General features: G+C 40.4%; 1 protein-coding gene across 2 annotated transcripts; it reads right to left on the minus strand.

Moving 5' to 3' along the window:
- Window positions 1-5276: 5276 nt before the first annotated feature.
- On the minus strand, window positions 5277-45805 carry flrt2 (fibronectin leucine rich transmembrane protein 2). Of its 2 annotated transcripts, none has more exons than XM_044329644.1 (2): window positions 45402-45805; window positions 5277-12180 (listed from the first exon to the last, which is right to left on the minus strand). In XM_044329644.1, the coding sequence occupies exon 2, from the start codon at window positions 11734-11736 to the stop codon at window positions 9754-9756; it is 1983 nt and encodes a 660-aa protein (XP_044185579.1). In that variant the 5' UTR covers window positions 11737-12180; window positions 45402-45805; the 3' UTR covers window positions 5277-9753. The 2 variants fall into 2 exon arrangements, with proteins under 2 accessions (XP_044185579.1, XP_044185578.1); XM_044329643.1 differs by lacking the exon at window positions 45402-45805 and adding an exon at window positions 14622-15212.
- Between the last annotated feature and the right edge of the window lie 26284 nt (window positions 45806-72089).

Below are 72089 nucleotides of genomic sequence, written 5' to 3' on the forward strand. Positions count from 1 at the left end.
TTTTCCCTCTTCTAAAAATGGTGCTTGGGGTTGATCACAAATCTGATTATCTCCATGAGTAATCCACCATCTCTTACATCTTGTATCTCTGCAGAGTTCTAATGATGTTAATAAATTTCCCCTTGACTAAGGCCTTGTACACATTGAACTTAACATGAAACAAAAAAAGGAAAACCATTTTCAGAGTTTCCTCCTGGTCACCTCCAGAAAGCCGTGAGCCTTTTGCCTTCACTATTCATCACCATCTTCATTCATTACGGGCCTTACCAGACGGTGAGTCTTGCTCAAGGTCACAGCTGCTCGGTCCCACCTGGAATTTTGACTCCTGTGACCCACTGGCCCAACATATGGAAGCGTGACCATGCTCCATGAGGTCCAGGGGAGAAAGTTAAACTTTAATCTGGCCAGCTACTGGGGAATTTGCTATAAGTTTCCCTGACAGGTGGTGTTTTAATTATTGAAAATGCTCAGTTCATATTTGGTTTAGCCATGAATGGCTTTTTCAATCAAGAACATCTTGCAGCCAGAGCTATGAATTTATTGCAAATGTGAAGCAATTTTGAGCATTTCTGCCTTTTCTCCCCATTGTGCCGTTATGTACTGTGCATGCATAAACATCTCCTCTATTAAGCATCCAGCGTGCCTCTCTACAACATTAATATTGCATATTTTTGAAAATTCAAGAGACTGTTAGTAAAAACGCAAATTCCTTTCAATCAAGCAAACCAGACATACAGGAAGTGTTCTTTAGACTCGTACCAATTATATCCTCCACACTGATGTGTTTGGAGAAATCACCTGTCTCTTGATAACAACCTCGCACTATATGCTAGATCGAGAAATCACCAATTAGCATACAAATAAGCACAAGTTTCACTCTGTGTAGATTTGTGTATAAACTAAAGAGGAAATCTATACCACAGAAAAACTGAGTTGGAGACAGCAGAGACGTACACATTGTTAGTTTGAAAAACAAGCAGAGCTGCTTGGAGGACTTGATCATTTATTCCATGACTGAGCTGAGTCTACTCAGCCACAGTTCCACTCAGTTGTGAATGCAGATAATTAAGGCCTACTGAGGAAGCTCTTTAAAAACAGATAAGGAGAATTTAGGCAGTATCATGCTAAAAAAAACTGTGCATTGGAATAGTTTGATTACTGCACGTTTTAATGATCTGCTCTGTGATCTGCGATGTATCTCATAGCATCAAGCATGACTTGCACAAGGTACATTTATAATAAAGGAACTCTTAATGTTAAAGCTGACCACATGGATGTGTATTTAGAGCAGTGGCTTCAAAGTGAAACCCCTGGAAAGCAGATTGTTTTTATTGTATCACGTCCAAGCTAACATTCTACATTTGAGTGGTGGCATGTAACTACTGTAAGAACATTTAGCCGCATACTGTATTTTTTTCTTATTACCATTTCATGTTACTTTATACTTCGATTTCCACTACATTTCAAGAGAGTTTAAGAGTTAATCTTAAGAGTTAACATACAAAACATATGAATTTACGGATTAACTACTCAACAGCATATAAATTAGTTGAAATTAGCTTCACCTTAACCAACTACAACAGTAAAATGCCTCTTACAGTATACCTCAATGCATCAGTATTAACAATCCTATATAATAATGCACGTCAGAGGCTCTTCTTGTGCATGAAGAGTGCAGTACATTTAATCAATAATAGTGGTGGATACATCTCGGTATCACTGCCTTTACTTACAGTGAGTAAAAGAGCTGAATACCCTGCAACATTCACTATTATCTCACCTCCCCGCAGTCTGTTACTCAGTCTGTCTTACACTGCAGGGAGTGGAGAGTGCGACGGTAACACAAGGACAGCAGCATCATTCAAACGATGATAAATGTACAGTATGTACCTCCCCAGTCTCCTTAAAGTACTAGCACAATGTAGTTTATCAATCAAGCAACAGACTGGCAGAACAGGCATTTAGAATACAGGACGTGCACACAAAACCTGTACAATATAATCCATGATCTGTGTGAGAAATACCACCTTTGTGAAGTCAGAGAGGTGTTGATTCACTTTTATGTTGTAGTAGATTAAGTTAGTGTTGGTATATTGGATTGTATTACATTAAAAGGAGTATCAATTTTTGTAACCCTAGCCCTAAATGTTAGGTATACGATAAAATATAACAAATCCAATACAACAACGACAAAAACTACAGCCTTGAAAACTTGAAAATGACTCTTAATAGTTGAATCAGTGCCTCTCGGACACAGTATCAATACAAACTGGCATTGTAAGCTAAGCTTTGTTGCAGGGCTCTTCTGGTGGGTTGCATCACACTGTATACAGCAGGGGGGGTTGCTTTTATTGTGTCAACACCTGTAAATGCCCCGTAGGCCTGAAAGCATTTCAGGCAGTTAGACAGCAGTTTTCAGTGTAAAATAGTGAAAGATTCGGTGCAGCTGGTGGGTCATTTTTCATAAAAAGTTGTAGAAGAAAGAGAAACAATGACAGTGTACATTTTTTTTTGAAGAAAGTGTTGTGGTTTTCCTGTTTTGAAACCAAGTCCTTGCAAACACTTAGGGACTTGTCAGGCAGGATGCAAAGTACTCATTTTGGTACAGAAAACATCTTGCTTATTGTGGTAGCACTGAGCTTGTTTACACAGGCAAGAATTCTGTTCGCATTTTACCCTCAAATCAACTCAGTAATCCAAAACTGGGAGGACAAATTGAATTTGCATCTCAAACAGTCCTCTGATAGATGATTGCTTAAAGAATCCCTTGTGTTCAATTTTTAAATGTTGTCAGAGGAATTTCTATAGAGTCTGCTGTGTTTTGGTCTCTTTCAACTCATGACATCAAATTTTAATGACTAGCATCAGATGGAGTAAGCACCTTCAGGAAACAGCAGTGCTAAAGAGAAAACAGGACTTGCAGGAATGCACCATCCAAGACTTTCTCTTTCCCAATCACAAAGAAATAAACATAAATCATGCTACCTGTTTTGACCAATTCCCCACTCATTTAGTTTTTCAGGTAATTTCAAAGTAGAGCAAGGTGATCCTAAATTTATTTAGTTGGTTTATACTTAATGTTCATGCCATTCACTGTTGGCAGCAAACGGGCAGAAATCCACTGACCCATCCTGACACACATTAGCCTGACAGACTGTGAAAGAGGCAAAGGCCTCATCTGCATTCAGTCTTTAATTAAAGGCTTCTGAGGGCACTGAAAGATAGGGATAACAACAGATCAAGGCTTTAAACCAGCCAATTCAATGTTAATTCTACCACATGTTGATGTTTGTAATACCTGAAATAAGATTGCTTTAAATTACATCCTTTAATGACTTTTCCTCCATATTGAGGCCGATTAGAAGATGCTTAAATGTGGATCACAAAGTGAAGCTGTTGGAGAGCTTGTACTAAGCAGAAAAGTGAATAATCTGTTTGTAGGGAAAGATTAAAAAAAAAAAAAAAAACAGCTACTCAGAGCTAACACCTGTTCAGTGAACAATTCAAAGGCAAAAATCCACACTTCATTAGTTCTGCCATATGGAATTTGACCAACAAAACCACTTTTTGTAAATGAAAAAGAACATTCATAAATATTAGATATGTTTTTCTGTGTTACAATGACAATTGACAATTAACTTAGTGGCCTGCAATTGTAGTAGCTCCTCATAAGTTCAACCTCCGCCTTGTTATAACGAACGTTACTCCTAAAAGGAGATTTACACTAAGTTATTTCACCACACAAAGTAGTTATTATGTGGAGATAGTTGTTACTAAATATTCACACCAACTAACTGCAAGGTGTAACTGCTGTATAGCTAACTGACAAAAATAATGTTAGCTTTCTAATATGACACGTTTATAGTGAAGAGTAAAAGAGGTATTGTGGTAATATGGAATACTGTCAACACATCTGACCTGATACTTGATAAAATGCTGTTTAATTATAAACTGTAAAGATTGTAAATTACATTTCACAAAAATCAATGTCCAAATGTCAGATGGGTTAGCATATTTGAATATGTCACGCTCATTTTAAATTATACTAAGTGAAACACATATAAACAGTACCAGTCAAAAGTTTGGACACACTTTCTCATTCAAATGAATTGGACGGTGTGTCCGAGCCTTTGACTGGTACTGTATCTCCATATATGAATGTATAAATAAAACAAAATACCCACACTTGCAGGACTGGCATGTGAGTTTTATATATTGTTTGCCCCCCTTAAAACTGTAATTTTTGGTAGCATCTTGTAATGCTACAGTGACCTTCTTAGCTGACTGATTTAGACTGGACAGATGTTTCATAGCCACAAATTTACAAAATACTTGAGTCTGTCCAAGCTAAGACATTTCTTATGTTTTACTGGTGCAACCAGATTCAGTAATCCACTAGTCTGAAACTAGCTAATAATTACTAAGAACTTAGGAAGGATAAACCACAAACTTAGTGACGGATTTACAAATAGCTGATGCAACCCAATCCTGATGAATGCACTGGGGCGAGATCACACACTCTGAATCTTTCATGATTCAGAGTGTGTGAATCGTTACACAACACACAAGGAGGGGAGAAAAGCAAAGCAGATGATTTTAGTGCCAAAGCCTTGGTTCTTTTCAACCACTTGGCCTCTGCAAAAAGACTGCAAAAACAAATCACATTTTGACATTTTGGGATTTTGGGAAAAATACCAATTTCCTGCTCACAGCACCAGAGTGGCACACCCTCTTGTGTTTCAGCTGAATGCATGTGGTTAATTGTCATAGTGAATTAAGATTGGGCTAATGTGAGTTTTAGCGGGCTGGAGGTTGCAAAGGCAATGTTGGGATGTGGTCAAAGGGAGGGAAAAAACATTGGACTTTGGTAGAACACAGGGATTTGGAGAAAGAGACCATTCTGGGATTTAGTTGTGCCATACAAGTAGAATGAGAGAGTATCCTGGATTTTCCCCAGCTGAACACTAAGCTGTGGTGGCTACGCTAAGATGTCTCAAGCTTCCAGTATAGAAATAAGAAGATAACTTGGCATGGTGTGGTACAGCACAAATCTTTGACCCAGAATTGCTAGTGTCTGACCCAAAATAGATTTAACTAGGCACATGTTTCTGTACAAACTCTTCCCTCAGATAGCTTGACAGGGCATGCTAGCACACAAAACTAATATGTAAAAGACAAAGAATGTTTTGTAGGATCACTCATCAGAGCACAGCAGAGTATAAACTTTCATTTGTAGGAGGGGGGAATGGTTTTCTAAAATGAAAAAGAGTGATTGCTCAAATCCCATGGCTCTTTTATTTTCAAAAAGCTTCACTTAAGTATTTACAGTTTGTGCAAAAACATTTAAAGGTTTCAAGGACTTTACATTGTAAGTTCAACCTCAAGGCACATACATGGAACAACATCAACATTTCATCATGAGAACAGAAATTTAACTTTGGTTCCTAAGAAACATCTTGGTGTGGATGGCTAAACGTAACACTGTGGTGTCTTGATGAGAAGCCAGGATGGCAAAGTATCCCAAAATAGCCATTTTACATGCACTGTAAATTTCCAGCCTACTTTCCCTAAACCTTCTGTAAGCTCAACCACCGCTGGGTGATTGCTTGAGAAAATATTTTTAAAAGTCCAAAAACTGGTAAGTTCATGAAGAAAATGAAAGGCTATGAAGCTAAATACAGTACATGCAAAAATCCTTGAATGTATGTTACTGGCTAATAGATATTTGCAGTGAAGGATTTGCCTACAAGAGGAAAAGAATGGGGTAAAAAAAAAAAAAAAAAGAAAAAGAAAAAGATGACTTTCAATGTATTCAGTTTGTGTTTTGTCTGCATTGACCTCTCAGTGATTAAACATAATTATTTCAATGCGAATCAATGAGCTTTAAGGAAAATTACTTCTCGGCACCCTGAAACGGTAATAAACCGACGCTAGCAGTCTGTCTAAGTCTGTGATACGTTTTGTGTAATACCATCGGTCACGGTCTTCTTTCATCAAGCAAGTAGAAAATTAAGAGTAATTTACGCTGCATAACAACCACCAAAGCTCCTTCCCAGTCTGGTTGAATCAAGCAAGGTCTGGCACTATGGATGAACAGTCTCTTGTTAGCTACTGTATGTCATGCTTAGTGTTGCTTCTCCTGTTAATACTGTTATTGTTGCTGCCGTGGCTGCAGAGATGTGCTTTCTGTTCAGCATTCTTGTTGCCGTCTCTTTATGTCTCATATTTTTTTCTCCTCTCTTTCTTCCTCCCACTTAACTCCCTCTCTCTCTCTCTCTCTCACTAATCATTCAGTCCTGCATAAAAGGTAAGGCAAATATCTGTCTCCGTTACACATTCACAGACAGGGGAGATACTATATGTTGCAATAGTTTGACCTGACTTCTTTGATCAGCGTGTGATTTAAAATAGGGCTTTCATCTATAACAAAAAAAAAAAAAAAAAAAATCCAAACAATATCAGATGTAAATGTTCAAGTGTTTCTACGTGGGATTATGGTCAGCTGGTGCAGCATGTAGCAAACCACACATGATGAACTGTTGGTTAGGTGCTCAATCAGTTAAGCTTCATGATTGTTAAGCAGGGCAGATCAAAGCGCAGGTCAGGGCAACCTGGTGCGTCTCGATGGACGGTGTGTATTCGGGTGTGCTGATATGTGGATATTAGTAGAAAAAGATTGAAATAAAAAGTGGAGATGCTTTGATAACCACAGAAGATTTCAGTATTTATAAACCCAACGTGAAAAAAAAAATCCATCTAAACAAGTCACATAATGAAGTACCGAGTCTTAAAATCTTATTTTGCTTAAAAGATGTGTATTTCATCCGCCAAGGGAGGGAGATCACTTCAGTCACTACATTTTGTTGCAATACAAATTAATTCATTTTTTTAATTTAGTTTGAGTTTTTTCACTTGAAGGAACAGTTTGACGTTTTGGGACAGCTTAATCGCTTTCTTGATGAGAGTAAGATGAGAAGACTGATGCTACTCTTGTGTATGTACGATAAAAATTAAGCTACAGCCAGCACAGTTAGTCCAGCTCAGCACAGGGGCAAACAGCTAGCCTCGCTCCGTCCAAGGGTAACAAAAATCCGCTTAGGCTAAGCTAAACTAACCATCTGTTGGCGGTAGCTTCATACTTAGCAAAGAAACATGAGAGTGGTTTTTGATCTTCTCATCTAACTCTTGGCAAAAGAGTGAATCACCTGATTCCCCAAAATGCTAAAGTATTCCTTTAAATATTTTCTTGATAACATTTTGTCTTTTCAAGATATTGCCACTTTTTTCTAAAATAATGTTAAACAAATGAAACTCTAACAAATTGGTCTTGTTCGGCTGGAAAAAAAAAACATTTAAATTATCTTATTAGCAACAAGATTTTAAGACATGACACTAAATGACATGTTAGGACAGATGATTTCATACATTCATTGTGTTTGTCAATGTTTAAAATGTTGTCTTGGTTGGAAGTCTGTGCATCGTGCACATTAAATTAAAGTAGTCTGAGCTATTGCTGGAATTACAGTAAGTGCAGCTTCTTTGACGTACTCCGACTGCAGAGGTAAACCCTCTCAGAGATAATCTCGACACTCTGGAATAACTGGAGTACAAGCCCTTAAAAATGTCTTTTTTTTCTACATGTTCGGCCTAATTTGTGTTGACTCTCTACAGTGTATGTTCAAGCAGCTAAATCTGTGCGCCTCACAAAGAGTTAACAGACTCTCTCTCTCCCAGCGTGAGCTTCATGCAGCCAAGTGAAAATAAGGTCTACATATTTTTCTCCCTTTTTTGGTCGAGGATTATGAGGAGAGGGGACGGGGGGGGGGGGGGTGGGGGGGGGAGAGGAGGGGTCGGCAGTGGGAATTCTTTAAGCTTGGCCCCTCAAAATAAAATCTTGTCAAATCAAATAAAGTCTTCTTAAGAAGTGCATAATGAAGTCCTCTCACTGGCACCTCACATGCAAAGAGCTGCCACCACAGTCCATGAGCTGAAGGGCAGGAAAACTGCTTTAATTGGGCCCATGCAGGGATCAGACGTGTAGAGATAGGGAGACAGACGGGCAGAGAGGAGGAAGATAGGGAGAGAATCATCATCGCAGAAACTAATGTTGTAAAGTGAGCAGGTGTATTGTTCAGGTGAGCAAACCATAAATGAAGAAGACGGCCTCATAAAGGATAAATGATGAGACGCGTGACGAGCCGCTCAGTCACAACTGCACACGGTTCATTGTGAGGATCATGGGCGGAGTGCGATCTTTTTGTTGTAATTTCCTAATTTATCAAAAAGCCTAATGACTGCTGGGATGGGGTTGAAATGATGAAATAAGAAAATTTATCATGCTCTCTTACACACACATTCACACACACAGACACACACACACACACACACACACACACGCAGAGGAACAGGGGGCTTTCCACCATGATAGACCACAATGGTGAAAATCCCTATCATTTAGCCACCAAACACAGAAAACACTGTTAGTTTTAAATGCTTCCACATCATTAAGTAGCTCGATGAGCAGTAATACTCTAAACAATGCTGTTTGAGCATGAGTAATGTCGTCTGGGTAATGGACTCCGGGGGAATGGTAGAGGTAAAGTGATCTATGCAGCTTTCTTTCTTTCTCTTTCTCCGTCTGTCTGTCTTGCCCTCCGTTCCTCTGTCCCACACTCTGCTATGCTGAGGGAAACTGCCCCCTTGTGGCCTCCCTCGCCAAAACAGGGAAAACATGGGGGGAAAGAAGCAGAACAAATTAGGGAATTTCTTCAAAAGATTCTGCAGCGTCTCAGCACATTCATGCCCCTCATTACGGACAATAATCCTTTGTTGCTTTTTAAGCTCATGTTATTAATTGCACCTAGACATGTTGCTCCTCACTGAAGAAACTGAAGAAACTAAAATGCTGAAAATGGCATGTCCTGTTTTAGAGTTTTCCACAAACATCTCTTGACTAAGCCCACCTTTATTCCACTGCAAACCAATAGAACAAAGATGCTTTTAGTGTTAAAGCACTTTTGGGAAATCTCAGTCCAGGCTGTTCAACACCACTGATGACATTCTCCCTACACAATCTTCCACTATCCCTTACATGTGAGTACCACCTATACTCATTTCCTGCCTTGCTTCCATTAATAAGAAAGTGCACTTCAACTCTTTTTTTTTTTACAACATGCCTCCAATGAACCAGTGCTACATTTCCACAGCGCTCTAATCATCAGTGTTTGTGTTTCCCCTGTGCTGTGTTATCTTTACGACTGTTCCGTTGTAACTAGGGTTTGCAGTGTTTCAAAGCGCAAAAAAAGGCCATATTTTTGCTTCTGTGGTTAACAAAGGATCCCAGCCCTCGAAGCGCCCAACGTTTCCGAGGCTGAAAGCGTTCGTCAGAAGCTACACCCAGGGTGCCGTGATTGTACAAATCCATGTTCATGTACAGTACTGACCATTAAAACAACTTTCAAAACCCTGCTGGTTATAAAAAAAGAAACACTTGTATCTCTTTTTCTAAGAATAAAAAAGATAGCAGAGAATCCCACATTATTATCCACAGTATAAATTACATCGTAGACAGAACTTGGAAATATATATAGTACAGTTATATTTGACTAGAATTTTTTATGTTTTTTTTTGTTGTCTACACAAATGGTGTATGTGTGTGTATTTTATGCATGTATTGTTAAGTGTTTCTGGTGTGTGTGTGTGTGTGTGTCTCTGTGTGTTTGTGTGAATGTGGGGGTATTATTTGCTGCTGCATCACGTGTGGCAGAACTCTGTACTGGGCACGTTGCTGCTCTTGCAGTAGGCTATGCTGTTGTTACTGAGGTGACAGTCTCTAAATCCAATTCCCCCATTGGGCGTGTAGATGGGCTGAATGCGGAAATCTCCCTTGAGCAGCTGCTCATTGTTCAGCGCCACTATCTGGAAACTGGTTTCAGTCATCTCCAGAATGGAGTTATCTTTCTTGGTTCCAGCCTCACAGTAGTCATCTTTTCTCCTGCCCCGGTTGTATTTCCACTTGGTCGAAGATGACCTGCTCTTCCTGTGCATGTGCCAGCAGAACAGGCTGAGTAGCGTTACCAAGATGATAAGTACCGCTCCACCTATGATGCCGGCCATTAGCAGCGTGGAGTTGATGCTCTCCTGAGGCGCTTGCGCTGAACCAGGAGACTTAGTAGGCAAAGCTGACTTGGTCCTGGCCTCAGAGCATATAGTATCCTCTCCGGGCCTGTAGGAGTTAAGGGTGTCCAGCACATGCACACAGATCCGGTACACAGACCGGGGCTCCAGGTTGGTGAGGCTGATATGCCGTCGGTCCCCACTCACCGTCCGCTCCCGCATTCCTTCGTTTATTTGGCTTTGGCCCCTTTTGACCCAAGTGACCTTGTAGGCTGTGACGGTGAAATAGGAAGCCCAGCTCACCTCGATACTAGTGGAGTTGACCACAGGGAAGGAGATCTGAAGGGGGTCCTCATAAGGAGGCAGGGGACCAGGAGGATTGTTATGGATTGGGGGTAAGGGAGGGGAGGGTGAATCAAAGTAGTAAGGAATGGATGTGGTTATGAGGGTGGAAATTATAGTGGTGATAGGGGTGGTGGTGGGTGGGGGAGGAGGCGTAGAGCGGAGGGTGGGCCACGGCGGCACGTCAGCATCAACCGGGCACTCGATAATATCCAACGTGAGCTCTCTGATTGCCATACCACGCACCTTGTCTGGACTCTGGCACACAAACCCTCGGGCATTGATGGAGGAAGGCAACGACTTGAGCCACACCACCACCCATTTCACAGCACAGTCACATCGCCAGGGGTTATTTCGCACCATGAGATGCTTTAGGCTCGACAGGCTGTCGAAAACACCCTGTGTAAGAGTCTGAAGCTGGTTGCTGGAGATATCCAGTCTTTCCAGCCTGTTTAGGTCAGCAAAGGCCGCCACAGGGATCTGGTTGATCTGGTTCTCCTGCAGGCTGAGTTTGACCAGTGACTGGCTGGGTAAGAGGGGAGGGGGAAAGGTGAGTGAATTGCGGGCCAGGGCCAGCTCACGGAGGGTGGCCAGGTCCTGGAAGGTCCCTGGTGCAATGCCCTCATCCGTCAGCAGGTTCCCGTCCAGCAGGAGGCGCTGCAGGCGTGTCACATTCTGAAAGGCCTCCTCTGCAATGACAGCAATGCGGTTCTCATCCAACCGCAGCTCTTTCAGGTCCTCAGGAAGGCCAATGGGAACACTGCTTAAGTGGTTCTTGGTGAGGAAGAGGAGTTTGAGGCTCACTGCCTCCCTAAAGGCCCCTTCCTCCACCCCCACTGTGGAGATAGAGTTATCATCAAGGTGCAGCTCCTCTAATCGAGTCAGCTGGGCCAGGGCTGCCCTGGAGATCGTTTGGATATTGTTCTCCTGGAGATGCAGTACCCTGGTGTTTTTGGGCAGATTGATGGGAAACTCATCCAGCTGGTTGCCATAGAGAAAAACAGTCTCCACGGAGGCCAGATTGTGAAGTTCCACAGGGAAGCCAGCATTGTTGATCTGGTTGTTATGTAGGTAGAGGACCTTGAAGCCCTCCTGTATCCCCAGAGGCACTGATGTCAGGCTGCGTTCATTGCAGTACACAAACGGTTTGTCACAGCGACACTCTTCTGGGCAAGAGGCACCCGGGCTGAATTGCATTTGGAGGCTTAGGATGACAGTCAACCAAAATTGCAAGAAAGAAGCCCAATCTTTATTCCAAGGTCCAGCCAGAAACTCCATAGTGGAAAAACAAAACAGGAAAAGGGAAACCAACAATAAAAAAGAACTGGGAGGGAATAAAAGCAAATATGAAAATCAGAAAGGCAATGACGTATATATCCACCAAAAACCAAACCCAATAAAGTCCACCTAGGAGAGTTTGGTTATGATGTAGTTAGCTGGGAAAAGAGCAGGAAAACGTGGGAGTAATCCTGTAAATGCTAGTCCTCAGCTGAAGAGCGATGGTCTCATTAGTGGTGGCCAGTCCTCTGACTGACTCCATCCATGCTGAGACATCAGACCATAGCAGGACTCTTCACTCGTTGCTCCATGCAGAGCTCAGCCAGGGCCAATTTGAAGCCACGCAGTAGAGAGCCACCGCAGGCTCCACTCGCCTGTCCGTCACACACTGCTGGTCCCCGACCGGGGCAGAGTCCAAGGGGGGTGACATTTGGATCCAGAGACCTGTGGGAAAACAAAGAAATACTAGATTAGTATTTTCAGGGGTGGCCTGTTCTCAGAAAAAGGGGCCTCTCTTTTCCCTCTTTTCCTCTGTCTCTTTATTTGACATATAAACACACACATACCAACTGTCTGTCTTTCATGCTCACTTTTTCCTTTGCTTCCAAACAGAAAGACAGAGTCACAAACATATCGTTTCACTGCTGATGTTAAATTATGCACTGACTGTTTGGGCAAAAAAAGAGTCAAACCATCTGATAAATATTCAGAACAGCTCTTGCACATCCGGTTTCACAGACATAAAGAAGGCTTTTATCCCTTCCGCTCTATCAAAGGAGGGAATAGAGAACTGCAAGGACACACACTCATGGATTCACAGAGGTTCTAAGCAACATCAATGTTGTTAGGTTGAAAACATGCAAAAAAAAAAAGAGATAGGGTTAATACAGACACCAGCTCTTTTTGTGCCAACATGGATGCACAAGATATTTCCTGGAAGAAGAAGAAAAAAAAAATACAGAACAGAAAAGTCACAACTGCCTTTTTTCTGTCTGCTTGAGCAGGCACTGTGGGCAGAGGCTCACGAGTAAACACACAAGTGCAGCTTACAGTAAACAGAGGCAATGTTTTGCCGGTGGCCTAAGGAGGAGTTCGTTATTACGTGTAGGCCTGAACACACCATCATCAAACTGAAGATTTAAGGCTCTGAAGAATGGAATTACAGGTGGAGAGAAAACAAAGGAGGAAAGAGAGAGAGAGAGAGATAGTCGAGGAATAGAGACCCTGCATATCAGCTCCTCCTCTCGCTAGAGTGACATACACAAGCTGTCAGATGAAATGGGATTGGAAAATAATTTAGTCCCTTCACCTGCAATAAATGATCAATACAGGCTGTTTTTCAGCATGGAGAGGTTTGTAGTAAAGCACAAGGCCATTGGATTACTATAGACCCCTAGAGCCATTATTCTAAGTTTTATGACCCATCAAACATTTTTTTTCCCCCCTCTTCCCTCATATGATTAAAAGATACTGGTTGTCATCGCTAGCTCTCAGCTTAAATGAAGCTCCACCTTAAGTCAACGTTGGACACATTGTATTGACACACAATATTGGGAACGATGGGTTGAATGTTAAACACAGAAACGGCCATGAGCGTGGATTAAGGTGTTCTCTGGTGTCCTGCAGGGATTGTCAAGGAACAGGAGTAGCCAGTTGGCCACATGATTCAGAAAATAATTGGAATTCTTGCTGTTTTGGCTATTTCCCTTTTAACTACATTTCCGATTTGTGATGTTTTGTAGCCATGGCAGGGAACCATATTTTGTAAAGAAAAGAAACAAAGATACTAAAATTTAAAAAAAAAAAAAAAGAAAGAAAAGGAAATCCATTTATTTGCCTTTGCAGCCCTGCTTCTTTAAATTCACTATGCTGTTTGTTGACGAGATGGAGCCTGCATGGGGTCTTTGTGGCAGAAATGGAGAAACAATCCTTTGACACACATCTGTGATCTACTTTTCTAAATTGAAAGAGCTAAATTTAATCAAATAAGCTTCGGGGGGAATAAGCAACCACATGAGGCGATAAAATGTGCTGCCACAGCAGCAGAATCAACAGCAGAAGGCAGCAGCATCAAGATTATTATAGCTGCATAAATAAAATGTCACCAAGAATCCAAATAATAACCTCAAAAAGAGGCATGGTATCAAGCTGGTGTCTACTGGATGATACCAACCGTGATAGACGGCGGACATGGGTAGATCAAGGCGTAGAAGTTACCAAAAAAAAAAGACTTTTCTTTTTCTTTCCGTTTTTATTTAATTTCCAGCCGAGGGAGCACAGTTTCTCACCACCAGATGAACGGTGGTGATATGTGGCCAGGACAATCCGATTAGAACTGGATTTACCGACAGAAACGCAATTAAAAGTTTAAAATGGATAGGGTATTTAGGGGGTAAGAGGCGGATCAGGTACACTTCAAAGCCTGCCCAGTGAGGGGTGTTCATTTGAATGAATTATTTCAAAGGGGAATTGAAAACCGTGCAGTGCATTGAGAGTGAAAGCCCCTCCAAAAAGAAAAAAAAAAGTCAGGTTTTCTCCGGGGTGAAAAATGTGAAGCAGTGCGCTTTGTAGTGCAGTAATCCTTAACTCGATGAAATATCTAATTAACCTACAAATAAATTGGCCAACAATTTTAATTAATCTTTGAAAGTCACAATGAATTGGCCACTTAATGTCAGTTTATCACTACATTTCCTCGCAGGATGCTTGGGGCTATATTTGGAAACATAAATTGAAGAGCTGTTTTTATCTTTGTGGCTTGGTTAAGATAAGGTTCATAGAACGTAAATTGCTTTCCGGGTTTAATTTGAAATACAACTTAGGCCTGTAATTGTTCTACTACATTTCTCTCCAACTATGTCCTGGGTTATTGAGGAACACTGTACCTTTGATGAGCCTTTATCCATTACAAACCACGCTATCGCGTTCAACTTTTCCCCGCTGTTTATGGCTCTGTCCTTCATGCGGTCCTGCTATATGACCGTGCGTAAAGGTCCGTTTGGTAACGCTGGTGCGAGTCGGTTCCGATCAGCAGCGTGAACCCGGTGAGTCTACTGAGCAGCATATTATCCTGCACGGGTCCCCAGATTGTGGCTGCGCGTCAGTCCGCACCGCTGTCCGCACTTTTCTGTCTTTTTTTTTTTCTTCTTTTCCAGCTCCCCCGCGCTTCCCAACGGAGCTTCGCTTTAACTCAACACCGTCTGCAGTGCATGAGGACCGAAGAAAGCGGCGGCAGGGTGATCGCAGCGCCCACTTCTCCCCTTTCTCTCAGCCTGAGCGGTGAGGACGCACTCGCCGAAGTGCCCGCTGCCTGATCCGCCACGGGCCATGACGGCCAGCTGCGTCCGTCCGGTGCGCTGTTTAGTGGGGAGCTCAAACTTGCCTTTGGTGTCTACGCAGCTCAGACCCGGACTCCCTGGGAGTTGTTTTCTTAGATGGATTCAGTTGATAGTGCGACGTGTGTGCTCTGCTCACCTCTCTCTCTCTCTCTCTCTCTCTCTCTCTCTCTCTCTCTCTCTCTCTCTCTCTTTGCTCCAGTCCCTCCTCCCCTCCTCAGAATAAAGAATGCATCTCCTCCAGCAGCTCCGTGATGGCTTTAAGCCACAGATCCTCCCTGCTGCCCTCACACTGCAGAAAATAGTTTGTCTCTCAACACACTTTATCCCTATATGCTATTTGCCTGGCCTACCTTACCTCGCGACGATGCCTGAGCTCTCATTTGCATTTTAATCAGAAAATCCAATCCGTCTCGAAGTCACATTCTCAATGAAAAATCACCACAGGCCAGATTCTTTTAATATTCCTAGAGTTAGTTACTCTGTGACTACATCCTCTGGGGTCACAAAACGTCCCTGAGGGATCATATTAGCTGGCTTTGTTGGAATATTTGTAGGCCCACTGTATCCTTGAAGCCAGATATATTTTTTTTAAGGACCACTACAGCCTTTTTTTGTCGGAAGGGTTTTTTCTTAATTACAGCTGGATAATTAGCCCCGAGTGAAAAGCACAGTCTCATCTGTAGCCTACTTCCCGTACTTTCTTCTAGTGATTGGAAGCATTTAGACACACGCTGACAGCTAAAGTAATTTCATCTGACTACATTGCTCCTTTGCACTAAGACTGATTCAGCAGTGCAACGCTGCTCTGCCCACACTCTGCGTCGCTCACGCGCACACATCCGCTGGCGCGCACGGACACCTTTGCCTTCTCCACTGGCTCTCCGCGCGCGCGCACACTCATACTTGTACCCAACTATTACACACACACAGACACACACGCATTCACTTACAGCAGATTACCATTAAACTACTTTGTGGTGTCTTGCTGATGTGAGTGCAGGCTACTCTTTCTGCCCCCTCTCTCACACACACGCACACACACACACACACACACACACACACACACTTATATTGCCGTTTAAAGTCGAACTGAAATTAAAATTATTCTTGCTAAGACAGGGTTGACCCATATATACCCTTAAAGTTTGTTCTTATTTATTAAATGTTTATTTATATAGGGACAAGTAAGCCTGCCTATGCCTGTCTCTATGAGCATTTAAAGGCCTTCTTCCTTGACCTTTCACTAAGGAAGCAAGAACATTTTTTATTTAGAGTTTTATTAAGTGCCAGTAAACTGAGATTTTAGACACTTCTATATAGTAAATAAGGAGTGATTCACACACTGCCAAAGTCTGTTATGAGCCAGACTAGCTTCCACATTCCTAGTGGAATAAAACTCAACAGAGACCCCCAAATGTTGAATGAAAGGGGCAGACGGCTTAAAGGTACCCTGTGGAGTTTTACACCGCTAGTAGCACTATGGAGTAATGTTGTGTTTGTATCGCACGCATGAGGTGATGCGCCGACAAATGCGAACGGGCAAATGCACCAAAAAGCCTAGAAGAAGACTGCTAGCAAGCAAATACAGTAGAAGCCAATGCATGAGTTAAAATATATATATTTTTAAAAATCGACTTTGCTAAGTAGCTATAAAATATGATGTTCTCCTAAGATGTTGACAGCACATCTCCAAGCACTTAGAGACTGAAAGAGTTTTATCCTCTTTTGAAAAATGAAGAAATGGCTGCAGAATCATTATAGTTTCTGTTTCCTTACACAAACAGTGAGGGGGATTGAAATTTCAGTTTGACAGTACAAACACTAAAACTGTCATGTTGTGTGTTTCCTATGTTAGTTTACAGCCAAAACCGGGGTCAGAAAGGCACACGGGAGTCACAAGATCCCCACAGGTCAACAGGTGCACGTTTGCCTTTGATCTTTGCCTTCAGTTGCCAAATAGTATTAATGTAGCAGTTTGACTTTTGGTGACCCCCTTCACCATATATAACTCACGAAAACTTTCCAAACAAATTATACGGCCTCCCGTTCAAATCGCCTGTGTCGTTTTGTCCATTCGGGCCGTCCATTGAAGTCCTCTAATACGTCAGCTCTCCACCGATGATTTGGTTGTTCTCAGTGTTTGCCTTTCATGTTTAATTTCGGCTGTCACGTCCCAGAGATGGACGGCAGCGCAAGGCCCAGTCCACAACGTTTAATTCCTTCATAAATCAAGCTTCTGTGCACGGCATGAATTATTGATTGAATGAATTTAGAGGAAACAGCCTATTTTTATTTTCTCCTTGATGGACATGTTTTGCAGTAGTGCGCTGTGTTCCCGCTCGGTACAGCATTATGGAATGTCTCTTTCTGGCACGCAAATGAGGATAAAATGACAAGACACTTAAATGTGTGAAAGAAGGGCCTATAGGCGAATATACCAAAAGACGGTGTGTTAATTTGTTCACTGTTGTCAGGCGAAATAACTGCAAATACTGACTGCAGATCAGAAAATGACATTAAAAATCCAAAGTAGGATGAATTGAGTTGATTTTAAACTTCTGTAAGTGTTACATACACTGTCTATATTGCAAAAATGCAGAGAAATATTTGAGTCAACACCCACTCTTTAAGCTCACAGTGGAAATTCCCCTTCTCCGCCTTGCCCAGAAACCTTCCCAGAGTTTTGGTGTGGCATATTTACTCTGCACGCTTGTGTACCTTGATAAAACTGCAGATACACATGACCCCAAAGCACATCAAAGCCTGCTCTGTCCATCTGCTCCTGTTCAGGCCCCAAACAGTGTTAAAGGAGGGTAGTAGGAAAAAAAAAAAAGTCCACTCAGATATGTAGATATGTTTATCCCTTGGTTATATTCACTCCAGTCCCAAGAGACATCATTAGCTTATCACATTTCTCCCTGCATGAATTTACATCTGGACACTGTAAGGCACTTCAAAGGTGCCAGCAACATTAGTGTTTCGAAAATCTCCCCGCAAGTATTGGCAAGATCTTTGAAAGAACTAACTGTGGGAAACCACAGTAATATTGCAAATCGCTGAAGCCGTGATATAATCACACCTCGTCGCTCGAGATTTCACTGGCTTAAAGAAAAATATGCTGATTATGTTTAGAGTGGGCGATCAATGCCTTCATTAATTTCTAAGGCAATGTAATTATGTTTACCCCCGTCGATTATCAATCTACATGCATCTAATGTCACAGTATGGTTCCCAGAAGAGAACGGTGCATTTTCACAGCAGAGGGAAAACTAGTCAGCTAACAACACTGTATATTTTACTCAAGGAGTGAGTTGAGAGCAGGCGAGGGAGTCAGAGGATTGCACCAACTCGCGAGCCCCTCTAGACCAAAAAATTCCTTTTTTTTTCTTCTTCTACTTCGCATTTGGATTTTTCTTTCTTCATTGCTCTGTCTTCAGTGAGTGCAAACACATCAAGACTGACGGACTGAGAAATACTCTACTGTACAGCTGCACACTCAGTGCTCACACAGCAAACGCTAAATAAATTGTGAGACGACATGGTATCTCCCAGATGATGTCGCCCTGTAATTAGGTGGCAGAGTTAGTGTAAACAACATTTACCTCCCCTCCTTCTACCCTTGTTTAAACTCAAATAAACTGACCTCTGACTGTCCTGTAAGATGACTCAATACAGCGATTCATCTGAGCCTTCCTTGAGTCATGTGGTGTTTTATATGTGGTATTTCGAAAGTGTAAAAGATTGCGAGGCTTAAAGTTGCTTTTTATAAGAGGAGTATGTCGAGCTGTCAAAAGGCGAGCGATGCTCAATCGGGGTCATTTCATGAGTGAGAGGCAGAGGCAGCGCGTTCTCACACGAGCATGTGAATTATACGGGAGGGAAAGTGAATGCAGGGTCCTGACTGAATGCTGCCCTGTGCTAATGCCAGGCTGTAAAAACACTGACTTGACAACAAGCAAGCCCCTGTAGTTCTGCTGAGGGAGGGATGAGGGGGAGAGAGAGAAGCAGAGAGAGAAGTAGAGAGAGCTGGAGAGGTGGAAACATGGAGGAGGGTGGGGGGTGGGGGGATGGAAGAAAAGGAGATAGAGAGGTTTGAAATCACTCAACAGAGGACATGAATGAAGGATTGTGGATGACTGCTGTTTTTGACATGTGGCTGCCATGTCATCCTTGTCCTCTTTAAGATTTAATACCTCAGACAACTGCTTAGCAACGTATAAGTGGCGGCTATTTTGTGCTGACACATGCTGCTCTCTGCTATGAAAAATAATATACCTTAAACAATCAATCCACATCAGCCTGTGATGTTGAGTGCATCTCTGGCAGGGCATCATGGTTTGTGCTCCTCATTCAGTTATGCCTTATTTTCTGAAAAATACATCTTTGAAAAACTCACAAGGTTCTCTGAAGATATATCCAGAATCCTCAAAGACTCTTATAACCATCAGGATGAAAAAAAAATGTCAGGTCTGTTACACCATAAATAAGATTTTTAACTTGTTTTTCTGAGTTTGCAACTTTATTTGCTAATCCAGGTATCCAGATACACAAGCAAAATATTAGTGTGTCATTTTGTTAGAAAATATAAAATGTTGGAGAGACACAATCATATCATTTTTATTCTTTTTGGTTCACATTCTGCAAATCGAGGAAGGCGACGAGTCATTTTTGGCCACCTCGATAAAGATAAATAAAAACCCAGGAGGTCATTTAACAACACGTAGTGCTGTTCTGGTATTTTCTGGTATTTTCATAATTCTCAAAGACTCTTTTAATTATCTAAATGAATAAATAAACATTCAGTCTGCTGCACACTGAAAAGATGTTTAACCTGTTTCTCAATCCTTTTTCTTAATCCAAACAAAGACGGGAGCCAGAAATGACATATCTCCTTGCTCAATTTGTACAATGTGAACCACAAAATGAAAAAAATTTATTACATTTCTTTCTAATATTTTACAAAAAGAGAAAGGGCATATCAAGACATGTTATATCTGGCTACGTGAGTTAGGAAATACAGATGAAATTTAGAAATGCGTTTTAAAAAAAATGTTTATATTGTGCAACAAGTGGAATATTTTTTCAGCCAGATGGTTATAAGAGTCTGATCATTCTGGAAATACTTTCAGAACAGCTGTTGTGAAATTAACTTCTGGATATTTCAAATATGGGTGTTGTCCAATTTTTTTTTTTTTTTTTTTTTTTGAAATACAATGTCATTATGCAAAAGATTAGAAAGAAGCGTCTAATTTTTCATTCTGCTGCGTTATCTCCAAAACCTGTTTAATTAGCAGTGATGTTTTATAGCTGAACATTTTTTTCGGCGTAATCTTCACTGAAGCTTTTCATCATGTTGTCATCCAGAAGAACAAGATACAACGCAAGGCTGGAAAAAATATGAGATTCTTCATCTGTGGTTGTTTTTAGAATCGAAAGCCTTAGGAGTGTGAGATCAGAGAAAGCCCTGAATTTCACCTTATTTGGAGAAAACACGTCGCTAAACAAGATTCTCTTATCATTTTATACAAGATTTTCCCGCACCAAAGTAAGAATGACACTTTTTTTTTAAAAAAAAACAAAAAAAAACAGTGCAGTTCAGGAGGAAAGCGAAAGGACCTGAGAGACAGCAACTTACAAGAGATCATCAGAGAAAGAACAGAAGAGGAGAAAAATAGACAAATGCCAGGAAGGAGCAGGTCTTGGGGTCATGCGAAAGATGGGCCTGATCCCACCTCCAATCCCTGCAGCTTTTCTTTTGTTTGAAGTCACATCTGGGCTAAATTTCCCCTCCTGAGCTGAGCAAAGAGGAAGTCTTCTGGGTGGGTGGACGGGGGCTCAGGGTTGCTCCTGCCTCCCAGGCTAAACTGTACAAATACTGTAGATCCATGAGTCACTAAACTCAGAGGCTGAACAAACCCAGAGCCCAGACCCTGATTCAGTGCTCAGCATGGTCGGTCAATGATGACAAATGGAATGAAACAGATGCCCTATCAGTCATTCAGAGACACATGTGAGCGAAGGTATGTTGTCCATCTATGGACTGGTAAGGGTGAGACAATAATAGGTGTAACTATAAATCAAAAAGTAGTTTAAAAAATGTTATGCCGTCATATTTATTATATTGTAATAACCCTCTTTATCTCTTTAATATTTGCTTTGCTTTCTCCGCCACTTACTCATTAGCCAAACAAATACTGTGGAGTTATTTAATTACAAAGGTCATGATAGTCTACACACGTTATTCTGGTGACCAGTAAAACGTTAATATCTGCTTCTCGATAAGCTCGAGGCCACTTTGTTCAAACCAGTAAACTAGTAAAAACACTAGTTTTACAGTAAAGATGCAAAATTATTTTGACATATAGGAATATTTGAGAGAAGTAGTATTTAAGAATAAATAATTATCAAGAGTGTACATATAATTTGTGTGGAACTCCATTGAAAGCAAGCTTTTATTCGAGTGTTAAAACGAAAATGGTTTGAAAACTTATCTAGAAGAATCTTTAGTTGCACAGCTGAGAAGTGGTGATAGCGGACTCTAAAATGTTGAGGAGGAAACAGATGGTGTGAGCTGTGTGATTTTGGGAGGAGTGGAAAGTGATTTTCTTTTGTATTCTCATACAACAAAAAGTTTAAGAATAAGGCGTTTTTCCACAAAACGGCTCGACAAAATCCTTAAATATCCCAGTGCACACATTTGTTGTCTCGTTTTGATGTGTTTAAGTTTGCTGAAAAGCCCCGGGAAAAAAAGGTAAGGTGCACTATTTAATTAGTATTTACTGTGATTTTATTGTGATTTACACATTTTGTTGAAGACAATGACAGTTCTGGTTTATTTGACTTTGTGATGTCCATAGGGGAATGAATTCATTCATTGTATATCACGTAAATTGAGCATTCTGATTATTTTAGGCCTTTTTAATTGCTCTCTTTTTTATATTGATACATGCCTGATTGATTGAGGAAATATTAAACATTTCTCATCTCTTTCGATTGTTTGTTTTCTAAGAAAATTCAGCAATGATTAAATTAAAAGTTTCAGTGCGGGTTTGGAGCATTTTCATCCATTCAATCAACAAACCAACCGATCAAACAAGCTGTTTTTATAGAATTTCTCATATGAAACAGTGCTTTACGGTTCACAGGTGGAGACAAACGAGAGAAACAGATGTTAAAGGCAGATTAATTTGTTAAAAAGCAGACGTATGAATAAAATATTTAAAAGAAAGCTTAAAAAAACTCAATTACTCATTCTCAATGAATTAAAGAATAATGTGTATGATGTATGTGATCATGTAAACGCTACCCTGAGAAAGTCATTTCTAATACTCCACTGTTCTGTCTGACCAGCACCTTGACCTGATCAGTCTCTTACAGCTGTGGACAGCTGTTTGAAGGCTTTGCCTGCGCTTAAGCGACAATCTGTGTTTATCTTCGGCTTTCCCCTCGAACTAATTAACTAAGCCCCAAACCACCAAACACCACAGTCCCATGAACCTTTTCTCTCTGACAGCCTCTCCCCCGCAGCTGATTTATTATTGCACAATTTTAAATTAGTGCAGAGTGGAGAATGTCTCACAACAGTTTACACTCACATGACCTGAGACGCTCATTAATTACTATATTTTAATTAGAGATAATTACAATATGGAACATATAATGTAGTTTCATATAGACAGATAGAATTCCAAACCCTGTGAATTTACTTTACACCGAATAAAATAAAGAGGAGATAATTATTGTTATCATCATCGTTATTATTATCATCATCGTTTTTTAATTTGTCGAGCTAGATTATCCAAAACAGACGCACAGACACACACACGCTCAGGGGATGAAGCAAGGAGGTTGTTCTTCATTTTCGCTCTGCCTCTATACTCCTGTGTCTTCACTTTCAAATTAAATGCTGGGTATTGTGTTTGCCAATCTGTATTCCTGTTGGAAAGTTTTAATTGCCTCAAGTCAGCTGGGAAGCAAAGAGACATTTAAACAGCTTGCAGTATGGCTGAAATCATACATTGTAGGGGATGTTTGAAAGGGCTGTATTATCTCTTTTAGCCCCCCCCCCCCCCCCCCCCCCTCCCTTGTCTTTCAGTTTGAAAAATCCCCTAATGCGTGAGGCGGGAATCTGGATAAATCCAGATTACATCAGAAGCCAGGTGAAACAGCTCACAAAACAGACGGCTAAAAATATAATTATAGTGTCAGACATCGCTAAGCTACAGCGTTTAATCCTTTGCCATACAGATGCTATTGCTTGTCTCTTCCTATCAAGTGTCATAATTTAATATTCTTATCCCGTGCCTTAATATACACATCTTTCCTCTGGTTAATTCATCATCATCAACATTTTTTTCAGGTTATTTATACAAGTAACAATCAGCCGCACAGTATTAGCCTTGGCAAGCTTGACTGTAACTTAATGCTTTATGGTATTAAAGCCTGGCAAGAGTGCGTTTGCTGTTATTTTGGAATATTGCTCACAAGTTGAAATAAAACTCCTCATAACAACTTGCCCCGGAGACACACAGATGCAGATGAGACTCCTGGATTTTTTTCCCCCCCATCACGTGTTGACAGCACTAGTACTTTATCTGTTGTTTACAAGATCCTCCAGTGCTGCTCACCATGTCGTGAAAAACATAAATGAGATTTCGCTAAATAGCATTTTTGCCCCATATGGTTTTGCTGAGGCAGTAGCCCCTTTAAAACAATCTGCGGTTCCATCTGGTCACTGTGGTTTTTGTCCCCTCGCCAGTTTGTCCTCCCCCCCCACCCCCCCACCCCCCCACCCCACCACCCGCCCCCTTAGCTTTCACTTACTGCCTCAGCAGCCGCCCCAGTTTGGAAATAGTCTCACAAAACATCCTAAGGGTGTCTCTAGGTGGACGCCTACATGAGAATTACTGCTCCTCTCAGCGTGCTTCAGGGAAGCCTGATGAATCAGAGCGCCTTGTTCAGCCTTTATTAGCCTCGTCTTTGCGTCCCATGAAGAAGGAGAACAAAGAGGCTCAGAGGACGAGAGCCAGGGAAAGAGGAAGAGGAAGAGGAGAGGAAAGAAGAGTCGAGGGGCTGAGTTTGGTGTGAGCAATAATGTAAGGCGTATTGATTCGAGGGGATCTGTTTTCATTGCTCATCCCTCACAGAGCAGCGGATCGCTCTTCCTCTCTCGCTCAGGTGGCATGGGGCCCAACCCTGGCGCCTGCCACCCTGCCCAGATTAATTGAAGCATGCTGTTGTAAATGAATCACATATGGCTAATATCTCCCTACTTTCCCCTCTCCAGCGCATGAAAGCATCACCTATCCCCGTTTGTTTTCTAATTTGGGAACAGACAACTTCACACATGCCTGGCTCTGTCCTCATGTTTTTTTTTTTCTTTCTTTCTTTCAAGGAAGTACTGCTCTGCACACAAAAAAAGAGAGGGGAAGAAGAAAGTTTAAAGGTAGCCAAGGTCATCGGTTTGAGTTCACTGTAAAATTCATGACTTCCCCTTTTGGTTTTTCATTTGTCTTTTTCCGCAGTCCACCCTCTCTGCTTTTAACTTGGCACAAAGCAGATTAATTGCGCTGTCTTACAAAAGGTAGGAATCAGCCAGTGCACCTGTCCCTGATGCCACCTAGCATTAAGATGAATGCGTCATAGCTTTGGTCTTGATTAGTTATTTATAAGACCTGCTGCCCAGAATAACAGCACTAAAAGAAGGGGACAGAGTGAGCGGCCGCTAACTGTGTTTTTGGCACTAATGCCCACAAGGAAGTGATGTGAAAGAGTGATAAATGTTGACCGAAGTGACATTAATATACAAAATACAAATATACAAATACAATATCCTGCCAGGCAGGTGGATCCGGTTGATCCACATCACGAATAGTCAGAGCAGTGAGAGAAGCATGCATGAGGAAGATTTATCACTTTTGCAACTCTTGTAACCCTTTTCTGACACGTTGGATGTTTTGTTATACAGAACATCTGAGAAGTCGTCCTTGTTTGGAAAAGAACAGGCACTTTCAAAAAATACTTGGCAGGTGACTGGTTGAACCGTCTATCTATCACCGTTTTACCTTTGCGAGGAAACTGGATTTGTGAGATCACAAGAGAATCCTCATAGGACGACTGGTCCAAACCACCGATGGTTCAGACACAGGCGCATAACTTGAAGCCTAACAAGACGGATTCTTGCGTGATCTTGTGTGATGTTGTGATCTCATGAATCCAGCTGCCCCGCAAAGTAAACCCTTTCCTGGCATTTCTTTGATCCTTGAATTTAAAACATCTGCAAAAGGTCTATGAAAACATACTGATATAATTTCAACAAATATACAATGGAATGACATCAGATTTATCATATTTGCAAAAAATCTTTGTATCAAATGGCAATATTCAGTCTTGGTTTGAGTCAGTCAATACAGTACCACCTTTACCATTAATGGACATTGTGGATTGGTTGTGCAAGTTATTATGAGGTCATCAGACTTTTTTTTGAGGTATTCATTTACTTTCTGTTCAGTAAGCCCTTAAAAATTAAAGACAAAATAAAGAGAGCAACCCTTTTCGTGAACTTCCTCGAAGGGAGCCGCCTGAAAAGGTATGAAAACCATAATACACCCTTGGGATTTTTGGGGCCTATTACACTTCAATTGAGTTGCTAGACGTGGCTCAATCAGGGTGAATTAAATACAACTAATATTATTAAAATGTACTCCGCCACTATCAGTAGAGAGGACCATCAACGGGAGGCTGGCATGGGCTTTGTCTCGCTCGTGAGATCATTTTATTCTTTGAATGAGATTTTCGAGCTCTGCAACACAGGAGGCGTTAACAGGCTATGAGCTAATATTCTGAACTGACTCAAGATGTCTGATGGCTAACGAGAACGCGGCCCTTTCACAAAGCCACAGTGCCCCGTTGTTCCCCTCTTATCATCCGACAGATCAGGGTGTATTCACTAACTTGGCAGAGCCTCTGATTGCATGGTTAGAAATTCAAGTGGTAGATGTATCAGGTTTGATATGAATATTATGCGGTTTGCCCATGGGGACAATTCCATTTGTAAGACCTGCCCCCTTCTTTGTCTGAACTCTTTTGGATTTGTCACTTTGCATTTTCTTTAAGACATAAAGCTTTTAGACAATCGTAATAATGGAAAGCATGCTTTGGTGGTGACACCGCTAGGATCTATATCAAAGCCATCTGGAAAATAAAAGTCCCCGCTGTCTTTAAAAGCATGTTCGTGCTCTTTAAACCCCCTTTCTTAAATTTCCACATAACATCCTGCATTGAGGGGGCAAGTAAATCAGTTCATGCATAGGTTCTGTGCGATTACACATCAAACACTTTGAGGATGATGATACGTTAAATTTAGACGCTGTAAACTAAACCCTTGTCTATCATTGCGGTTGTGTTCATCCCCGAACGCCCTCACATTTCCTGATCTATGTACAAAAACAGATGTTAACAACACGTTCCTTTATGAGTCTCCATACATTCTCATATGCAGTGGCCTCATATTTAAAATGCGAGCATCCTGTTTTTTATTAAATACAATCTTGATGTATGTAATTCTTATGTTAAATGCAATGTTTGGGCTCCCAGCGTGCACTGCCCACATCCATTTGTCACGGCGAGCCACTTGTTCGACCCACCGTTGTGATTAATTGTGTGGTTCTGCGTAGATTTACAGTGATAGTGCCTGCTGTCAAAGAATGACTGTGCGGCTCACACCCGACATCCACAGCGCTTAAACAAACAGATGAGAGGCAGAACATGCACACGCTCGAAGAGTGGGGTTTGTAGGTGCTTATTCCACACACTGAACCTCTTTGTTCTCCCGCCGACCTTCATCCAGACACTTTTATTTGACGACGAGGTGTGCTCTGAAACAGCCGATTGGAGCTTATATCGCTATGGAGCCGCCAGGGGTGGTGATTATGACTGTCATAAAACAGCCTTGGCTGTATCTCCCCAGTGTATAAAGGGAGAAAAACAATAGCCTGGAAATGTGCAAAAAAAAGGGGACCGAGGGAATGGCAAAAATTCCCCCTCCTGTTATTTAAAACTGTTATGGCAACTAAGAGCTAGCAGGTATTTCTCATGACTATCTGCTTTCCCCTGGGTATCGGGTATCTTCAGGGAGAGTCTTGAAATGCCTCAGAAAGGTAGTCGGAATGCGGAGACGGCACATGGAAGCATTTTAGACGACTGCAGAGCAGGCGGCCGCTAGAGAGATGTAAGACGAAACATTGCTCAATGTCCTCTTCAATGTATCTCTTGGAAAGAGAGTGTTAACACATGTTCCATTCCCGGGCTATCTAGCCCTTTGTGCATGTGTGTGTGTGTGTGCATGTGTGTGTCTGGGGTTGCAGAATAGTAACTGCCGTGTCATAGCGGGGGTTGTCTAGAAATACGCCCCTGGGACTTCAGCGCTGGCTCAGGTCCAGCTCTACTGATACGTTAACAAGAAGAACTTGTTCTTATCAATGGGGTGCTTTATTCCTGCTGTACGCACACACACACTGAATTGCACACACACACACTGAAACATCAACAGACACACAGACCAGTGACAGACACACAGATATGCAAACATCAAGGATTCCAACAAACTCACACACAGACACACACACATCTACACACAACTGACAAACACACACACAAATACAAACATCAACACAGGCAGCGACCAACAGACAGACGTGCACATAAACCAGTCTCAGAGAGCAATAAACACAGACAGATGGACACACACACACACACACACACACTGCCTACAGGCACAAGAGCAGTGCTGACATCAGGAATGCCCCTCCAGATCCTCATCGCAGCACCTCAAACACACACACTGCCCACTTGTTATTATTCCTGGTAAGGGGAAACTGAATCTTTCAACCAGGAGGAATTATGCAAAAAAAAAAAAAAAAAAGACAGAAAAGAGAAGTGAGGGGCAGGAGAGAGAGAGAGAGAGAGAGAGAGAGAGAGTTGCAGGGGATTTAGTGTGTGTTATTGTAGATACAAGCATGCGCCAGAAGTGTAGAGGTGTCTTGGTTGCTGTGTGTACTGTAGCTTCCATCCCTTCCATGACTCCATGAGTTTAATTTGAAAGTGAAACATGTGGCATTCACAAGCTTTAACACAGAATGAAGTAATAGTGGTCTGACACTTGTGCACCCTATAATGCTGTGGCCACGTGACATCATCAGCTACCGCTACAGACAAAAGACACTTTACCCACAACACTATTCATTTCTCTCAAGTGCTACTTCTGTTCAAGGGCAATTTTTGTATTCAGTTTTTTATTGTCCCAACACACTTCAGTTACAATTAATGTTTGGTGTATATAGTTGCATAGAATAGTAGTAGAATAGTGCTCATAATGTACTTAGTATTATAGTTTTCAAAGGTATATATCTATACTTTTATCTTATCTTATCCATCTAATTGCCTTTGTATCAAGATGCTTCTGGCTTGTGATCATCATCGGTTTCATTCTTGTCAGACAGTTTTCCCTTTTTGACGAAGTTTACTGATGCAGTCGGTTGTGTTTGCTCCATGTAGTGCATGCACATGATTAGCATGCTACTGGCGTTTTTAACTATATTTTTGCATTTCATAAGCTTCCCACAAAACTGGGGGGTAAAAAGTTGTTATTGCCAATGTTTTATCAAAAAGTTGCCTATTTACATATTCAGCTGACACAGGGCAACATTAGCATTCATTTGGAGTTGTGCTTTCAGCCACCTGGCAAATGTATGTCCAATATTCACTCATGAGGGAAATATCTGGCTCTTTAGATGCTAAATGCTGCAGTATGTTCACCAGCTAGTCGCTAACATTGTGTAGTCATTAATTATCTGCTATTTGGGGCTGACCAAGTACAATGCAGTGGGTTTACCAGGACTTCCTTGTTGAAATTGTTTGTGTGTGTTTGTGTATGTATGTGTCAGAGAACCCTCCTGTAAATGAGATGCACCTCAAGGGGCTTATTCTAAAATTAAAATTTCAAATAAAACTGGAAACAAGGTGAGAGCACTGACCACTGTGAACTAAAACATTAAAGTTGGAGGCTGGAAAACCAAAACAATGAGCCAAAAGAAGCTAAAAAGATCCATAGAGATGACGGGAACCTAAGATTTGGGTAATAATTCTCTGTGGGTTGAACACTACAAACAAAACCTTTAACATCACAGGTAGTAATTTGATCCATTCTTCATATAAAAATAAAAATAAAAATATTGATTAGCGCAGCTTTAAGGCTGCACTTCTCTGCATGGTTGATGTTATTTTAAGGCAGTATTTACATTACTTTAAAGGCTAAAGTCAGGGAGCAAAAGTCTCCCATGTACAGTAAATGCAACATATTACATGAAAGATTGTAACATGATTGGCTGCACTATACGGTAAATCCTGCTTCCCAGAGGTGTATACTTGCCTGTAAGGTGGATAAGAGAGGTAAATGCCAGGGAATGGAAAAGAGGCTAAAAAAAAAAAAAAAACAGCAAGTCTGAGATCACTGATTGCAACGGATGATAGTAGTAATAGGAGTTAAAGGAGGAGGAGAAGGAGAGAAGAGCTCTGTCACCTCCTTGGCTGCTGTTTGTGACAACTATAGGGTGAAACAGAGCAAACACCAGCCACCCCCCCTGCTCTGCTGATCTTTCATCGTGGCCTACCTAACTGAAAAGGCTTTTTGACAGAGTTTAATTACAAACAGCGTTAGGTACCCTCTCTCTCTCTCTCTCTCTCTCTGTCTTTGTCTTTCTCTCTGTCTCTCTCCACTGCAGACCTGTCTTACTTCCTCTCCTACTGCAAATTAGACCCCTTCTCCCATGCCAACAAAAAGCCTTGATTTTTCTTGCTCAGACAGACAGACACACTCACTCACACACACACACACACACACACACACACACACACACACACACACACACATATATATATATATATATATATATATATATATATATATATATATAAAAATAGAGCTGGTGTAAAATACAGCTCCCACTCTCAAGTAATACCAAGGCCAAGTGCTGCATTACTCACACTCTGTGTCACATTACTAAACAAAGAGTAGAAGTCTTTGTGGAAGCAAGGTATTAATATTTTTTTTTTTTCCAACACGCCATTATTGCTGGAAAAGTCTAAAAGCTCTAGCATGTGTTCACCACTGTCAGAAGCTTTTGCTGTCTGTTCGGCGGCTGCTTTTTGCCTTGCATCCCGGAAGTCACCAGATCCTGTTGTTTTCTGAAATCCATTAGAAACAGCTTGCAGAACATAAAGCATATGGCTGCCTGGACTAACACACTCCATCATTTTTAAACAACACATGTATTGTATTTTTCTTCCTCATATGACTTAATCACACAGCTCATTATCGTGTTTAATGAGGACTATTTTCACTTCTGCCATTACTGAGCACTTTTACCATACGCGTAGTTTCAGTACTTCTAGTTAAGAGGTCAAACGAAAGTGTGGTGGGAGACAATTACACACAATTTCTAAATATTCCAGTTCCACTTCTATTGTTTCAGGATGGAAGTGGGTTGATTGTATCAAAGCGCAGTAATTGCAGTAAAATAAAGTCACGTAAGGACAGAACACATGTTACTGTAAATGATGGATTCATTTAGACATTCATTGCAGCAATATCAGTTTTTGAACAGGAGCCTGGTTTCTGGGAGGTTTGAGAGCCGGCAGTAGACCTGACAATGAGAGTTATTAACCGAGGCAAATACAGTGATGTGCGTCTGATCTACAACTTTAATTCATGCGTTGTTGCTTGTCAATCTCAAAAAAAAAAAAGAAGATGAGATTTGCCATAAAAACACACATTTATCCCTTGGCAACAGTAAATACAAAAGCAGAGAAATGAAAAGGATTGATCACACAAGTACCCCCCTCCACTTCAGGCAAGACTGCTGTTTCTTCACTTGAAGAAAAAGCTTAAAATATATTGTACAGTTTTATATTAACATGGACAAGTCATTCAAGCTACAATATCTCTTCTGCCAGTAAAGTGATGATTAACATGGCGACAAGGTACTCAAAATCAGTGTTGGGCGGTCACGCCTTACTTATTAACAAATTATTTTGCAATAAACTTTATTCAGTAATGAATACTGTTATGGATAATCATTGGAAATTCTGTAATTATATTATTTCAGCACTTTGGGGGTTGGATTGTTTGTTGACTTATTGAGAATTTGATATTGATTTGAATTTGTAGGGTTGATATTAATGTTGCGTCTGTGTGCTCAGTAGTGGAGAGACTAGCATGGGGCAGGTCATGCTAGCTAATGTTAGCCACTGGTAAGCTTGCCTTTAGCATGTGGAAGTTGTCATTTTAGCTGCTGGTATCATCAGTTTTGTTCAAAGTTGAAAGGTGTATGAAGTTTGCAGCTTCACTGTGAGGATGGGACTTCTGGAGTGCTGCTAACATTAAGCTAGCTGTAGATGGTCAATAAATACCTCTAAACTGTAGGCTAGCTGCTTGTTAAACCATAATGTTCTCTATTTCTACACTGCATAAACACATTACTTTACTAATTATTAAACAAATTGCTGATGAGTAATCACTTTTTCAAAGAGCAATAGCAGTTAATATGTATCATTCATTTAATTACTTCTTCTTTTGGAAATGTAAACAAAGTTCTATCATATTGCTTTACTAGTTACTATGACCCAAAAGCTAAAGGTCAAGTTTTATACAATAAATGGGGTGAGCTAGTTGCCCTTAATCACATTTGATACATTTATGTTCAGTATACACCCCCAAGTTGATGATGAGTCATTGAAAATTGCTATAAATGTAAATAAATATTTTTTGGACATGTATTTGGCATAACATAATTAACACAGGGACACAGGATTAGAATTTGGAAAATAGATTTGTGTCTTTAATAGCTGAAGATTACTTGAGGGACCCGTAGGAGCTAAAATGATGCAATAAGCTGACATAAACAGACAACAACATTCATTCTAAAAAACTATTGTGATTATGTGAATATGATTAGTAATAGTAATAGAATAATTTCATGTTCACAGTGCATTCAGTTTTGCTTCAGTTCTGATATTATGTTGATATTATTCTGCAAATGCAATAGTTTCCTGAGGTAAAAATACATTCAAAACATTCCAATTATATGGACAGACCTCCTTTAGTTATGTTTAGGGACACACTGAGCTGGGATTAAATACTACTAAGCAAGGCAAAAAAAAAAACAAACCGAAAGAAGGAAATAGTCGACATGATGTGGAGTTAAGTACTTTTCCAATCGAGTTCTCCATAGTCATTGAAGGCTTTTATGAAGGTAACTTGTCACTCCCCTAATGCCCGCAGTGCTTATGGGAAAAACTCCCCAAACTTTATTCTCCCTTGAAACAGTTTAGTGATCTTTGCAGCCGAGTCAATAAATAGGAACACATAACTTCTCCGACCTCCCCCCTGTTCAGCTCCCACAGCGCCCCTCCTCTGTGCACGATCCAATTTCAGCCCGACGGAGGTGAACCTTCCTCTGGGCTTGTTCAGATGGAGGCCGCTGGGCCGTTTACACAGCAGAGTGAGAATGAGGGATTTCTAATGACTCTGCACTCTGATAGTCTTCCAGTGGTGCCCAAGGCCTCTCGCCAAGGACCTTCCAACCCGACACAACTACTCATCAACCAGTCACATAATTCTAGAGTATAGGCAGAGCGTGGGGGGCCTCTGAATCCAGGAAGCCCGGCTACATCAAGTGTTAGCAGATGGAGTCCTTGCTGATTAGTTAGTGATTTTTTCTTCCTTTTATGCTGAACTCATCTCTCTGAAAAGTCTGTGAGAGTTTTTTTTTTTTTTAAGATTTGTCGTATTTATCAACATGATCGTAGTGTTGAGATGAGGAACAGATTATCATTATTATTGGAACATTTTGAACTAAAATCAATGACCTGAGGGAAAGCTGAGGAAAATCCTTTATCAATTCACCAAGTTTTTACCTTGTTAATTCAAATATCATCTATGAATCTGTGTCAAAAATATTAATGATCCCTCATAATTGAGTAATTAGTGGTGAAGTTGTCCTGCGGTATTAAGTGACCTCAAAGCTCTCTAATTGTTTTTCAGATAGGTAAAGCAAGGGGACGTCTTAATTCTGTCAGTGTAAAACTAAAGACTGTCAGCTTCGGTCCTGAACCCTCAAAAAAAGATCTAGATCTTTTTCTCAAAATCATTGGAAATATATACTGTGAATTGGAACCTTTTTCTGTTTATAATTTAAATCATTTTCACCCTTATACAAAGTTTTTGTGTTCTTTCTCTCTTTTTCTTCGGTGCAACGGTCCTCATTACGAACCCATCTATTCTTTAAATTGCCAATGAGGTTAACAGAACGGGGGGGTTTTTCAGTGATTCAACACATTGTTTTTCAAGCTTACCTTGATTTAACTTTGTTTTGGTTCTCAACTTATCCAGAAGTAACAACTGTCAAAGTTAAATGATGGACTGTGGTTTTGCATTCGACATCAATGCCTGTCAGTGAGATGTTTGATGAGTTTTAAAATAATGATTGCTATTTTTTTGTTGTTGTATTTTTATTTTAGTCTTTGCACTGCGCTACCCTCTAGATCACTTGTCAATCAATCAGTGTGTTCCATACTGTGAGATCTTTGTTCCTCAGGTTTTCTGATCATGATGAGTTTTTTTTTTTGGAGAAGTTCAGCAATGGTTCTTATCACTGCTCTTCTAACCACTACTTCCTCTGTATATGACAAACTGCTGTTCGTCATGCTGGAAAGTGTAGTTTTCTTTCATTATCATTTTGTTTCATCTGCTTTCGATGTAAATGCTCACACTCATTTTAACTCCTGTGTGTGTGTTTAATGTATATGTTTCAGCTAATGCTTCAAACCCTTTCAGGTCATCAGAAATTCACCTTTGAAAAAAAGAAAAAGAAAATCTTCTTCAGCCTTTCTGAGTCACACAACTTACACTGTCCATCTCAAAATTTACTTCAACTGCTTTCAGTGTTTATACTTGACATTAGCTGTCACTACAACTGACATCTTTCAGTTTATGCACTTGAAGCGGCGTTCAATTCTGTCAGAACTCCAACTTCAAAAAAAAGTAAAGTGACGCTGCAAGGCCACAAACTTCATCTATGTGTCCTTGATTGAGCGTTGAGGTATTAGCATGCAGAGGGGGGGGAAAGGAGAGCACTTGACCTCTGTGGTCTGTGCATTTAGTCATATTTCCCCTTCACAGTCACGGGACTGAGCTGAACTCCCACTTCCTTTACCGTATCAGTGTGTCAAAGACAAAACATTACGCCACAGGCACGCAAGAAACATACACTCAGACAGAATGTCATCGCAACGTGGGTTCATCACCTCCATCAAGAACGGTGCAGCTTATCCTTTCAGAGAGGGAGTGAACACACACACACAACACACACACACACACACACACACACACAGACACACTCACACAGCTATATTTCTGTTCTTCATCTGGGTATACTAAGGTGTGCATGTCTTAGCAGCGTTCCTTCACTTGACAGCATAGCTCCTTTGACATTTAGCCAAAGCAAAACAAATTCCACTCATGAGTGCATTTTCAATACACAAAAATAAAATGTGTAAAACGACACCCAGAGTAATCAGAGTGTAAAAAGTCCCTCGATAATGAATACAGGGGAGGAGGAAGGGCGGGGGGGGGGGACAGCAGAATACCTCCTTACTGACTGGCTGGTGGTGTTTGTATCTCTAAATGAGGCCATTCTTGTGCAAATAATGATGCCACTTTTACTTTCACAGTTTACTAGCTAATTTAAAAGGAGACCATTCTGAAGTATAAATCAGTAGGAATCAAGTGGTTTTATTTCTGAGCTCCGGTTTAAGGAAATGGCCTCACTAAACCGCCGTTACTTTTACACGTCTGGGTCCATTTATGCGAACAGTCCCAGTTGTATAGTTTTTCCCCTTTGTTATTAATGCTCGACTTGCTTTTCACCAGCTCCCTCTATTCCCTTTTTCTTCTCCTCTTTGTCCCCATCTCTTTTACTTTCCTTGACACCATATGGGAGACAGAGACACAGCATGTTTCCGAATGGAAAATTGATTATAAATAGACGATGTGAGGGACACACGGTAATGATGGCGGAGAGTGCTCTGTCCAAAAGCACAATGTCACCACAAGCAGTCAGCTGCCCTGGTGCTGTGCTTTGATGCTGCCCAGTGCATATTCTTATGCTTTGACGCTGGTAAGTCTATATGCCTCTGGAGAGCTCACCTGGGGGTCAACTAATGGGACCTCTGCCATCCTCCTCTTTGCTTTGGAAAAGCGGCAATTCCCCTTTTTTCTCCCTCCACTCTTTCTCTTTCCTGAGGACTTGGTTACAATAACTACAGCTCTCACAAACCCAGATGGAGGACAAGACGGAGCCCTGGCCGTGTAAAGAGATGGAGAAAAGGAGTGTATGTAACTAGCCTGAGCATTCGGAGCCAACACAAACTGACTCACACCTTGGAATCTTTCAATTTGCCTGTAATAAATTGCAGTAGGAAGCAATTGCATCGCTGATGTGCTGAGGGGGTTGAAATCGAAACCCATGCAGGGACAGTGGCACGCTCTCAAAGAGAACAGCAGCATACAAGTTTTTTTTTTTTTGTTTGTTTTTTTTAGTTATTGTATAGTCTTGCGTTTGACTAGTTCAAGAAATGGAAACAATGTATGATTCCTGAATCTCAGGGCCACAGAAACTGCTTGTCAGGCTGAGCACGCAAGCCAACAGATATGCCTCTACGTTAACGTGTCAAGTCGCTACCTCGGCTCGCATATTTTCTCACAATAAAAATAAAAATACAATTGACAACAGCAGCAGCAGCGGCAGTATCTAGTCTAGCAATTATGGAAGCAACAAAAACAGCTTTCAGAGAGAGATACGGAAGTCTAACTGCTACATAAAACTGGCACGGGAAGTCCTTACAATGTTTGAAATATATGTACGTATGGTATGTACAGTCTATATAAATACCCTCAGCTGAGTGACCCGGGTCAGCCGACGTAGTAATTCTGCCCTAATGCTGGATCACTTTTGCTCTAACCTCCCCTCTTTTTCTGCTGCATTAGTGCCCAGCTGAGTGGCGGTCAGCTCTGTTTGCTCTAACTGCAGGTGGCATCGGTGACATGCATTAGTCCCCCTCTGCCCCCATAGAGGAGCAAATGTGAGCTCCCCAGAGCGCCGGGCCCAGACGTAACTGGATAAAGGCTGTCGGAGGGCCTCGTCTGAGCCACAAGTAGAAACGCAGGCAGAATCTAATAAGAGTCCAACCCGCAGCGATGTAGACTGTATCAAAACAAGGGCTCTGAATACGGACTTCTTTTTGAAGGTAATTTGGTCTCGGCTGGGCCTAAACTGGTGTTATTCTGTTACATTCCCTCACGTTCCCTGTTCTGCGCTCTGTCTTGCTTTGGTTCATTGCTTTTACAAGAGAAAAAACAGACATTGGCTGACCTTACAAATTACATTCTCTCACAATGATGTATAGTCTGCGCAGACAGCTGATTTGAAATTAATAGCATTGTCAGTGACATCTGGGCTTTACTTTTATGCTTGATAAAAAAAACCAATAACAACAAAAAAAACATCTTACATAGAAAGCACCAATGAAGGTCTTGTTTTAAAAAAAAGTGGCAGAAGAAAAGAAGGAGATTGGCAGAACCTTGTTTGCTCGCTGAGTGTGTGGGTATCAGATAACGCCGTGCGTGTTTTATTGGGTGACAGATAAATAAAGAATAGCAGAACAACGTGTGGGAAGACAGACACCGGTCTAAAAGCCTCCATTCATCCCTGAGTCATGTTTCACCGGGGCTGCAGTGTCAGGTTGGACCCTAATCTCCTCCAGATGCCCTCTCAGGAAAACAACATCCCCGCCTGGACCGCCATAGAACAAGAAAAGAACACCAAGCCTTGATAGGATAATTGATTTGCAAGTTTTGCTTTTCTCTTACAGTTGTTTTGACTCTGTATCCATGTATTTGCTCATGTATCCTCTCTGTTTTGTTTTTTTTCTATCCTCACATTCGAGCCTTGATCAAAACACCGTCTCCTTCCACTCATCAGCGCTCCCTGTACGCCCGCTTGTTCCTGTTGGATGGGAAGAACAAGGGAAATATATGCATAACCCTCCGCTGACATGCCGTCTCGTTTGATGTGGGATTCTCAAACAGATTCCCCGTCTCTCCGACATTATTGGGGATATTAAAGTGCTGCGTGGCTCTGTCTATCTGACTCCTTAATGCAAACACACAGCTCAAAGATTTAGCTCAAAGATGCTAAAATGCTCTGTAAATCTGACGATTTTCTGTTTTTACCATAAAAATATTGATTAGTGCAGCTTTAAGCAATTAGTCATTGTTCAGAATTGGAAAATCCACTAGTTGTTTCAGCACCGGTTCATTGGTTTCGAACATTAACGCTGCCCAAACATAACATCCAAATCTTCTCCATGACAAAAAGGAAAGAAAAATACCTGAAATGACCTCAACAAACGCTGACACCGTTTGACTGGAAATGTGTCTGTCCTTGTAAAACAAAACTGTAAATACACATAAATGAAATTTACAAGCCACTTGCATCTCTGGTGGAGTCGAGTCAAACTTGTAAACAGTGAGGAGGTCGAAGAAGAAGAAGAGGAAGAAAAGACAAGCAGGCCTTGAATTATCTAGGCCAGTCAAACGGAGGTGTGGTTAGGGACGGACGGTGCGGCTCTTGCTCCAGGCCAGGTCTGTTACAAGGTCATGTGAAAGTGGAATGTGGCTGAGCTGGATGCTTGCCTGAGGCTGTGTTCAGTCAAGAAAGCTTATTTTTCTTAAAACAAAGTGAAAACTGTATACCACCTGGGAGAGATTATTCCTCAATACAGTTCAGTTTATTTGAATAATTGGGTTTTGAAACATGTGACAATATCTTGCCACAAGGCAGAGATCTCTGATTTGTTTTTGTTCTTTTTGTTTGTTTATTTGTTTGTTTTTAAGGTGTATTGTTTCAAGCAACTCAACCAATTCAACTGATATAATGAGAGAACAGGCGTTTGCATGCTGCATTACTGGACAAACAATTACCCAGCAATTACTGTGAAGGTTTTGAGATAGAGGGGAATGCATCAGTCAGCAGGCAGCTGACAGCGTGAGCTAACTCAGCAAGCGACATGCAAAATAGGAAAATAATGGTGTAGAGTGCCAGAAGTGAAGAGCGTCCGTACAACACACAGACACACAATGAAACAAGAAGGGAAAAGGGCAATGCATAGATGGGGAAAAAAAACAGTTTAGGTGCACATATACAAACAGAAAGACACTTTTCAAAAGAAAAGTGAACATGCAGACATGTATTCCCAGTCTCCAGTGAGTGCTGTCAAAGCTTGGCCGTCAACAGAGCCTGCCTGAGCAGTCTGAGTGAAACCGAGAGGGGAAGTGAAGCCTCACCCTGGATAGACTTGCTCAGAACAGTTATAGAGAATGAATGAATCATCAGTTGGTATTAAAGCAGTACATACACAAAATGATTATTTTTTTCGCTCATATGTAAGATTTCATTTTGTGATATTATGTTGTGGATGAGAGTATTATGTTTAATAAAGAAAAGCTTCAAGGTGACCAGTAACAGGAAGTCCAGGGAGTTGCATAACGTGCTCTACGTGCTGTTTACCAGTGTCGCTACTATTGTGTTGACTGAACCTTTGATCCAACCCTCATCGATGAGTCACATGTTTGAGTATTGCAACAACGAAACTAAGGGATGATGGCACCAGGTCTGGTGAGGAAAAGAGGGCAAAGACAGGGCTGAGGACAGATTCACACAGTAGATAAATAGGAGAATAAGAGAATATGTATAAGGACAGGCATTCGGTTATGTTCAGACTGGCAGCCCAAATCTGATTTTTGGCATATCCAGATTGGAATCAGATTGCTTTCATCAAGCAAGGAATATGTAGAAGTCATACTGTAGGTTGGTGTGAAATCTGATTCAAATCAAATTCCAAGTGATGTGAGTTAGCCTAGCCACTCAAATCAGATTTCCAATTGTCCTTTACGTCACTCGCAGCATATAACTCACAACACATGATGGTGACATCACATCTGGCTGTGATTGTGGCACAGTGGTTGAAGAAATAGTCAGTTCCTTAAGTAAAAATTACAGTAAAACAATGTAAGAAGCAAGAGTCCTTTATTCAAAATCCTAATGAGTAAAAGTACAGAAATTTAATCAGCAATATGTACTTTAAGTATTAAAAAGTACAAGTACTTATTCTAGAGAAAAACTGCCCCTTTGAGTGATATATTATATATGATATTATTACATTATTAATACTGATGCATCAGCATGTGTGTATACAGTTAAGGGGTTCCCAACTTAAGGGACACACAAATCAGTCAGATGTGAGATGAAAAAATAAAGTTCTGCTACATAAATTTGTAGTTTTGGACTTCTCTCAACAGAAATTAATAAATAAATGAAACATCTGAGAAGTTTAGAGGAAATGGGGAAAGTGGTTTTGGCTTTTGGTTGGGATCTTATTTGGAGAAGTAACTATACTATATCTGTCAAATAATTTTTGTAAAGTTAAAAGAGCAATATTTCTTAAGTAGAAGTAATAGTAGGTAGTAATAAGCAGAGAGTGGAAATACTCAAGTAAAGCACAAGTATCTCAAAATTCTACTTAAGTACAGTACTTGTGTAAATGTTATTTTCCAGCACTGCTGCCGCATGAAACATGGCTGCACATATTAATCTTCCTGGTCTCTGCAGCTACCTGCATTGCCGCTATTACTGTGGTGTGAAAGTGTGAGAGGATACATCTTCATTCCTCATCTTATCTGAAACTTTATACTGAAAAAAACAGTACCGTGAGTCACTGTACATGCATTAATGTCGTAACCATGTAACTTCATGCTAGGTAATAATAATGATAGGTTTACGACGCCTAAGCACAAAATGCAACATCGCCTGTAAATGACAGTAAAGATTTCAGTCCTGAAGATCAGATTCGGGAAACAAATTGAATTTTCATGAGGTGTGAACATGAAGTCTGAGATAAGGAGGAAAGATGAGGGTAGAGGGCTGGAGGTGGGGAGAGGTGGTGGTTAAGTCCAAAATACGTCAGCAGCATGAAGCCTCCTGAAAGTTCAGTGTGGTTGGAGCAGAAAATCAAGGAGCGGGGCTCTGTGTTGTGTGCTGTACGCCTGCTGGCAGCCGGTCTGGCTGGCATTCACCATTGCTTTTTTTGGCCGCTTTCAGAAGGCTCCAAAGCAAACAAGAATGACCCTGCTTGCATGCTGTAAAACTTGTGTGTCAGCCTACTCAATCATACACAGCACAGTACCTCACAAAATGGCAGAAAAGTGTTCACATTTTCTTGTCAAGCTGATACAAAATATTTCTGATGTCAAATAACGATAATAAATTCACTATTTTTCAGAATTTTTCAGTCAAGTCAAACTGGAATTTGAATTTGTTTCACCTTTTGTATAAATGGCATGAAATTATACTGTAGCCATTGATAAAATCTTTTTTTTTGACATATTCGTGGAAGCTTCAAGCCTCTGTGTGGGCATTTCCCATGGCAGGTTTTAACATTTGGGGGCTGGTATAGCTGAGAGACATGATGTTAACATCTGTGGTGTGCTACTGAATGGAGTAGTCCTTTTATAACTTACAAATGATGAATGCAAAACATTTTTTCGCTGCTTATTCTCAAAGCCCACAGTACCAGAAGTGATTTAAAACATCTGTCTCTTTACAACATTAAAATATTTGGGTGGACCCATCATGCTGTTAAATCACTCAGAAATTGGAAGACAGCGAGCTAGGCTAATTAGCTTCCTCTCCGTAAGTTGAAGCTAGTTAGCTTAGCTTGCTAATTTTAGCGCTGATTCCCACTATTACTTTCATGTTCATTTAACACTTGCTGTGTCACCGGCAGCTCCTGCACACCTGCTATGTTCATCCCCCATTATTAAAAGAAGGGGGTCTAGCTAGCATCAGCTGACTCACTTTCATGGATCAAGGTGTGGGGATCGGCTTAACTAATGTAGGAACTCGTGGGGTAAAATACTGAAATTACAGATGGCACTGGGTAGCTAGTGCCTGCGAACACAGATATTGCATCAATCAAATGATTCCAACAGAAAACTTAAATTTCTTCTTTTTGGTAATTATAGTTTTAACCAAATAAGTACACAAGCAAAGAAAAAGTTCAGTAGCTTGTTTCTGTCTTGTCTTGTACAACTCTTATTGTAAAACAAAATTGACTTGAAGCCAGCCCACTTAAGAGCCAGTGTAATAATGTAATTTGTTATTTACAATGTCGCAGTCCCTGGGCCTTTTCCATACAGAGAAGGGCAAGCAGGCCAGATTTTAAATGGCTGCTTTGAATGTTTATGGGGTTTCTTCGTCCCTAAGTGGTTTGAATTGCAGGCCTTTTCAGAGCATTGTTGCTGCAGCAATCAAAGCTTTGATTTTCCTTTTATACTGCTCCATAAAGAACAATCAAAGGTCTCGGTAAATGTTGAGTGATTTATTTGAGAAAAAGCTGATGTTCAGACGTTATTTACTGTAACACCATGAATGTCAGTTGCACTTGCCAATAAAAGCATCTTGGAAGATGATGAATGGCAAAAGCAACTCATTTTGTCCTCTCTTGTTTATCTCTGGTCATCTTCTAGAGGTCAAGGTTTGTTCTGAGGTGAAGCAATTTTACTTTTGCGAGGGCAGGCTGTTTTCAGAATGACAGTTTAGCCATAAATAGGGCATTGATGGTCAAGAGTGGTAGATAAAGAGTGTTTGATGAAAACAGCTATAAGTGGGATTCATCATGGGTGGTGTTGCATCGCTCTGTCGGATCTCCAGACGTGTTCAAGCTAAGTCACTGAGGCAGCTTTATGTTTTTTACATTGCTGTTCATGTTATTCTAATCACATGTCTGAGCTATTGACTATAATCTAATGATTGGACCTCAAATGTCTGAGTATTATCTTCAGAAAATATACTCTCGCAACATTCTTTCTGAACTATTGAGTTATGTGTTTATTTTAAAGGCAGCAGTAAGAATTCAAGCCCTGTTGGCAGAATGTAGGTTGACCCGCTGTATGTATATATATATAGGCTCTTTTTTTATAGACACTTAACTCCAATTAACCTTCATTCTCCTATGTGCCTATAATCACATTATCCTCTGGTATTTGACTCTATTTTTCTTTCATCCAAAGGAGGCCATGTCGTCCTGCTACATGCCCAAAGAACGGCGAGGCAGTGCAAGAACAAGCTTCTCCTTGTGCTGGATCTCCCAGTTGGCCAGAGAAGCAATCTCTGGTCTACTCTCTCTCCCTCTCTTTCTGTGTTTCCCCCTCCTCACCCTTGGATCTTTCTCAACACTCCTCCTCACTCTCTCTTTTAGCCCTCTCCTTCTGCTCCCTCGCTGCATATCTGAGCTCTGCCCTCGGGCCATGTCCAGCGCCAGACAACGTCTGATTCATGCCTTCAGTTGGCTGCTGCGGTCAGCTGACTCTATAGTACTATAGGATTGGGTTGCTGTAAGTGCGCCTAAACAAGAAAGTAATTTAAGAGAACAGTTTAATAATTAAAAGACATGAATTCAAAAAAGAAAAAAAAATTGGATGTAACATAGTTTCATTCATAATTTTTCCAATATCTTGAGATAGAGTGACTCATTCCCTCTGTCAAAATAATGTCAAAAGATTTTAATTCTTGCTACCAAATGGCTCAAACTGGACAGCATGTAGCAGAGGCTTGAATCTGTGCCTCTTTCTTCCCCCCTGCACCGAACAAAAACACATTCCAGCTGTCAAATATGTTCATTCTTGTACTTCTATGTAAAACCGTTCTTGACTACCTGCCTGTCCCCTAAAGCAATTACAGGTGAAAGAGCTCACTCTCAGCACTTGAACCCCTGCGCTCCAAAAGCTGCATGTTGAGCTGTCACCTGCAGTGACACATTAGTGACATGTTTTCAGAAATGATGTGTGAATGAGGATGCATGTAATTTGCAGTGATGTTGAAAGATTTGGAAATGTCACCTCAGTTAAGGGCTCTGATTTTGTCGTATTTATTTTCCAAACGTGTGTATGCCTTACTGTAAGATAATTCTAGTGGTGGAAAGAATCTAAGTACATGTTGTCAACTATGTTTTTTTTTCATTTTATGCTACTTTAAACATACTTCACTACATTCAAAACAGAAATATTGTACTTCGAAAACTATGATTTACCAGTTTTCTTTACAGACTAGATGGTCTTATAAATTAGGGTGACATCTAACTTTCCCCCCGTTAATTAATCTGACATAATTTTCTGCATTAATCAATTAATAATTTGGTCTATTAAATATCGGTATATAGTGAAAAATGTCCCTCAAACTATCCCAGACCCCAACGTGACATCTTCAACTGTGTTGTTCTGTCCGACCGACTGTTAAAACTCAAAGATATTCAGTTTACTATGATATAAAACAGAGAAAAGCCACAAAATCACAATGATCAGTTGGCTGATCATTTCAGCTTTATTATAAACTAAACCAGGACGGCCTACAAGTATTTACCTCATCCTGCTACAACATTAAAAAATACTGTTAAATGTGTTACTTCATCAATAATAATAATCCAGTTATTATTAATATATTGACAGGAGCCATTCTGCCTTTATAAAAGTACATTAAACTGATAATACTAACAGCTATTTCTACTTAAATAACACTTTTAATTGTAGTGGAGTATTATTACATTGTTGTATTGCTACATTTTTACATAAATAAAAGATCTTCCATCAATGTATAATCACAAGGTAATAGTGTATACTAGTAACTCCCAGTTTGATGGTGGTTGAAATAATCAGCTAAAGTAGTAGATAAAGGATTGAAAGATCCAGTTTTTGCCGCTCTAAGTGGTGGCACAATGCAAACTTGACTTAAACAAATATTGTAACACTTAGTTGTAGTGTGACCTTACATCCATTTGAAAATGAATTGAAGTGAACACATCTGGAACATGATAGCGGTACTTGGGCTCATTTGATGGGAATATGGCGACACATGAGACAAAAAAAGTTTGGAGCTACTGGACATAGTATACCGTAGCTCTGACTTCTCTACTATTGGATGTATGAGCTATGTAGCTGTGGAAAAAGCCCCAACATATTGCTGTAAGATACTAAATAAGTGCATTTATTAACATAATTAAGTGTTCAAGGTTACATGATGATGCTGGTGAGGTATATATATACACGTATATTCTTTGTACATTGTAGTGTTTACTCATTAATCGCATCCATTGGCAGTTAAGGTCTGGGATTTGGCATGCTGGTGGTGTGTTAAGTAAAACCCGTGAATACAACAGCTTTGTAAATTGAGTGCATTCAGGGCAGCTTTCCCTGGCGAAAAAAAAAAAAAAAAGCTTTTGATCATAGAGATGTCATTATTTCCTAAGAAGCGTGGTGTGTTTACCTGCGAGGAGCAATGGAGCACTTCACACCCATTTAAATAATGAGACCATTGCAAAGATGTTAGAGATAATTGTTACTGTTTCACCTCAGACATTTTTTAAGTTATTGCTGGAAACGCTCACAATTATTTTAAATTGCTTTCTGCTAGGAGCAGGTGGCAGATTTCAGAATGTAAACTGGCCCTTACACTGTTCTGAATTTTTAAAAACAACCCATGAAAAAGGAAGTGAATTCTCTCTTTTATCATACTTCTTTAAAAAAAAAAAGTGCACTCAACCTTTTATTTAGTGTTTCCAGTAGGCAACCCATTAAAATCATCAACCCTGTTTAAAACTTTGCTTCAGAGGGATTTGTCACCCGAGAGGTTGACAAGACAAGTGCACGAGGTCAGAGAGAGGCACGGTGAACAACAGGCAGTGAACTAGAAAGAAACATGTCAGCCATGAATAATGCATGGAAGGTTTATCTAATGGCACTCTTAAAACTTTTAGTTTCATCTTTGCTTTCAGCTGGAGATGCTCATGCTTTAAAAAGCCCCTTTTCTACCTTGCATGCTTTCCACATTCAAACTCCAAAACTCAGCTTGAGAGAGACACTGATTGGTTTAATTATGTTTGCAGTGATTAAGCATCTTAATGGTACTTATCGTAATATGAGACTTGAATCACAATGATTCAGAGGTGTGACATTTGGGGTACAGCTTTGGAAAGATGTTTCTGGAGCAGATGAGTTCTCTTTTTCACTCACATACACTTTTTATAACGCACAGACATGAAGACACATTCCCCAAACCGTGCACTCACACAATGTCAGACAACTTAAAGAGGGACACTTACCGTCTTTGGACACTTGGTGGTCATGGCAGGGTCAGAGAAGAACAGAGACACAGAGAGTGGAGAGCGGGACCCCACTGTGTTACACTCACATCCCAGCCCGGATCCCAGACATGAGGACGAGACCGACGGGGCTCGTTAACTTGAAAGCGCGGCCGGGATGGTGGCAGGCTTGCTGGAGTGTGTCAAGAGGAAACTGCAGGCAAGCAGTCAGTCAGTCAGGCCCGCGGAGAGACAGCGAGAGAAGGAAAACCAGACAGACAAAAGTAGGGAGAAATCAAAGACGCCAGCAGTTTCTTCTTCCCTTTCCTCCTTCGCTTTCTCTGGTGTAACTTAACCCCTGAGGAGCCCCGGTGAGCAGACACACAGAACCAGTTCCAGACCCGTCCTACACCAACGGCTGCCTCTCCCCCTTCTCTCTCCGTTTTCTCTTCTCTCTCTCTCTCTCTGTGTTTTTTGGTATCATTTAACTCCTGATTCCGTGGCCGACGATGAGCTCACCGCTGGCTCAGGTTTCAGCGCCTTACTGGAATGCGAGGGCAGACGCACAGAGAGGCAGAGGTGCTGGGGAGGTCAAAGGCTACTGGGGTAGTGTGGAGGAACGGGAACGAGAGGGGTGTCTGTCATCTGGGGGAGTTCCAGTGGAGGGATATCTGAGGGGCCTGGAGTGCTGTGAACAAAACAGGAGTTACAGGGGTCATGGGTTGCGGATGTTATGGGGCCAGGCAACATTTGACAGCACTGGAGGCTATGGACTCGAGGACACTGAGTACATTTACACGCTCAAATACACACACACTCAAAGACAACTTCTCCTAAGTGCCAGATTTATTGCTCACTTAGAGTTTGGGGTGTTTTCCTCAGGGAGAAAAGCTTCTTTTTTTTTTTGTTCTGTGTGGAGCTTTCACAAAGCAGTCTTGGGTATTATATGATATGAATTATACAATGCAGACACATACATAACTAAAGAGGGTGAAGAGGACAATGAAAGGAATAATACTTTTATTTCATTTTCAGTAAAGTTTTTGACAAGGTGCTTTAAAGTCACGATGAAATGGCAATAAAATGGAATTTCTAATATTTCATTAGGAGATAAAATGCATTATAAGGACAAAAGCTCTTAATGTGTCAAGGACAATAACAAGATGACCTGCAGGAAAACACAGAACAAGAAGCAAGGAGAGATCCAAAAGTTAAAACCAGTATGTGTTTGTTTAAAGCTGCCATGATCAATATTTTTATGTAAACAATGAATCACTCATACATGTATGAGGGATGCACCCACAGTGTCTGCTGGATGTGTAAATAGGCAGCTGCTTGCTAACACGTTCATTATATCAACTTTATTAAGCGATAACACATCAATGTTGTGTTTACAGTCTGTTGCAGTGCTCTCAGGTGGCCAAAAAAAACAGTTATTGTCAATTCATTTTGATTTCATTGTAGAAATTGCTGTTTTTTTCTTTTTCAAAAGTCTGTTTTTACTTTGTTTTCATGACAGTGGAGTTGTCACTAATCCCTGTCCTCTCGCCTTTCAGTGTGTTGTTGCTAAAAAGAGAATCACAATGCTGCCGAGGTGACTGAATGAAGTAGCTAGCTGCTGCCGTTAACACTGTCCACTCAGACAGTGAATAATAGTGCAAGCTGACAAGACAACATGGCTAGGTAGGTAGCATCTGTAGCCTTTTAAGCTAAACAAAAAGAGTGCAATGTGTTTGCAGTCTTTGAATAATAGAATCTATCCTCATTGATATACATTGGATGGACAAAATATTAAAAACATCTCTCATTATAACGCAGTACAATTCAACAGCACCACAAACTACTCCCAAACTTACCATAATCTCTGAACTGTATAAACATAATGGAGGTATTGTAGGATTTATTGCAGTATTTATACAGACCAAAATCACATTTGCCTAGAATGGCTTTACAATCTGTACAGCATATGAAACTCTATATCCTTAAACTCTTGATTTGAATGAAGAAGATCCACTTTAATAGGAAAGAAAAACAAGGAGAGAGATCAGCAAGAGAAACAGAGGAGGGATCCTTTTTCCAGCACGACCAGACATGTAAAAGATGTCGAAAAATTCAGAGTAGACAGAAATGACAGTTGTAAAATTACAATATGGAGAAAAAGATTAGTTTTAGCTAGGTGTATCTAATGAACTTACAGCTAAGAATATATTGTGGCTGTGTCACAGAAGTGCTAAACACGCTGTAAACAGTCTTATTAGGAACAATTTCTTGAAGAAATGGTTCAATTAAGTTACAATGAAAACTTTTGGCAGTGTGTTCTGTGGATTATCAAGAGCACTGGTGTTTTTATATGTGACTGCGTTATAATATGAAGTGTATATACAAACATTATACTGTACACAACAGTGTATGTCATATAATACAGGATTTCATATTGCCAGGCTTTCATCTTTAGATTGTTTCTCTTATCCGCCTATCAGTCCCTCCAGGAAATTGCGTTTTTGTGATCGCAGTAATCAACAAAAAATCAAGAAATCTCAACAATATTTGTGAGAGATTGCAATTTTTCTAAATTACTGCAACTTTTCCCCATGAAATGGCCAAATCAACAGGCCACTTGTGATTTGGACCAATTGTTGCATTTTGTTTTGTTGTGGTAGCTTATCTCATCGCAGCGCAGTCAGCGAGGAACACATACAGGTGGAGGATGGACAAATTTCACCTGCCAACACAAATGATGCAATAGACCAAGCAAAATTCCCAAATGAGGTTTGCATTCAGTGAGTCAGAAGAATACAAGTTAATGTGTTGCTCAGAGGGCAGAGATGGACATAATCTACTTCAAACATAAAAATGGGCACTTTGGAAATGAAACAACATTTTTATGTTAATGGATTCATTTTAATGGCATTATTGGCTGACTTCATTTGGTGCTAATGTTGAGGTGAAAGTTTATTTAATAAAGGCTTCTAAATGGAACTCAAGTACAATATTTTTCTTTTATATATAACTTTGAGCTCATGTTTAGAAAATAAATTTAAAAAATGAATACTGAAATATAGTTGTTTCTGTGATATGCAGTATGCTGTTAATCAAAGGAAGTAATAACATGTGAATTTTCATTGGTAATAGTTCTTTAAAAATTGCATAATTTTCCTTTACTTGCAATTTTTCCCAATTCCTGCAGTTTTACCACAAATAAGAGCACATAAAAAACTACAAATTTTATTGCAATTTTTCCAAAAAGCCGCTGCAAAATCAAGTGTTTTTGGCCACAATAATCACAAAAAAACTGACTTATAGATTAAAGCCATGGCAACAAATAACACTCAGCTTACAGTTTCTGTGAGTGAACCTTTGCTGACTGCATTATTTAAATTAGATCTGCGGATTTATATGTACATACATAACCGTTAACTGTCACTGACACCTGTTTTGCGGTGCATTTGCATTCACTTCCATAAAAGGCTGCAGAATTATTGCAGGTACACTCTATACTAATTATATGGTGTTAGTGCCACCTGTGGTGATGCAGCAGAGGAGGGGTGTTAATTCCCTCTGATGACTACCGTGACAACACAAGCAGATTACCAAAAGAAAGCAGAGAACAAAGTGATGCCTTTAAAGATACCATCGCCAAACTGATTTTTCCCTCCTGCATCCTGCCGTGTAACAAAAATAACTGCAGCTGACTGAATCGGCCTGGCATTTATTTGTTTATTGTTTTGCCAGTCGACTTTCTGCTGTTTACTTTCTTCCCTTCTCTTCTACAGCCCCGGCTAGCTTTGAGCTGCAGCACTGCCGGCCCAGCGCTGCTCCAGCCGCTGGGAATGTGTGGTCTTTATTAAGGAGAGGAAGTGTGCGAATGAGCACTGCAGGCCCAACATCTCAGGAATCTTGATCCTTTTTCCCCTTGTGGCACTTTTCACAAGCGGGGCCAGCTAATCGCTTACACTGATAGCAGGGTTCTGCATGAGGCCCCGGTTCTTGGAGAAAGAGGCTGGGGGTGGTGGAGGCTGTGCAGCAGTCTACCCCCCCCTCCCCTCACCTCCCGCCCCCCACACACACACACACACACCTCCTGGTTTGTGTAGCATGCTGGGGAGTAGGATTGCATACTGTTTGTGCAGATGAGTGTCAGAGCGGGCACACCCTCTGCGGGACTGTTCCCATGGGAACGGCAGTGATAGCGAACAGCTTGTTTTTGTGTTTTTTGGCAATGCTGCCACTGCTGGAATACTGACAGGCACAGGGAGGTCTGATATGCAAAAACGTTGCCAGGTAGGCCTTATGTGAAAAAAAATGTTATCCCTTCCACATTCTCCTGTGTGTTTTTACATCCACGCTGAGTTATTTGGTCATAGAGCTTCAGTGGAATTCAGTGTTTTTCACCTATCAGTGGGCGATGTTGATCAAATGGAGTTTATGTTTCAGCGCTCACTCCATGCCACAGGCTGACAGGCTGAACTTGTTCTTGAGGGTTCACAATCCTCAGGTGGATCATGAGATCCGTTTTAGTCAAATGACTTCAGGTTAGTGTTACACGTCTCCACACGCTTGGCCGACACACACTTGGCTCTGGTTTTGACCTTTTTGTGTCTCCAAGGGAATTCCATGCTACATAAACAGGAAAATATTTTTTTTCAAATCTCCCTTGCACATTAAATGCTGAATGATAACATCGCTCTGTGGGTTAGCTGACATCATTAGCATATCTGTAATTGAAGCCTTTTCTCATAAGAAATTGCCTCTAGAAGGATGAAAAAAGGTGCCAAAATTGGCAAAAGCACTGACGTATGGTTCTTTCCAAGAAGTCAATCTCAAACTGTGATGAAAACAAAAGTATGCTCCTGCAGCTTTATGAAAACCAATAAAAGTTTAATGTTGGACAAACAAAATCAATCGCCATCTGTGTCCAGGAACAAAGAACAAACGTCCCCCGCCGCTCTTCATACATCAAAGAAAACTCCAAACCTATATTTTTTATATTTTTTGTTTTTACAAAATATTAGACACACACCAAGCAGGGGAGCTCAAAATGAAATTAAAGCATGCGTTTATTGTGCGAACGACTACCTCACTTTATGGTGTTTTGATTCCTAAATGAAAACATACTCCAGGAAGCCCTTCACCAGGCTTCTTGCTGAGAGAGCGAGCTGCACGGAGAGCAAACGCCTCTCCTCTCCTGGCTGCCCTGTCGCCTGGGACGGCGGGGTAATTACATCATTTGGAGATGGAATGAAAGCACTTTACAAGCGAAAGTAAGTGAAATGCTTTATTGCTCACGGAATTGCCAATTAAAAAGCAACACCTGGAACGTAGAGGCTCAGCTAAAACAGCCCTCTCCCTCACAAAAGGACTGGAACCAGTTGGTCCCCTGCTCCAGAGAGGCCCCCAGAGAATGTTTTTCTTTCCATCTTTTCCCCCCTTTACCCATGTCTTTATTTGTGAAAAGTTGCCGACAATGCAGCTTCACATTGGCTTACATAGCCCATAAGTCACCAAAGGCTGGCGTGCCCTTAAACGTATTAATAAAGCCCATTTCCTGGGTAGAGCATATGGCACTGCTACAGTGTAAACCTGCTCAGGGCACGCTACTGAAAAAGAAAACAGTGGTGATTCTCTCCAGCACCCAGTCTACACTACGCTAGGTTACCCCCCGTCCAACACACACACAGACACATTCAGACCGGTCCAGTCCTGTCCAGTCCCAGATGTGTTCCATGCTCAGGTCTGTTTCCCCCAAGAGAGAGAAACTGAACAAATATAGAGGTGTAGAAAAGAAAAATGTCTTTCTTATTCCAGAACACCCACTGACCACTATGAACAGTGTACAAGGGAGACTTGTTTTATAAAACCGTGTCACCTCCCTGAATGAAGAAAATGAACTCATGGTTCCTCCATCATTAAACAAGACTAAGAATCTACAAGCATGCTAGCAGCCACGTGAGGCTGTACTTAGGCACAACAGCTCTGAGGTATGTTAACCATGTTCTCTGTCTTAATTTAGGGGGCATGAATGCATGTACCAACTTTCATGACAATCCATCCAATAGTTGTTGAGATATTTCAGGGGATCATCAGTCAGCAAACTTCACCCGCTAGAGATCATACATCTCTGTACAAATTTTAATAGCATTCCAGCCAATACTCGTTGAGATATGTTAGTCTGGATGATTGGTTCCCTAAGTGGGTGCCATGGCACTTTGGGGTGTCTTGACGACAGGCAAATGGTGCCACAAGATTTGTTAATTTGGTTGTTAAAAAAAAAAAGGATCAACATTTAAATGAACCACATTTTATGATGGTTTTCAAACATGTCAAAACAGAAACCAAATAAAATCACTGTATTAAAAACACTGTTAAATAAGCAGTAATTCCCCAGCTAATGACATGGTAATTTATAGCTTCCATTTGGGGAAAAATTCCCATGAAGGGGTGTTGTGGTTTGAAAAAGTCTGGGAACCACTAGTCCAGCCGAAAATGGTGAATCGACCAACCAACAGACCAACCATCATTGCCCTCCCTACAGCCGTGGGTCTAGCATGGCTAAAAAAGCACAGCGTGAAAAAGAAAAGAAATAACTCGAGTACAAGTTTTTGAATCAATGTTTTATTTAAGTTAAATAGTGAAAATATGCCTTTTCTTTTCAAAAATATGTTTCCTGTCCTCTGACTTCATCATGGTCCTTTGCCCAAACGGTAGCTGACTGACACGTTTACCACACCCCTGCCTCTGGAGTTCCTACTCTGCCCAGCCACAAACTGTCACACCAGCAGAAAAGATTAACATCAGCCCACACTACCATGACAACACCGGTGACAACGATGCTGACAGGCGGTACCATGGCGACAGCAGTCACAGGCGCACATTTGTGGTGTCAGAGAGGAGGCCTTATTTACTTTGCAAATGTCTTTACCAGCAGCACTGGCTTATTACTTTGGAGCCTGACTGACATAGTCTTATGGAAAATAAATTGCCAGAACCACACTTGATGCATGGCATATCACTTATGATACTGGTTTGGTCCCTGAGGAGACACATGAAAGAAGATGGATACTCGACGATAAGATGTATTGTCATGAATGAGAGTGAAAGGGATGAGTAAAACCCTGAATAGGGCTCATAGCCCCTTTGTAGCTCCAGTCAAAGTGCTTCTTGCAAATTCAGAGCCGGCAGCCAAAGATAATGTGCCTCTCATGTCCAAATAATGGCTGCTGCGTTTTCACATCCTTATAAGATCCTAGCTACACAGTTTACCAAGTCCAATGTTATCACTTGTTAAGCCTGCATAGATTTCAGGGGTTTATATAAAAGTACAGTGTCACATTTCCTTTTTGTGCATTCTTTTTCATTAAATACTGCCGGGGGAAGAAGTAAGCTCTTTCACGCGTGGTTTACGTCAAGTATTTGCACAGTGACTGGTTAAAGGCAATTCCTGTGCTCGGCTTTATAATTGTGGGAAGAGAGGTCTCAGCTGAAATACAAGAACTGTAAGGAAAGCTTGTCTTTTGATGATGACTCTATTGCCTTAAACCTTCTGGATGACACATAAGCAACTGAAGCCTCAATCACAATAACCTGCAATCAAGCTGAAGAGTAAGTCATGCTTTCTATATGATACTGTCATCATACATAGGCAGGTGGGTGAAAGGATGTCAAATGAGGAGAAATCTATATTAACATAGAGCAAGTGAAGTTTGCACAATCCTTTAGAGAGACACATACATGCTGGTAAACACATGGCAATATTAAGTGTCCTTATGTAATGCTACAGTTAGCAGAAGTTCCAGATCTGAACTCAAATTTTAGGGAAATGGAGCAAATATCAAAATGATAGAAAAGATATTGCATCCATCCATTGAACTGAAGAAAGCCTACTTGTGATAGCAGAGCAAAAGCTAATAAATCCTTTCTAAAGTCCTTTGTAACTGCAGCTAAGTCTCCCACATGCGACCTTCTTTTATTAGAACAGGAAAAAAAAAAAAAAACCTGAAGTGACTTGAGCCCATAATACTTATATCGATACATTACCCGTCTGCTCTGAGCGTGCCTGGCCCTAATGCCCCACCTGTAGAGCTGCAGCCTGTGCCAGCACGTCTGACTCAGGCATAATATCCATTTTGACTTGCTAAAATATTCATTGACACACCTTGGGTACACCAGAGGAGGTATAAAGTGTGTCAAATAAGGAAATGGCAGCGGTGCTCATCTAACCCCTTGTAAATACGGGCTAATCACAGTGAATCATCATAAAACAGAGCCTCAACTGCGTTATCAGTCCAAATGACGAAAACTGAGGATGAATATTTAGAAAAATGCGTTTCACATCATTGATGATTAAATAATTGCTTTGAGAGGTAGTGTGAAGCTTGATACAAATACATGTTAGGAACTAAAATAGGTACTGTATTCGCTCTGAGGCCACAATTACTGATCAGTCTTAACCTTTTTTTCCATGACCAAGACAAGACGGCACCGATGTCATTAAACACTAACCGTGACTAAATCAACATGCAATGATATTGATGAAAAAAGACGAGACTAAAATGTAGCTTGAAAAATAAAAAAACTTTCTCAAAGTCTCTTTATTTTCATCGACAAAAAAAGATGAGACAAAATATTATAGCCTGTTTTGTTTTTTTTCTAAATTAAAAACCAAATATCCTGTTCATTGGATGGCATGTGCAGCAATTCCATTTCCTGTGCTGCCTGCAGTGAGGAGTACATCAACTATTTTACAGAACGCAAGTTAATAATGGCAACAACAGAGCTCGGGAGAAAGAGACGAGCTGATATTTGGGCCCATTTTCGTTACAGTGAGGCTGAGAAAAAAAAAACCCCTGTGAATGCATTGCTTTATCAGAAGGGAAGAAATGTGGCCATAAAATAGCTGGTAAGAATACCACAAACCTAAAGAGACACATTAAGGCTCACCACAAAGAAATTGAGGTAGGTTAACATCTTGGTGGGAACTAAAATGACAAAAAATTATTGGTTTTGGCTCGACTAGATTGACTGAAATGTTCAATATAGTCCGGCTATAATATGGCGAAAAAAAAGACTAAAATGTCAACAGCTTTCATTGACTGAAACTACTCTAAAATAGTTTTGTTTGACAGAGATGAGTCTAAAATGCCCAGACTTTTAGTCAACTGACACTTGACTTAAAATAAACAGAATGAGATTGAGTAAACATGATAAAAACTAACGAGCTGATGTGACACATGAGTGAGACTAAATAAAACGATAGTGATGATTCACTCTGATGTCATTCAAGCCATGTCAGGTTGACTATGACTCATCATACAGAGAATAAAACTATTGTGTTATACAAGTCATAACAGACAAATATGTTTGCCTCTCATACGCACAAGTTACAGTACATTAGATCAGGTTAAGCTTTTATAGGTGTATCGTTCATTTATCCGTGGAGAAGACTTTGTATAACAGACAAGGTCATGAGCAGTGTCATCTGTCTCAGGTATTGTGCAGAATCATGATTTCAATTTTATTACAAAGGAAAGTTAAGTTTCATAAACCTTATTTGTACTTGTATTTTATACAACTTCCAGTAAATGCTAATGTTGTTCCATATCTGCTGGATGTCAGTAGACAACATTTTGCTAATAACTTTATAGGGTTATAACATGTCAACATGTTTAAGGCTTGCTAATTTTAATTAATGCAGGTTTCAGTGCTTGATTTTGTGGATTATAATTTTAAAAAACTACTGAGAAATCAGAAACACTCTATCGAACGAAATCGAACAGTCTGACTTGTCGTCAGTGCCGTCTGGATGCTATTCACCATCCACCTTGTGCGTCCTGTCCAAATGTTTGACTCTTTCTTCATTTGTTCAGCTGTCTCGTCATCTCTTCAGACTCCACTTAAAACACACACACACAGACAGCACAAAGAGTACACAGAGCGCATGATTTGTAAGAAGAGAGAGAAACTCTAGCATGCACAGCAGGCATGATTGAGCAAAACATAAAGGCAACGGAGTGAAATTCATCCTGTGTGTCGGTACAGAGGAGATGCAGGACGATTTACATTCGAGAAAAACAATTTTACAGGAAACTCCACCTTCATGTGGCGTACTCTACTTCATATTGACCAAACCGATGCTCTGTAAACACCGCAACGCTCCACCGGAAAGGAAGGGAGAAAAAAAAAAACACTTTGAACATCTGGCTGTGGATGAGAATAATCATTACAGAGTGAGCGAGTTGCAATGAAGTGCAGCTAGAGGTTTGAGATATTTCAAGACAAACGTCATTCGCTAAACAACTCTCTCTCTGATACCCTGTAAAAATTCAAACCAGCAGAGATTTTTCCATTACCTGACACTGCTAAGGTTGATTTTATGTAAACACATTCTAGGATAGTAAGAAAAACTGGATACCATCCACGTTTTCTTTTTTTTCACACAGCTGTAAAAAGAAGCTCTTATCTCAAAAATCCAAAGTGGTGCATTGTCTCACCGCGTCTGCACGCACACATGCATACCTGGCCCAGAGTGGGAACTGCATTGTGAATCAAAGCCAGCTCCTAAAACATGCAACATATGGGCAAATTACAAGCAGTGTTCTCATGGTTTGCATTACACAGTAGCTTGAATGATGGGACGCTTATAGCTGCAGTTTAAATGTGACTTTAGGTCATCCCTGGATCTGAGAAAAGCGATGCGAGTGAAGTGCCTGTTCCTCCAAAACATTGTTTTGCCATTTGGCTGCGTGCCTGTCGTCCGACATGCTCTGTGTCCCATGTTTCCACGGCTCGATAGACAGACGACCTCGTGTCCCCCCTCCCCGTCATCTCTCCTCCTCCTCCTCCTCCTACGCCCACCCTGGGCTTGGCACCACCAGCTGTTGAATGCATCAGGCCCCAAAATGGCTCCTCAGCTGCTGCTGTGGCACAAAGAGAAAAGCCTGACAGACTGAGCAGCTGCTGGACCGAAACGGGGCAAGGTCACTCTCGGAATGAAATTTAGCGCTACTACCTGTTAAAGCATTACTTGGCACCGCAATTATTAGATCATTCCACCTCAGTAGTGTTATATTTAATGTTACTTGGGCAGGCATTTTGAATCGGGCAAAAAGGACAAAGAGATTTATTTCACACAATAATCGGAATAGTTGTGTCAATATTTGCAACCATGAAACATCTTAATGCATATGCCTTCAGGTCTTCAAATGTGTCAAATAAATGTTGTGAAGTATCCCCATTTTACTAAATTACCACTTTTTGTAATAGGATTAGCATAATTTGTAATCAGATTGATGTAATTATGCTCCATGGAATTTGTCACTCTCCAATCCTGTTAACTGCTGTGGCAGCGCAGAGATAAAGAGCGGGCAACTGATTTATGGTTGCTGTTCACACACATTGAATGCTGCCCTGTGGCAATATACCACTGCACCACTCCCATATTACAGTCTTATAAGGCGGCTGCGTCTAATAAACCAGTCAGTGGTGTCAAGTTCATGGAACACACGGCATGAAGTGATTTGATGTCATTCGCCGTTCACCGATCTTCCCAAAGGTTGAAGCCACCAGTGAGGTTCAGTTTGCTCAGTTGGTGGATAGATTAGTGATTCCCAGCCAGGGGTACTTGTACCTCAGGGGGTAGTTCTGCAGCTGCCAGGGGGGGCACATGGAGAGATTGTAAAGTAGCTCAACTAAATTGAAATAATGATTTGATTAAGGAAATTTTCACATATTTGCGTTTAGCAGAAAAATAAACAACCAAATAGGATTACAAATTGGTGAGATTCTCACCTTTAATATATTTATAGTCATAATAACCAGTAGGCAACAGCTAAAAAAAGGCTGACTGCACAGGAAACACCTCCTACCAAACTGAGTCAGTTGTAACACATGAAGGCCATGTTACAATAGAGATTACATGAAAAGTCAAAACAGTTAGCCAAAAGTAATGGATAAGATGCTAAAAATAATAGCTACATGTTATGGATAAATGATTTAATTAGTTACAGTTGATAATTGATAAATGGTTGAAAGAAACCAAGTGGTAGTAGTAGTAGTAGAATGCAAACATGACTAAACCAACCTAAACACTGACACATGTATGAAAAAACACATAATATCTTCTACTGTTACTTAACATCCAGTTTGAAACCAATTAAAATTACAAATTTGTAACATAACATTGGTGAGGGGGTGTTTGAGCTAATCTGATAGTAGGGTACATCAGACAAAAAAGGTTTGGAACCACTGGATTAACCTAATTGGACATCAATATGGTACATGCATAGGTGCCTGAGCAATGGAGCAAGTGGAGCAAATGTGTCCCCATTATTCAATTACAGGGAGCAAAATTATGGTGGCTACCCCACTTTTTTCCCTTTTTAAGAATAAACTTATCATCATACAGTCCCTGCAATCAGGTGATTATATTTAAGCAGCCTATATCAAATTTCATTTTACTGTTTTCAGCAACTGACACAGACAAGTAATAAAAAAATCTGACGTTTTTGGACCACGCTTTGAGTTGGTTCAGTCCAATCCATCGTGAGAGAGACAGACAGAGTGAAGCTTTTCCTCATAGTGCCAAAAGTGTCTGAATTAACAAACAGTCAAATGTTAAGTGGTGGAACGTAACTTGTTTAGACTCCTGCAAAATACTCTGCTTTAGTTTTAGTTTTAGTCAGACTTTGGATGGAATTATTTTTAAATACGACGAGGCGTCACTGCGTGTAATGATCTCTCATCCGGCTGCTCTGTGCTGTGCTTTCATTATTATGATTATTCTCTCATTTTCTCATACTGCTCCTTTTAAGTCTTGAGGAGCAAAAGTCACCTTCTGAGTTGTGTATTAAAATAGTCCTTGATTTGAGATCATGTAGGTTAAAATAATCTGCTTTTGCTTTTCATTCCTGTATAACATTACAATGACATCAACTAGTGGTGCTAATGTGCGTGGGATTGGAATTAGATAGTTGTTGTGAGGCCATTGCATTCATCCAAATTGTTTAAACTTTGTTGCACAAATCATATTGTGATGTGTTGTAAGACTATTTCATTTATATAAATTGTTTGTCCTTGAAGATGTCCTAATAGCCTGCAACCTACTATGTTAGGCTACATAATGTTTTTATGAATATAATTCCAAATATGAAATAGCCATTCTTCTAATAATCATTTCCCGTCCTGATCCACACAATTATACTACTGTTACTTTACTACTGCACGGTTCTTGATGCATTCCTGGTTTTTATAGCACCTTCAATCTAACTAAACTAGACCGGTGCAGGTGCTGTTTCTTGACTTAATCCAAGAGGTTAGGTAGTGTAGAAATGCAGGAAATTTGTTTTAAATTACTTTTCTGGGGGAGTCTTGGGGTTCTCCCCCAGAAAAAAAAAAGTTATGTATCTTTCCAAGTTTGCTCCCCCATTTCAATACATAACCAGGCACCTATGGGCACATGTAGTTTTAGACTGACTGACCCACTTATTAATGTGCACTAAGTAGCCTGACTATTCTCCTCCCCAAAAAGGGCCTGATCCTTGGCAAGTCATTTGATTGACTTCAACAACCCCTTCCCACCCACCTACTCCATCCCACCGGTGCTAAAAGGGTGTTTCCTGACAAGTGAGGTCGTTTTACATTTATGCGTTAAGGTTTTAAGGCCAAGGCTTAGGTTGAAAATTTATTGGCTATTGTATAATGTTTCACGCAGGAGCCTGGGCGACTTTGCCTTGTGTTTTGCTGTCGGGCTCACACTCAGGAAAAGCTGATGTATTCTGATAGCAGTGAGAGTTGAAGCTGTCAAAGACTCGGCCTGAGGGTAGCTCACCTTTTGCATTTCTGACTGATTGCGTAAACTCCTGTCACACAACAAAAGCAGCTCTGTGAGGTCGTCTGCACTGTAATTACCTCCAACTTTACCTCTGCAGATTATTTTTTCATGAACTCCAAGGTTGCAATTTATTGAATTCCTCCTCTGCAGTGCACACCAGCTAAATTAATGAGGTTCGTGTTTCAGATTTATGCCGTTGGAACATGTATTTGCACAACATGCCATCCTGTGAGGTTGGCAGAAGTCCAATAAGGAAAATGGGTGGAAGTTCTTGACACAAATAGCTTCAAGAATAGTGGGAAAGATCGACTAAATTCAGGTGTCTTCACATATTTAAAAAGCCTACAGCTTTCTTCTTGAAGTAAGATAAGCCTATGAGGCAGTAATTTGCAAGGACAAGTATCAGTGTGGGTGCTAAACAACACAAAGGTGTGAATGGCTGTGCTGTCACTGTACAGCCCTTCTCAGCAATGCATAAAATCTGCTCTCTGTGCCGATTCACTGGTCAATGAACCTCCCAAAGGTTGACAAAGACAAGCTGAAATGGTGTGTTTTGTTATCACTGCCTTGACCTTATTCTACAGGTTCAAGTCTGCTCTGGATTAGTATTTCTTCTGGATGTATAAATACACTGTATATTTTCTATCTGGGCTCCCATCTTCTCTACAATATATTTCCTTTCAATTTGACTCCTGACAAATGCTCCTCCCACCTTCACCATCACTCTCTTCCATCTTACGCACAGCAAAGCTCACCGGGGGGAGTATGAGAAAGTGCCCTGCAGGTTTTCCTGTCGACACATTCTTACAATAAACCTTGAATGTCAGCGTTAAAAATGTAGATACAAACACATACATCACACATTGAGAGACGCTGGCTCACACGCTCAGCACATACACAGAATAACCCCTAACCCAGTATGACACACAAACAGTAATGAGTCATATGATGGGCCATGTGTGTGTCACCACACAGATGTCAAGTCAGGAAAAACCTCTTGTTAGTCGGATGAAATATGGATTCAAATTATGCCTTAACTCTCTCCCTATCTACCATCTAGATAAACAGGAAATCAGCTTTTGCGGTTCCAGAAATGTGAGATGAAGCCATGCTGATCTGTAATTTTGTTTATTGCAGGGCTGCATTAGGCTCTCCACAAGCCGCATATTTAGGTTTCTTTCGGCTTTTGCTTTGCTTTTCAAGCCCCCCCACTTTTTTTTATTCCACTTCATCGGTACTTTTTAACGTTTTGGTGTAATTTATTATCACACTGCAGCCTCTCCTATGCTCTCTGTGTCGGAGTTGAGCTCCTACACACACACACACACACAAAAGTACACACACATACACACCCACACAAACACACAGAAGCAAATTACATAGTCTGGGTGAGCATGCTTCAGCAAAAGCAGTTATTATTGTACATTCTTTACATCATAAACACAATTATGCAAATGTTCTGATTTGGAACTATTTTCCAACCTTACTTTGTGTAAAATATCTGCTGGGAATTTTTGTGTAGTTATCAAAAGTGTTAACCTTGCATATATACAAACAATACTGCATTTGTCTGCTTGTACACATAAAGTTTGTTTTTCTAGGATTAGTAAAAATGAGGTGTTAGAAGTCAAAGCGAGACAAATTAAGTAGCACGGATTGCCCACTGAAAGGAATTAGTGTGCTAATCATCGGCAGGATGTTTGAATGCTCAAACAGATTTGAAAAAATGACAAGGTAGTGATTATTTAATGCACGAGCACATACTAATAATAAGTCTTCTGGATGTGTTCATTAGTTTAATTTTGAGAATGCCCATAACTCACTTTGTCACCTCGAGAGATTAGTACAGGCAGGAATCCCTATTATTAGAGGAAAAGTGTCAGAGTCTGTCTGTGAAGCCAAAACAATTCAAACTGTGAGCAGACTTTGCGGTTTTAAGAGCTCTCTCGCTGAAAAGTGGAAATATCCACAGCTTTTGAAAGCTGTCAGCTTGCTTGTAGAACAACAGCGCGTCTCCCATAGTTTCTCTTTGCAGTACATACATCAAGTTCTGTCTCAGACAACGCCTACGGTCTCACTGAAATTCACATAGGGGATCATACTTTTAGTAAAGAAATTAAAGAAGTAGTTGATCCGTTTGAAGAGTTATAACATGATATACCCATAAAAGTAAATCAGTTCTCTCTGAAAGCCAAGACTCATAGAAGTTCTATAAAGCAAGACTATATATTTGAAAAAAGAAATGACACATTATTCTGCTTCAAAATGAAAAATTGAATTAAGTATTGTTACACACTCTTGCACAATTCAGTGCATTCAGGGGTGCTGCTGCTACAGTTACAGCCTACTACCAGTCTACAGGGTCTGGTATGACCAGTAGCTTATAGTGGCTAACGTGTAATGTGAAAACAGACACTCGTAGTGACAAATCCACAGAGAAACATCTACCAACTCTGCCGTTCTTCTCAGCTCACATGGGCATTTTAGCGTCTTTCAGCTCATCATTTTCACCTCACATGCTTAAACTTCACTGTTTTGGTTCACTCTCACTCCTCTCCTCAACCTTGTTTCCAGCCGCAGCCAGCAGTTGTTTTCAGCAAACCCTCCCCCCCCCAAAAAAAACCCTGTATACAGACTGTATGCTACCCACCCAGCACCAAATGGCAAACAGAAAAAGTAAGCGACTAGCTGGAGAACGTAGTGGAGCATTTAGCTGCTAAATAGATTCTTCGGTCAAGATCAAAAGACCAAAGCAGAGCTAAACAGAGAGTCAATATTAGACTTAACCAATTTGCCAGAAATAAAACTCTAAATGAATACTAATGTTGCTCTGTGTCTGCTGGACATCAGTGTTACAAGGTCATAATGTCACTTGTTTCGCTGCCCCCAAATGGCCAAAAAATAAATGAATTATTCCTGCATAATGATTCACACTAGGGATGCAAACTCTCTGATCATGTTCTGGCTATATACCATCTATCAGGCGATGCTAATCTTTGTGTGTGTGTGTATCCCTTGTGTGGCAACATGCTTGTTGTTGATAGTTTACTCAGTAAATCCGATTTAGCTACTGTGATTCTGTTATCTTTGTGTTTGAGAGTTCATTTGGGGCTACAGAAAGAGAGAAAACATAACTGACAGGCAGATAAAATATAAGAGAAAACTGAGGCAGATGTCATGTTACCAGGTATGACATCATTCATAGTGAGCCCTTCAGGACTGAGAAAACTAACTAAGAACAAAAAAAAAAAAAAAACACTACCAGAATGATACTGCAATGTGTAGAAAGTTGGGATCCACACAAGAAACTAACCTTTTCTGACCATACTCTCACTCTTAATGCTTCTCTCTTGACCTTAATCCTCACCTCTTACCAGGCAACTCACAGTTACCTGACAGGTCGTGCTGCCTCCTGCAGATGGAGAAGAAATGCTGAAACAGGCCGTAGCAGCTGGGGGCACCGAGCCGCACACTGAGCGATACCAAAAGCAGCATCATTACGGTCGGTCACCCACCGTTTAGCAGACACACCCCGTGTCTCCTCTACTTGCTGATGAACAAAGTTGTGAGGCTGTTTCGCCCCATTCACTGCCACGGAGCTGGGCAGGGAGCGGTTCCACCAGCACTGCAGTGGCAGATACACACACATGAGTTTGTGGAGAATGTGAAAGTTGAAGGGCAACAGCTCTACTGTGCAGGGTGTCCCTGTTCATGCACTTCAGTTGGGCAAAGTCATATCCTTTGATAGCCTTCAGGCAATTCACGCTTCTTTAGTACTCTGTCATTTTTCCCAGCTAGTGCAGTGGGAAAATAAGTGAAAAAGAAAAAAAGAGCAGGCAATAATATGAAGGTAAACATGTTGCAAAATGCGAGAGCTTGTGGGATACAATGTGAGAACTTGCAGAACAAAAATCTGAAATTGTATGTTTAAATCTTCGCTTGCATAAAATATTCACACACATGTGAGCTGAATTTGAGGTCACGGAACAAAAACACAAAAGTCACTCGTTGATATAAAATATTCACACACCCGAGTTCTGCATATGAAGTCAAAGAAAAAACATTCACAAATGTGTAAATTGATATTCGCAGCTGCAAACTTATAATCCAACATTCACTCTTTCTGTTCTACAACTACAAGTCTGTGAATACAACCTCCCGAATCTGTCACTGCAACTTCACAAATGTGTTCTCTCACATCGCAAAGTGACGAATCCGCGCGCCTTGACTTTTGCGACACTTCTCGCAATAAATGTGTTGCAAAACTCGCACTCGTAGCTGTGGGTGCAGAGGGGACCGACAGCTTCAGTAATCTTGTGACCTCTCTTGTAGTGACCTTTATCACCAGGCTAAAATTTCAATTTATCTTGGTTTATCTCCCAATACTTGCAAAACTAATAACAGTTCCATCAGCCTCAGCTAATTACCAAACATTAGCATGCACATGTGAACATTTTTTCACTTAATGTTACATATTCAATATTTCTCACTGAAGACAGACATACTTATCATTAGGAAAAACATATTGCAATAAGAATCCTATGATAAAAGCACCAGATGGCTCTAACACTACAACATAAAAAACTCTTTTGTGGTGACCCTGTTTGAACTTTTCTGAGACACAACATTGACTGAAACACAGCAGAGCTCTGAGCAGCATCAAAGCAGAATCCCTCCAAACACATGAAAATTCGACTTGAAACATTCTAAAAATAAATTTCACCTAATGCGTGTTTGATGTGTCTCCAGACTATTTTGCATTAGCAAAATGATCTATGCTAAATGTTCCCAAGGTAATATTTTATTCAGACACTTCACACATATCTCACTAGTCCAAAGTGTGAGGAGACCTTGATTCTTGCCACTTTTCTCCCCACTTTGAATAGACCTTCATGTGAACATTATTATTAATTCATCAACCCGCCAGACTGGGTTTTAACTTTAATAAATTTCAAGATTGAACTATCTTCGCCCGGCAAAGACTCTGACTGAGTGATTAATGATTGAAGAGAGGTGAGAGCATCATCTTGGTCCACTACACCGTCCCGTCTGGGGAAAAAAGATGGAAAAAAAAAACAACCAATTGAAGGCCTGGTTCAGAATTCAAAATGACATAAACACTTTGCTACTGTGTCCTGCTCAGCATCAAAGCGTTCAGATAGAGTCATAGGACGGTATCAGTGAAGGCAGAAGCAAGAACAGCAGCATCTCTCAGGCCGCCGTATAAAGTAAAGCATCTCCGACAATGCCGCAGGATCAAATCTGCTTACACACAGCTCTAAGCTGATCCTGTCTGTGTGATGGTTGCTTTTGTCTAGCCTCAAAGGCTTCTGAGCGGTAGAGTCACGTCACCTCAAATACGGACGGGGGGGGGTTGGTGGGGGCTCAGAGATGAGGCAAAAGAGAGCGAAAGGTATCCACATATGCACCAACAGCTAGCGAGAGCCTGCGCAGATTATTTAGAAGGGAACACACGCTGCATGCTCAATTGCATTTCTTTAGCTTTTTTCTCTTGGCTATCTCGTTTTATCTGCTGCACACACACATTAAAAAGAGTACAAACAGACAAACATCAGACAGACCCTACCTAGCGCACACACACTCACTTGCAGGCAGCACTCATTCCTCCTTACTCAAACTACCAGACACTTTGTAGACAAAAGATAAAACAGGACCTTTTGAAGGTCATAGTGTAACAGGTGAGAGATATTGGGGCCTCAGCGATGCGGTGGTGTTGTTTTGGTGTGCGTGTGACGCCTGGCCTTTTATCTCAGGTGATGTGATCCCTTCATCCTGCTCAGCCCCTATGTTACTAACTCTCCACCTGTGCTTTGATGTCCTCGCCTCTGTCTCTCTGTGTCTGTGTAAACGAAGGAGCTGTCACGGCACTGTCAGTGCAGCACTGTTGATTTTAGACTCTTTTTATAGGCACTCAAGGAAACCCAAATTTCATCTAATAATAATAATAATAATTATTATTATTATTATTATTGTCATTATTATAATTGTTGTTATTATTATAATTGTTGTTATTATTATTAATAATATTATTATTTTTATTTTTTTTTAGTCTCAAACTGAGCGTGCAAGATGTAGCTACTGTGGTGTAATTTTATAAAGACTCATGAGTTGCTAAATGGAAAAGAACCTAATGGCGCAGAATGATTATGACAAGTATCATAAGAAATAAGTAGTAGTGTATTGAATTGTCATTATAATGAATATATAACCTCACAGACCACATAGAATCAATGACAGGGCACACAAAAATGTTAAAAGAATCTCACTTAATGCACTGGATAAACTGGAGGGTATGTTTGTGTTAAACTTCACTTTGAAAAAAAAATATATATATAAAAAATATAAAAAAAATAATATTGTGGTTGGCCAAGTACGAAGAGGATGGACACAAGGCGTGACCTATGCTGACCCTAGGGTATATAAGACAACGCCCTAAGTTGCGAAACTTAGAGCAACGGGGTGGTCTATTATGAACACTGTATTGCTCTCCTTTATTGCCTGGCATTAAAGTCCATTTTTGCTGCTCAGAAACTCTGACTCCTGATTTTTGAACAACAAAGAGAAGTTTGGCCTTGACTTTTTTCAACAGAGACCCAGCGGAACTGATACGACACTAGGTAGTGAATTAATGGTGCAGAAAACACAAGTAAGTTGAAACATTAGCAAATAAAATTGTTGATTGTTCAGACAGAGAACGTTGGGTCAAAGTGGTCGTTATTATTGTATCAACGTAATTTTAACATAAGGCTTAGAGGTGAAGAGGTTATGAGACACTGACGTTTCAGAACGAGATATAATGTTAACTCCCGGTAGTTTCAGATTTTTACTTTATTAGCAAGCTCACAAGCTAGCTAGCTAGCTAACGACTGATGTAAGATCATCTCTGAGTAAGCTTGCTTGTAAATTCGCTAATTTCAGATTTTAAACATGGTGGTGCATGATGTCATTTGTCTGGGTACTTACTTACAATCTGTGGCTTTGTCACTCTGAAACTCGCGATTCCCAATAATAGGTTTTTAGGTAAGCTACTACCATTTTAGGCTCCATAATGTTTTTATAAATATAATTTCAAATATGAAATAGCCATTCTTCTAATAATCATTTCCTGTCCTGATCCACCCAATTATCTACTGTTCTTGATGTATTCTTGGTTTTCATAGCATCCTCAGTCTAACTAGTGCAGGTGGCTCTTTCTTGACTTAAGAATTTAGGTGGTGTAGAAATGTAGAAAATTTGTTTCAAATTACAATTTTTTTCACAATTTTTAAAAACTCAACAGCAATAACTTGCATAGACTTGGAATTGTTAAAGGTTGGCTCCCCCTTTTTATACACACTTCCTTAATAATATTTATTAATAAGGATACCCATCTGCAGAAGGAACTCTGATTTTACTACTTATCTCTATTCATAGCACTTATATTTTTTATTACGAACCCACAGTGTGTTTAAGTGTGATTTAAATGATCTTAGCGCTTATTTTTTATTTATAGCATTTATATATTCCCTATTTTACTTGAATTGTTTCATACATATATTTATACATATATTATTTATAATTCTTTTATTATCCTTTTTTCAAAAAAATATCTCTACTTATATGTAATCCATTTAAACTGTAATTTTAACATAGCTCGAAAATAATATGCTAAGTTAACAGTGAGCCATGGGAGCCTGAAAAGTGCAATAACCAATCCTTCCTCTGTCTCTGAGCGAGTTGACTAAACTGATTTTATGGATTGATTTTATAATGAAGGGTTTAAAGTATTTTTACTTACCTGGTCCTCATGCGTCCGTGCCCCTGGTAACACTAATTCAGAGTTTTAACTCAACCCCCCCCACCCCCCCGACAGGAACAAATCTCAAATTGGGCCTTATGGTATATTTAAAGAACATTTATGGACAATAAATTGAAGCATTGCAACAGAAAATGTGACTCATGCACTTTTTCTCTTAATGCAGCCACTGAATTTTCTCACGGTTGTTTTTGGTCTCAGGTTGTTATCTCTTACCAGTTTACTTCTTGCACAGGTACACAGATTGGAGGGATGGTGGCCTGATTTGACAATATCTGCATTGTCTGATGCTTCTTTCATTGCTTGATGATATGGTGGACTGTCCCCATGTAGTTCAGAGACTCAAACAATGTTTTGTAATGAGCCAACATTTCTCCTATCTGCTTTACCATAATTTGATCTTTTGCTTACTTTGGAAAGTTCTGGTCATTATGACTGAGTCATTGCCTCAGTTTTCATTAACTGACTGAGGGTCCTCTCTAAAACTGGTGTATTATATTGAATTCTGTGATAAGTCATTCTGAACCATTATTATTATATACTTTACCCAACTAATTACATTGCTTCAAAAGATAACATTGAACTAATTGAACTGAGGTTTGCCAATTAAATACTTTTGCAAACAGCGTATTCCATTTTTCATTTTCTTAAAAAATATTTTGTGGCATAAAACTCATGTCACTACCTTGTAATTCATTAAAAGTATTATTGTTGTAAATTAAAATATCATATATAGAAAAATATAAATGTATTAATTGTTATCGAGTGAAATGAGTGATTTAGCAGAGGGGTTGAACACTTTTGCAAGGCACTGTAGACATGTCACATTCTCATTAGGGGCTGAGCCCCCCTAAAGGTCTGATCTTAGAATTGCCCCAGCAACGCAGAACACAAGCAGCCATGTTCTCAGCTCTGTTTGTAATTCTCGAGAAAAAAATGTAAGCTTTGGTAAATACTACCTCTTTTTTAAATTCCATGACATTTTCACCAGCACACCTGAAGAGAAGCTTGTCAGTGGATTCATATAAAATGTCAAAGCTGATGGCAGGCTAAGCTTAGTCATCAAGCAACAAGCAGAAACTCGCTCCTTGGTTTTATTTTCACACAAAACTCAATGTTTTGAAGTTCTGAAGTGCCAACAGGATAAAGTTGCAGTAATGTACATGTCCAAACCGGAGACAATCTGCTCGCATCTGTGACAAGAGATAATACAATTTCACCACACACAGTTCCTGAGATCTGTTGAAACTTGACATTGCCCTGCCAGTCACATTTCAATTTAACTCTTAACCTAGGCTTGAACTTAACATCACTGTAGTGCAAGATTTCTCAACTGCTTTTGGCCCTTGACCTTGTCTTTTTAGGTCTCACAGTTCTCAGGACCTTAGAAATTAGAGAGATGTCAAGTTGTCATGTTAATTTTAGTGTTGCATACTTTTGTCGCCTTATTTGTAAAGAAGTTGGACGAAGCTCTTTTCTGTTATCAAACATTTGGTGGAAGAGAAAATTAGCTTAGGTGGCTAACATTAGCTAACTTTAGAGAGATATTGTTACTATGTATAACTGTAACTACTTTAGGTAGAGTACTGACTTTATGAGTCTTCTCTTTCAATGCTATTGTTACAATTGAGCATATCACAGATATATATTTCAGTGGCTTAATCACAAAAATCAAACAGGAAGTTAACACACCATTTCGTCAAGGCCTACGTAGTGTATAGTGCACTATATTTCTGTCATTTTATTTGTTTGAGAAATGTATGATGTAGTCCCCTCAAAAATTCCCCACAAGGTAACGTAAAATGCATTGTGCACTACTTTCTGCTAACAATCCCACAATGCAATATGTGTTGCATTAGATAGATATGAAAATTAGTGTTGTACCACTCTTCATGTGTCAGTAAAAAAATGACAATGATTCATGAGTGTAAAAGCTGCTCTTTGTAGAGTGAACCACAGAGTGGGTATTAAAATGTGTAATAATAAATGAGTGAACAAGGGGGTGATTTCAGCCACAACACAGGAAACATGTTTGTTGTTTCCTGCTTGTGTCCACCATCCTCGCTCCCAGTCAGGTCACCTCATAAAGATGTTTTCAATGCGACTGATTTAAGAGAATCTTGGGAAATATTGGGAAAATTCAATGTGCCATTATCCTGTAACTGCAACATTTCCAAAGTTTAGCAAACTACTGTATGTCATGTTTTTCTAAAACTTTATTTTCGAGAAAACTTCCAGCTATACACTCCACTGTGATTAGTCTTACTTAAGTTATGGCCAGATGGCTGTCACTAATTACTTGCATGAAGATTGTGAAATGTTTCAGAAAAATATTTCAGGCTTTTAGAATAATGACAAATTTGTCATCTTTGGAACAGTTAAGACAGTTACCACACAGTAGCAAGCATAAATAAACCATGGGCCCAGCTGAACGGAGAAAGGTTAATGCTCCCAAGATGTCATGCTTTTAACGATGTACAAGAACATTGTCAACATAGCCTTTTATCATTAATACTTATAACTATAACCCACAACACTGCTATTTTCTCTGGTTTCCTGCTGGCTGTTCGCAGTCATGGTAGAATTAGTTGGCTGAAGAGTTGCGAAACACTTTTAATGTACTATTTAATGATCGATTAATCTGTATTCAAGTGTTTTATTTGTAACTGTATCCATTAATTGTATAATTGTGCACAGCGTTCATCTCAATCTTCTGCAGATGAGAGGTCACTTTGATGTCATCTAAAGAATCTAGATGTAATCACTTAATGTAATTTCAGTCACTGTGCCAACCAGGCAATCCTCATTACGCCTAATTAAGAAAGTATTGCATGTACACCACCACATGTACTTCAATGCAGTGCTTTTCTTATGCCCTTAACAGCCAGAGATGTTATCTTCATTGTGGCATGAGCTGCTTAGTGTGCCTGAATCCTTCTCCAGATGCAACCAGGGTATATGTGGGAGGAACTGACTCACTTTGTCACAACAGGAGGTCTATGCTGGGAGGCAAAAATATAAGATGCATAAAATAACAAGCTATAGGGTTTTAATGTTGATTTATGCTATCCTATTCCTTGCCTTTCTAGAACATATATTTTCACACCAATTCCAAGATGTAATCCATGTAATTATAATGAGCTACATATAATAAGCAATACCAACAAAAGGAGGTAGTTTAGACGTAACAGTCCAACATATACAGTCGCTGCAGCATTTAAAAACCAAACTGTACTTTTTTTCATTCTTTCTTATTTGTTTAGCTTGATACTATTCTTGGAGTTATGTTTTTATCTTGATTCCCGCAGTCAAGAGGAACCAAGAAGTGGCGCCAGTAGTGTGTGGCAACACTTCTCTGTCTCCTAAACTATACTGGTGATTAAAGAGCAAGCTCCCCTGCTTAATAAGCAACTACTCCTCCTGCTCTTTCGGTCTGTCAGTCCAAATAGATGAGCTAGCAGGTCATGGGGATTCATCAAGGCAGGATCACTGACTATTGCTATTGTAGTGGTTCAACTGAACTCATCCATAACCAAAGCAGTATATGTTTGTGGAATCATGTCACATAACTGAAAAATGTTACTATTAAAGCTGTTCTGATCAATATTATTGTATCATAGACTATGTGTACTGTGAAAGGTATCACTCGTAGTGATGACCCTACAGAGAATTATAACCAAACTCTATAGTTCGTTTGACTTCTACTGAGTGTTTCAGCATCTTTCAAATTGTTGTTTTCATTTTACAGCCTGCAACTTTGTTGTTTTGATTCAGTCTCAGCTCTCTCGAACCTCAATCTCAACCTTGTTTCTGGCTGTAGCAGGCAGCTATTATTGGTGAAAATACACTGATAAACCTACAGTGCACTACTTGCCCAGCACCAAACAGCAAACAAAGTTAGCAACTAGCTGGTGAACATAGAAGAGCTTTTAGCAGCAAACAGCCAGATATTTTTCTCAGGAGTTGGTGAAGACAAAAAGTGAGCTGAATAATGGACTTATCAGTTAATGTAGGTGTAAGTGTATATATGACATCAAATCAATCACATATCCTGGAGTAATAATAATAATACATTTTATTTATAGAGCTCTTTTCAGGGTACTTAAAGACACTTTACATAAGTTAAAATGATGACAGAAAACAACACACTAAAAACATAGCACACAACATTAATCACACATTAAAAGCAGTTCTGAAAAGATGAGTTTTGATTAGTGATTCAAACAAGGACAGATCAGTGCAGCCCTGGATGTGTTTCGGGAGAGAGTTCAAGAGGGGGGGCAGCTATGGAGAGGGCTCTGTCGCCCCAGGTCTGGTGCTTGGTCCTGAGTGGAGGAGACAGGAGGTTGGCATCAGACGAGCAGAGGCTGTGGGAAGGAGCATGGTGGTGGAACAAGTTGGTGAGGTAGGAGGGGGCCTGATTATGGAGGGCTTTGTGAGTGAGGAGAAGGACTTTGAATTTGAGTTCTGGATGTACTGGAGTTTATTTAGGACTTTGGATGATGTGCCATAAGCCCCTTTCACACATGCAGTCTATCCCTGAAATGTTCAGGAACATCTGCTGCATGGGGTCATATGTGAATAGGAGCTGGGATTGACATTCAAGGAAATCTGTACCGCCAATTTCCCACCTCAAGACCTGGTAACATTTCAGGGAAAATGCCGGTACAGCTGTGTTGTGAATGAAAGCAGTAACATTGCAGGGACAAGCATGTAAAGGGTTACATCTGTCTCGCAAATGACACTTTCAGCAAGCGAACCAGTCACAAGATTCCACTGACGATGTATTTGAATCCGCGACTTTTTAACGGTTGCTTTGCCAATGCTTTCATGGGTGATTTGTCTCGCAAACCTGTTGAATATTAAATACATTACAAGAACATTGCCACTGGACAAAAACAACTCCTCACCCGCCCTGTTCCTGAGAACAATATGAGATGTCATATCATTACTATATACGCATATTATACGCACACCCAGCTTTGCCCCTTCTTCTTCTTCTGTTGAGTTTTATGGTGGTTGGCATCCATAAGTGTTACATGACCGCCATCTGCTGGACTATCCTGTG

Source organism: Thunnus albacares, chromosome 16, assembly GCF_914725855.1.
Source record: "Thunnus albacares chromosome 16, fThuAlb1.1, whole genome shotgun sequence".
Classification (NCBI taxonomy): domain Eukaryota; kingdom Metazoa; phylum Chordata; class Actinopteri; order Scombriformes; family Scombridae; genus Thunnus; species Thunnus albacares.

Excerpts from the sequence above, each read along its gene's own strand:
- flrt2 (XM_044329644.1), bottom strand. The coding sequence starts at position 11,736 with ATGGAGTTTCTGGCTGGACCTTGGAATAAAGATTGGGCTTCTTTCTTG.